The 60,948-nt window shown below is 40.2% G+C and overlaps 4 protein-coding genes and 2 long non-coding RNA genes across 12 annotated transcripts in view; 4 read left to right on the top strand and 2 right to left on the bottom strand.

Annotated features, from left to right (window-relative positions):
• The first annotated feature begins 898 nt into the window (after window positions 1-898).
• On the top strand, window positions 899-12,772 carry akirin1 (akirin 1). The gene is made up of 5 exons (XM_040030393.1): window positions 899-1,299; window positions 9,183-9,329; window positions 10,815-10,943; window positions 12,066-12,137; window positions 12,234-12,772. The coding sequence occupies exons 1-5, from the start codon at window positions 1,095-1,097 to the stop codon at window positions 12,242-12,244; spliced, it is 564 nt and encodes a 187-aa protein (XP_039886327.1). The 5' UTR covers window positions 899-1,094; the 3' UTR covers window positions 12,245-12,772.
• Window positions 12,773-13,104: 332 nt separating this feature from the next.
• rhbdl2 (rhomboid, veinlet-like 2 (Drosophila)) lies at window positions 13,105-22,009 on the top strand. 3 transcript variants are annotated; one of them, XM_040030391.1, is made up of 8 exons: window positions 13,105-13,642; window positions 15,190-15,433; window positions 17,064-17,212; window positions 18,359-18,471; window positions 18,975-19,075; window positions 20,237-20,297; window positions 20,396-20,457; window positions 20,847-22,009. In XM_040030391.1, the coding sequence occupies exons 2-8, from the start codon at window positions 15,203-15,205 to the stop codon at window positions 21,024-21,026; spliced, it is 897 nt and encodes a 298-aa protein (XP_039886325.1). In that variant the 5' UTR covers window positions 13,105-13,642; window positions 15,190-15,202; the 3' UTR covers window positions 21,027-22,009. The 3 variants fall into 3 exon arrangements, with proteins under 3 accessions (XP_039886325.1, XP_039886324.1, XP_039886326.1); XM_040030390.1 differs by lacking the exon at window positions 13,105-13,642 and adding an exon at window positions 13,649-14,070 and having other exon boundaries at window positions 15,188-15,433; XM_040030392.1 differs by lacking the exon at window positions 13,105-13,642 and adding an exon at window positions 13,649-14,074.
• Window positions 21,163-30,153, bottom strand: LOC120732646 (c-Myc-binding protein-like). Of its 5 annotated transcripts, none has more exons than XM_040030397.1 (5): window positions 27,641-27,841; window positions 27,163-27,235; window positions 26,578-26,626; window positions 26,288-26,417; window positions 21,163-24,087 (listed from the first exon to the last, which is right to left on the bottom strand). In XM_040030397.1, exons 1-5 carry the CDS (start codon window positions 27,653-27,655, stop codon window positions 23,989-23,991), a joined length of 366 nt encoding a protein of 121 aa, XP_039886331.1. In that variant the 5' UTR covers window positions 27,656-27,841; the 3' UTR covers window positions 21,163-23,988. The 5 variants fall into 5 exon arrangements, with proteins under 5 accessions (XP_039886331.1, XP_039886329.1, XP_039886328.1 ...); XM_040030395.1 differs by lacking the exon at window positions 27,641-27,841 and adding an exon at window positions 29,606-30,153 and having other exon boundaries at window positions 21,170-24,087; XM_040030394.1 differs by lacking the exon at window positions 27,641-27,841 and adding an exon at window positions 29,606-30,147 and having other exon boundaries at window positions 21,170-24,087; window positions 27,163-27,238.
• On the top strand, window positions 28,626-43,225 carry rragca (Ras-related GTP binding Ca). The gene is made up of 7 exons (XM_040030389.1): window positions 28,626-29,023; window positions 32,378-32,581; window positions 33,440-33,639; window positions 37,013-37,127; window positions 38,290-38,432; window positions 38,770-38,918; window positions 41,321-43,225. Exons 1-7 carry the CDS (start codon window positions 28,841-28,843, stop codon window positions 41,473-41,475), a joined length of 1,149 nt encoding a protein of 382 aa, XP_039886323.1. The 5' UTR covers window positions 28,626-28,840; the 3' UTR covers window positions 41,476-43,225.
• Window positions 43,226-44,449: 1,224 nt separating this feature from the next.
• Window positions 44,450-52,283, bottom strand: LOC120732649. Its single transcript, XR_005695620.1, has 3 exons — window positions 52,181-52,283; window positions 45,073-45,235; window positions 44,450-44,530 (listed from the first exon to the last, which is right to left on the bottom strand). It is a non-coding gene; the product is annotated as an uncharacterized LOC120732649 (long non-coding RNA).
• LOC120732648 overlaps window positions 51,774-60,948 on the top strand; it is a 14,735-nt gene continuing 5,560 nt past the window's right edge. Inside the window, exons 1-2 of the long non-coding RNA XR_005695619.1 lie at window positions 51,774-52,268; window positions 52,489-52,565. This is a non-coding gene — a long non-coding RNA (uncharacterized LOC120732648). The remainder of the gene's footprint in view (window positions 52,269-52,488; window positions 52,566-60,948) is intronic.

Genomic DNA, 60,948 nt, shown 5'->3' with positions numbered 1-60,948 from the left:
CATCTGCCTCCATCTCACCCTTTACTACATCCATGAACTTTCTCTGTGGTCTTCTTCTTTTTGTCTCCATGTTCAACAGCCTTTTCCAATACATATTCAGTATCTCTTCTCTGCACATATCCAAGGCATCTTAGCCTGGCCTCTCTAATGTTATACCTCTGATATACTTATTTCCAATACTGAAAGTCTTAGTATCTTCAACTCTGCTCGGCCTCCAGTCTTTTTGTTAGTGCCACCATCTCCAAACCACATATCATAGCAGGTCTCAGTATTATCTTGTAAACCTTTTAAACCTTTTCTTTCAGTCTTGCCAAAGTACTACTGCAATCATGGACAGGTTACTTATTGCCGAGTCTGTGCTTGGTCACTGATGTGTTTTAAGAGATCAGATAGCAAACTATCTCTATGCGCAAATGTTTGAATGCAAGAGATAGCAGATTAAATTTATAGATCGATAGTGTGTGTGTGTGACAATAAAGCTCAGTTGTAGAGAATTTATGATCTAAACTGTTACTTAACCTAATTATTAAACCTATTTAAACCTAACCTAAATATTAAATCTAAATTTTTCCATATGTCGGTAAAAAAATTTGGGGTCCGTTTTTAAAATACCTAATTTACCTGAACTCTACGGCGAGACGTCTCGTGAACCTTGAATTTAAGTTCAAGGGAACGGCATCAACAACAACAACAGGGTAAGACAGCCGGAAAACGCAGCCTAGAAGCGCCGAATTAAAAAAGTGAAAACGACAAATTAATCTAGTTAGAATTAATCAAGACATTACAAAAGCAATTCTGGATAAGAATTACATTTCAAATCTGCGAAAAAACACAGAAAGATTCGTTGTAAATATTTGAAGACCCCCCTATTTCCGGTAATGGTAGGCTCTGGCTTTGTGACGTTTTAAAAATTCAGCAGGCAGGGTCGGCAGTTGCTTTACTACTGAGAGAAGAAAATCCGTTGTTGTGGAGCGGAAGAAAGGCGAAGAAGAAAACCGAGGAACGTTAAACGTACACACGCACGAGCGTTTAAAGCCCAGCGTTTGCGGGTCGTTTTTCTTCCTGCTTATTATTTTCCGTTTTGTTTAGCTATAATGGCTTGTGGAGCTACGTTAAAGCGGTCGATGGAGTTTGAGGCCCTCCTCAGTCCCCAGTCTCCCAAGCGGAGAAGGTGCAATCCACTACCGGGGACTTCTAGCACTCCGTCCCCTCAAAGATGCAGCCTCCGTCCCGCGGTCGACAGCCCGGCGCATTCGATGTCTCCTCCGGCTACTGGCGGCGAACACAGGCTCACTCCAGGTATGGATTTAGACCAAATTTGACGGCTTTTTCTCCCTTTCAGGGTGGGTGTCATGGGGGAGGGGGTTTGGGTGGAGTGGAATGGATAGCTAGCTACTTGAATGGGGGTTGGAGGCTAAATGTTAGCTTACCTCAGCTAACGTCAGGAAAAGGGAATGTCGTCGCTGATTTACCAGAACAGATCTCGTTACCAATCATAATGAATCAGTATAGGCACCGAAAAGTAGAAGCGACTCTGTAAGTATGGGGCTTGTGGCGTCACTGCAGCTCTCCGTTTTCGTCCTATTCTTTGCTGAGCTGGCTTACATTGGCTAAATTTGTTTTGTCCGTGAAAAAAAATATTAGATCCAGAGTTGTTCGCTTGGCTAATTCAAACAGTCTATGGCGATAGGGGAAGTTGAATAAACATGACGCCCTTTTACAAGCTTTGCTCAGACAATCTTCAGTCGTGTTACCACGTTCAATTATTTAATATATTTCATTAAACTTTAATTCGTTTAACTAAAACTGGACTGAAAGGACTCAACAGATCTTTCTTCTTTAACCCCTGCTCGTTGGCTCTCCTGCAGACAAATGGCATCACAGCAGCAGCCACATCATTGCAGACTATTAATTAGGAGGTGCCTGGGTAATGTTCCTTAGTTTCAATGCCACAGTGCCACAATTGTGTTGTATTGAGGTGGGGGTTACCATTATGCACCACAACCATTTCTTTTCCTCCTCAGGCATGGAGGAAGGCATTGTTCATTTCCTTTATGCCTGTACTTCACTCTCCCATTGATTTGAAAATGCAGCTCTATCCACTGTGAGTCTTGGATGGGTGTGTGGGGTGCACAAATAGGCCCAGACTAATTGCTTGTGTATATCCACTGCATCAAGTAGCCTTAATGTATGTGCCAGTCAGTGATATTTGGCAGGATGGCAGCATGAGGCCTAATCAATCAGTTAATTCTGCCAAAAAAAGATTGCAAGATTAATTTAGCTCTCTAACTTGCAGAAAACCACACAATTATAAACCCCTAGATTTTTTGGATTTAAACACAAATGTGACTCAGGAGGCAGATAAAGTGTTCTTTTTTTGCCTATCATTTGGCAAATACTGAACCCCAAAAACTGCTCCTGATATGTAGAAATTCAAGGCTTTTACTCCTTATTGAACAGTTTGGAACTCACTAGAGAGGTTTTAGCTATAAAGCACAAAGTAAAATTACCAGAACTGAGAAAATCAAATTCACCAGGTCACTGTTGTTGGCCCAGTTGTCTCCTCCATCAAGTAGTTTTAATAAAAAAAGGCTTAATTATTATTTTTACTTGAGTTACTAAGCAGCTGGAACACGATTTGACTTGATCATTATAGCTATTATTGCTGTTTCTTGCTGGGATTGTGTTACTTGACCTAACTACTGAGTGGGTGTGCATGTCTGTTTTCATTTTCTTTTCCTCCTTGGAACAGCAACATGGATGATGTTAAAACAGAGTGATATTCGAAAAAAGAAATATGCTATTAGTCAGGGTTGTATTCATCAGAACATTAAACCAACGCGACTCCCAGTTTGCACAGTATGCCTGCTGGGCTGCACATTTGTCTAGTATTGTTTGAACACAACTCTTTGGAATTTAGCTTTCAGTTTTAATTTAAACACCCCAGGATTATGTCTCAGTCTGACCTAATAGAAAGTTTTGGAAACAAGTGAGCAAATACCTACATTTGCTTCCTGTTTGGCTTAATATGTATGACTGATAAGAGCTAAAGCTTAATATAGAGCTTCTTCTTGTGTCTGCCTTTGGGTACTTTTCCTCCATTTGCTATCAGTTCCTCTTGGGTAGATACTGTAATATACTGAAATAATAATACTGAAATACTGAAAATATGTTAAGTTTATTTTGTGACCCAGAAAGATTAATAAGAGTAATTTTAAAACTTAGTAGCGGCCACCATTGCTGGAAACTGGAATTTGGCTGGGCCGCGCTATGATTTCTGGGATATGGTGGGCCACGAAGGACACACCCAACCCATCCTTCAAATTCGGGGAAAAGGACAACAACTCATTTGTCGGCTGCATTCGGAGGAGTCTACGAATTTGGACAGCCTAATCGGTCTACAAATGCGTCCTCAGGAGGATGCAGCCCTTGAATTTGGACACAGCTATAGAAAACCATCTGGGTGATAATTTGTGATAATTATATGTATAGCAAAAATTTACTGAACATTTTACTGCTTGCAGGCAGCAGCGTTTATTAGTGCAACAATAATGCAAGGTGTTTTCCATAATTCTTCTTCAATGAACTGCTGTCATCTGTCACAGATTGCTAAATTCAAAGTGTGAATGGGCTGATCATCTTGTTGCGTGTGCTATGGAACATAAATTCATGGTGCGCAGCAACATGGGATTCAATTAACTTGTGTGGAAAGGTAGGACAAGTTTAAAAATGATCAAATAAGAACTAATCTCGTTTTGCAGTAAGGTTAAATGCACACATTTGAGCTTCTGTTGAAAAGATTCAAGATGGAGTTTCAGCTAGCTTTCATGCTCCCGGTTTCTCATAAAAACACAACAAAATGTTAACACTTTGGGGGACTCATGCAAAGGGACATAAATGAGGTACCATGAATTTACTTTCAGTAACACTTCCTCATGGTCAGTTCGAGCAAAGAAAACAGTTTTTTGGGTTGTTTTTTTTTTTTTAATGCCTTACATCAGTAGTTTGTGTGGGTTACATTAGTTTATACTGAGATTGTATGTAAAATGTTGATCTAAACCTCATTGAGGTTTGGTTAGGACGTAATCTCTGACAAAGGGGTCTCTGTTGTTGCTGTTGTCTGGACTGTAAGGAAAAAATGTGCTTCATTGTACACATTATTGTATGATGAGGCTGGGGGCAGTGCATGATATTTGTCAGAGATGAGGCGAAGCTGCCCTGTTCCTCACAGATACAGGTGTTTATGGTGGTTGGCTTGCTGTGAAATGTGTTTGATCTCTGTAAATATTAGCAGAAACTAGCCAAAGAATCATATTGATTCAGGAGTGTTTTTAGTTTTGAGGGAATACGGGGCAGTTAAAAACAGTCTTTTTCTTCTTCTGCTGATTTGTTTATTTTGTTTTGTAATTACAGCGTGGCTGTGTTGTAAAAGAATTAGAGTTCAGGAGCTTGGAGTAATGAAGATTTGCCTGCTTTAGAGACACAAAGTCCAGATACCTGATACTAAGCTCATCTTCCCTGAAAGAGGCCTCCCATGGGAGCAGCTCTGCAAGGCTGCCTTTCTGATGTGGTGTGCTAAGCGAAAGCAGCTTTGTATTTAACGAAAGGTCAACTGTCATCCCTCCCACCCAACTCTACCCGCACATGTTTTCCAGCTAGTCAGGTTCTCTCGTGTGCAGACGAGAAGGCAAGAAAACAGGATTGGACGTTGCCAGTGGATCTTTAAGCAATTTCATTTCATACTGTAGATAGGACACCTCTTCTCCTCTACCAGTCTGGGCTTGTACTTCTGTGAAATTCCCGAAGATGACAAATGAGCTGAGTGTTTTCTTGAGAGGCGTTACTTAAAAGGATAAACTGTATGACACTGTTAATTTATAGGTTGGGCAGAAAGCTTCCCAGGTCATAGTTCAAGTGATAACCATAAAAAAGAACATTTAGCGTACTATTAGAGAATATATCAGGGTCTTTCCTGGCTCAGAATGGGTCTTCGGGTATGACTATGCACCAAAACACAGTCTGAATGTAGTTAAGGCGCCATTGTGTTTCTGTGCAGGAGTAAACTCTGTACTGGTGTTAAATGAAGCCTATTTATCAGAGTGTCTGTACTGACCTAAATGCATAGACATAATGGCTAGTATTGGTAGGAAAAAGTACCAATATGGTGATTTTTTTTTTTATTCAATTACATTGATACACTGCTACCAAAACATGTAGGCGCTTTAAACAGATCCCCACACCATTTTCACTTACCAGAGTCACTATATCAAAACAACTTGTAGTGCAGACTATAAGAGCAAATATTATATATTAAGAGAGAATAAATACAGAATTTTTGCCTTTTTTTTGTTCTTCTTTACTTGTTTTAATGTATTATAGCTTATTTTTATGCATTGTATAGACAATAAAAAAAAACACATCATTATCTTGGTAGTGTATTGTTTTCATTTTAACATGCTGTAGTTATATGTAGTTAACTACAGCATATAACTACATATGCTGTAGTTATATGTAGTTACTTAAGACTTTTCACAAAGTCTGAAGTAAAGAAAATATCAAAGTTCTGGGAATATCCAAAAGCCTGATTTGTAGTACTGCACTGAGTACCCGCTGTAGTGGGGGTTGTCGTTGTTGGCATACTGTGAATTGGCGTGTCTGCCGTCACTAGGCAGCCAAGCTGTTGATGTTGGACTTGGAGCTACTAAATTTTGAACAGCACCTATGTTTTCTGAATCGCAGGGAGAAGGGGCCAACTCCATACTAGTGTTTTCAGAGCTACAAACACAAGGAAATGCATTTGTTTTTACTGGCAGAGCACTAGCCAACTATTGGCATGATGAACGAGATAGAAGCAATGAGAGTGTATTGCATGTAACTAGTTTCTACTTAGCTAAACTCTGCCAACCAATCTCACATTGTGTTTTCTACATTATATGTGACACAAAGTGCAGCAACTTTTAAAACATGATTAACAAGAAAAATAATTAAAGGTTTTGGATAGCTTCAAAAAATACACACAAAATACTGCTTTTGTTTTTTAACTTTACTAATTAGTATTTTGAATGCTTTGGGTGTTGTTTTATATTAGTTGAGTAGTCTGATGTTAGAAAGTCTGATCTCTATGACTAGTTAATTAGTCATCAGAAACCTCCCTACCAGTAAAGCCTTGGTAATACTCTCTTATGGACATGGTTACCTGGAGACCTGATGACCGAGTAGTCATTCTTGTTAGACTTCTTTGAAGTCCACCACCTGGGGCACATGGATGTCAGTGGAGTCACAAAAAACAAACAGGCATATGGACATCTGCACAGACCCTCACGCTTACTGTGCGATAATATTTACGTGGTTCTGACCTGAGCAGATGCTGGTGAACTCGTGGACGTGGAGAGTATAATCTTACATCACAACCTACTTCCCAACATTCGAGATATTTGAAACCTACCTCCCCTACCACCCTTTACGGGTGGAGGGTAAAATGAAGTGAGTCAGCTTTGTTTTCTCTCCACCATGTCCATGTCTAGCCGATCTTCTGCATATTCACTGCTTAGCCCTTCAGCTTCTCTACAGTGTTGCTCTGGCTTCCGGAAGTCTCTGTGATTGATTGCTTGGTCTAGTTGTGGCAGGGTCATTGTAGCAACCCTGTTGAGGCACTGGCAGTTGGCAAAGCTTTAAGTGACATACAGCAGGAGAGGGGTTTCACTTGTCATTTAGATGAAAAGACCAGTGATCAGTGGATACTGTATGCATACAAAGCATGCACTCAGAGGATTGTGTTCTCACTGATACTCTTAATTGATGGTATTAAATGGCTAAGGTTTTTGGAGCGACTGTGGTTGAGTGGATCATCGGCTAATTGGAAGGTTGGTGGTTCAATCCCTGGCTGTTTCAGTCTGCTTGCCAGAGTATCCTTGGGCAAGGTACTAAACCCCAAGTTCAGTCTTCATATATGTTCAGTCAATGTGAATGTTAGAAAGTACTTGGATATAAAAAGTAGCACTCATATGACTGTCTGTATGAATAGGTGAATGAGTTGTTGTATAAAGAGCTTTGAGTGCTGAAGTAGACTAGAAAAGTGCTATATAAGAACCAGTCCATTTGAACTCTTCAACACATTTGACTTTAAGCGTCTGGCCTTCTCTTCTCACACATATTCATGCAGGCTTTGTTTGATCAAATGTCAGTTTGAGTTCCCTTTACAAGTGGAGGGTTTCCCCTAGTAAACTGGTTCATGGAGATCTGTAGATCTACCAAGTGGCACTTGGTAGAACCCATAGTAAAGGCTAAAAAAAATAATTTCAGCTATTCTTTTGGCTTCCAAGAATTAAGTTTGCCAAGATAAAAATGATTAATTCTGTTTTTTCCTTTCAGCACATCCTTTACTTTTGGGCCTCCATAAAACCCTGCCAGGTTGTTGAATGTTTAGTTCATTTCACACTTTATTATTCAGCAACTAATATAACTTGATGTTTGATTTGTCTTCAGGACAGCTTCAGCATTATGCCGTTTCTGCAGTTTGTTGTCAAACTTCTTCAACTTCAGTGGTTTTTAAATGGCATCAAAACAGTGATCTGCTTAAACATTGTCCCACATCCCTTTTCTCTTCATACAGCTGATACGAAGCTGCAGAGCCTCTGTTGCCTGTAAGATGACATTGTTCTGTTTGCAGTGACGATGTTTTATTAGTCGCTAAACAAAAAAAGTGCCTTCTAGATTGGTCTGATGGTGTTTATGCTCAGAGGGTTTAGAGGTGCGACTACATCCAACAGGAGGATGCATCTCGGAGGACAACAGTTCACTGCACAACCGTATAGAACGCAGTAAATCCTCTGGGTCTCCTCAGGTCTAAACAAGCATATTGATGAGTGGGTTGAAGTGAAAGAATGGCTTCTTACTCTATCCCCAGCCAAAATAAACAAGGCACTTTTCCTCATATAGAGATGCAGAGTGTGTCGAGACTATCTTATTCGACTTACAGAAAACTTTACTCTCTCTATATTCTGTTATCAGCTCAGTTTCAGGCCCCTGTGTAGATCTCACCCCACCCCGCCACTTGTTATGTGAGCATGCAGGCCATGATATTAGCTGTTTTTAACACTGGACAGCAGATTAACATAGACTTCATTCTGAGGAAAGGTGCTAGTCGATAAGTTCTTAGATACTGTACAGGAACAAAATTTACTTGTTGTGACACAACTTAAGGAAGAGATGGACATCCATGAATTAGTAGAGTGTGACACTTTTTTACCTTTCATGTCAAGGTGAACTTGAGGTATTGTGTTTGGGATTATTTTGTCCAACTAACAACCTGAAAGTGTCAGATGGTAAACCTTAAAAAGCAGCACATTTTTCTTACCTGCATTAATATACTGGTGCCAAGTAATATTTTTTGATAAGACTATGACTTATAGATGCACAGTATATAGCTGGCCTGTTACTGTACTTATGTTTCTCTTAGGCTAAAAATGCATGACTCATGCAGCTTGTACAACAATACAAATCACTTTGTACTGCATTTTCACAAAAACTGCTAAACAGACTATAGAAGGACAATGGTTGGGTACCTTGGTAAAGAAGTGATTTCTGTTGCTGCTTAGGTCTGAGCATTTGCACTAGTTGTAACTTGGCTTCACACACTGCTATTATGGAAACTGTATGAAAGAGAAGTGAAAATGATAGTCATAAGATTTAAAAACCAAAAAAGACCTTGTTTGGCTGTGTATGTGTTAAAGCTGTGTTAGTCATGTTATTAATGTCAATCTAGTGCACATCTGTTCCTTCTGTCAATATTTTAGCCTATATTGGCTAACAGAGAACACATGGAAAGTGTTTGTTTTTTTTTTTCCTGTTTTTTTTTTTGTTTTTTCTTTGTTTTTTTTGCTGGATTATATTAACTTTGCTTTGTGGTTGATCTTGAATTTAACAACAGAACAGATTAATGAAAATAAGCAGGGTTTTTTCCTGGAACAAATCTATGTGCGAAAAACAAAAGTTGGCTTATTCTGCTATTTAAATGTGGACATTTAAAGTTTGCATCAAATACTTCTAGATAATTTACACTGACCATCATTTCTACGACCAAATGTCTCAGTGTTGGGAGCATGTGTGAGTAAGTGTAGGTTTTTTTTATTTATTTATTTTTTTAAATCCTGTTTTTCTTGTTTCCTGTTTGCCCCCCGCAGAGCAAATCTTCCAGAACCTCCGTCAGGAGTACAGCAGGATCCAGAGGCGGCGGCAACTGGAAGGGGCCTTCAACCAGACTGAGGCCTGTAGCTCCAGTGATGCCCCCAGCCCCAGCTCCTCTCTCAATGCTCCCAGCTCCCCACCAGGTAGGAGACGTAATAAACTTGGTTTTCTGCACCATGCATTTTTTTTTCCTTTTTTTCCCCTTTCTGGTAAGCATAAAGACAAATAAATAAATAAATAAATAAAACACACAACTGCACAACACACTCACTGCACAATTTCAAGAAAGGCAGATAAACTGTTTCCAAGTGTTGATGAGAGATGTTGACTTCTGCGTGGGGCTGGGTGACTTGCTCCGTGCTCCTGTTGTTGCATAGAAACACGCTAACTTGAAAGCATACAGGAGTCGGGGCATGAGCTTCTTTACATGTAGCCATGCATGCCAAGATACATCAGTGTTGCAAGTGTTTGTTATATGTGGATGTTTTATAGAGGGGAAGATGGACTTAATTAATATCATTGTTAATAATATACTTTTATCATTGGTGAAATAAGATAGAAACTGTCTAAACTGGCAAGCTATCAGCGCCACGTTGACCATTGTTGATCGCCATCATCATCACCCTTTGACATAACTTTACTTCTGTCCCAAATCTAACCTGCTGCTGGTGAGTCACTCTTATCCACTAGATACGATAAAAGTTTGGGTGCACACAGAGAATACATGCATCATGGGCATATTATCAAAGTGCTGTTGACTGTAACGCATGTGTTTCAGGTGGAAAATAAATTTTAGATTAACATTAGATTATTTAAATACATACATAATTTAAAGAGACCTGTCATGTTATTACATGGTCAGGAGGAAGAAGACCCTTGTGATTTTGCACTATACAAATACAATAAAATAGAATTAAATCTGAAGCTCATAGATCAGATTCACTAAAAGAGTTGACTTTTTCCCCTCCTCGTCTGCTTTGTGCAGCTTGATGTGGCTTCCATAAAAAAAATTGCCCCACTGCTATTTTATGTGATGCAATGCATCAGATGTGATGGAATTACAGGCATTGTTTCAAGTTGTTCCATTCAGCAGTGGTTACATTATCAGTTTGGTGCATAAAGTAAAAAAAATAAAAAATCCCAGTGACTGTGAGTGTAATCCAAGCCTCAGGGCTTTGGGTCTGTGTGCTGTGTGACTCTATGCAGGACGACCTCGTAGATCACAATGACTGCACTGTTACTAACCCGGCCTCTTTCTGTCTGCGAGGCCACTGTTTTAACCTTCATCCCCACTCTGCCATCCTCCACTGTGACTTACAAACATTTTAGTCTATCTGGCTCATAGCAGACCTCAAAGACCACTTTGTAATGAATCACCGAGCTAAAGCCGGCTCCAGTTTGAGCCTGGCAGAGACGCTGGGGAGACTCAGAAAGAGGCAGCATTAGTGTTGCATGACCCTCCTGGTCTTTCTGAGGTGAGAGAGGACACAGAGCTGTAATTCTGCAGCCAGCTGAGCAGCTATTAGCTTAGACAGGATGTTTCTGCCCATGACTGGGTATTGCACCATAGATGTGATTCTGCCTTATTTATTTATAGCTGATCTGATTTGTTTTGCTTTTTTCCTCAGGTGCCTCAAGGAAGGACCAGCCTTCGTTTACGCTGAGGCAGGTGAGCTACCTGTGTGAGCGCCTGCTCAAAGACCACGAGGAGAAGATCCGGGAGGAGTACGAACAGATCCTTAATACAAAACTTGCAGGTAAAAAAATCCTCCTTAATAATAAAATTGAAACGACTCGATTATGAACAGTGCCCTTTATTTTCCGGGGATGATGTACAGTCAGTGTGACAAGCATTCGTCTTTAGTGTGTCTCAGATTTTCACGACGAAGCATTTACAGTGTGTAGCTTCCTGGGAGTTTAAATGTGCTATTAAATCCCGAGATGAATATTTTATAACAGCTGGAGGGAACAAAGACATAAAGAGGATATAAAATGTCATTTGGCAACAAAAGCAAATCTGCATTCATTTGAGTATGTCTGCTTTAAAACGGTTAATTTGAAGGAAAAAAAAAAAAGTGTGCTCTCTGTTTTGACTCAGGCCTGAGTGTTTGGAGGGTTTATAAACTTCCAAATTCCAGCTTGGGCTTGTTGTATACAGGAAGTGAGACGATCTGCTACATATCACACATTATGTTTATTAAAAGCAGTGTTGACTATTGCACACAAAAGTACGTTACTTCTTTTCTTCCTGTAAACGAAAACTTGTGAAGCTTGTCTTTACTTTTGCATTGCTCTGTGACATGGCCCCAGGTGCATTATCACATAGTGTGCAGCCCCTCACACTAACACAAATGCCTGTGCTAATGAGAACACACAGGGTCTTTGCTTTATCGAGGCCCAAAGCCACACAGAACAGTGTTGCAGGGCTCAGCAAACACTCGGCTTTAACATCACTCTGGGTTCTTGGTTGCTACGTTTGTACTAGCTTGCTGTCAATTCTAGGAAAGTGGCAATGTCATTGTTAGCAGCTATTTGTGGTCTGAGCCAAACCGTTTGTACTTTACTGATATTTTTGTCCTTCCATAGAGTATAACTCAAAGTAATGTTTATCTGCGCTGCTCTAAAGTTGACTTTTCCTCCTCCACATAACTACAGGGAGCCGATTGTAGCAGAAGTACACTGATTAAAACGGTGTCGGTGAGGTTTAGTAGTTCTACTGATGCTTTATTATGGACAGTTTTTATTAAAAGACCTGGAAATGTGATTGTGAATCAGTTTTCAGGTATTTAGCTTAATGAAAATGAAGACTCGTTCCTCCACCCATTTGATGTTTGCAGAATGTGGCACACACCCTCACCTCCATCCTCTTCTCTTTTCAGAACAATATGAATCTTTTGTAAAATTCACACAAGACCAGATAATGCGAAGATACGGAGCTCGACCTGCTAGTTGTGAGTACTGTTATCTTTATTTACTTTATGTTTTTAAGTCTGTTCTCAGTTAAAAAGGACTGCCTCTCTTATAATAACAACTATTTTGTATTTCAGATGTGTCCTGAGCTCACATCCGTGTGATCCCGGCTTCCTCTAATAAGATGGCTGCTCTTCTACTGCCTCCTTCCAGTTGATTTACATTTTATTTCCCTAACACCGCCCCCTCGTCCCTTCTCAAACTGTTTGGGTGCCATGATTTATCCACTTTTTAATCCAGAAGTTGGTTTCTTACTTCAAAATTATTGCTGCTGGCCAAACTTAGAAAAGTCTGAGAGAAAGTCTGTATGAAGCCCGCTATCTTTTGTTTGTTTTGTTTGTTTTTTTTCCCCTTCTCTTTTATTTTTTTTTAAATATGCTTTTCTGGACTTCCTCACTAAAGCAGATGTTTGTTGAATCTCTTACCAGCGCTGTAGAAAAAGCTTATTGGCTTGTGACCGTTCTGTATAACCTTCCAGCAGCTGTATCTACTGGCTCCTGCTTCTCACCTTGTCCCACTTTACTGTCCCCCCTTTCCCAACCTCCCTCCTCACAAAACTTACCCAAAATGTGGATTTTTCTCCCTTTTGAAAAAAATAAAAGTTCTGTGACTAAAACATGTTGTCTTGGGTGTTTCTTTAAAGCTCCATATTTATATTAATAATGTGCACATTAAGCCACAACATCTCATAAGGTCAGTAATAGTTGCTCTTTTGACATGTTGACCATAAAACATGTTCTTTTTTTTGTATCATCTCAAATGTATTTCTTTGCACACCTAAATGACTGAACTTTGAGTAAAATTATGTTGAACATCATTTTAACCTAAAACAGGTAATTGGAAATTATCATCCTGAAGAATACTACGGTTTTGTTTTTTTTAATCTACGGTTTGGCTTGTCTTCCAAAAACACAACAAGGGTTATAATTAAATGTAGATAAATGACTAAATTTGAATTTTACTGCTTCTGGTTTTGAGTTTTCTGACATTTTGTACAGAAAAATGCAGATGAACTGTGATTAATGGAGTATAATTGATGAATTTAGCAAAAGGCCTCTAACATGAGTTCATCCATACATAATAATAAAACCTATTTATGTTGAAATCTCGGAGCTGATGACTTGTTCAAATGGGAAATGTATGGCCATTAAGACTTGTTCACAACTGGTGTCTTATCTACTGTAATCGTTGATTCTAAAAATAATCCCGGCCATTAGTCTTATTTGCGTGCTGTAGCACTCCCCTGTGGTAAATTGGGAGAACTACAACCTCAATATTAAAGCGGGTCTCTGACCTGAGTGAAGTTTATTGACACTGATCAGTTTGAATGAGCCACGCTTCTAATCAAGACTATTTTCTTTTCTATGTGTGGTTGGACGCTGGGGTGGAGGTATAGTGTTGGTCGGGATTAGGCCACGGCTCCTTGGGACGAAGCACTACCTTGTCTGTGACGTCACTGACCACAGGTGCGGTACGAGGGGAACAGGTAGGCTGTTTGTGCGCGGTTTGGAAACTTGGGATTTGTGAAAAAAACAGCTGTGCTGTAGCTGGGAAGAAGAAGGGGAGCATCGGGGTTTGTTTATGTCGCGTAGGAAGAAGGAAGCTTCCTGCAGGAAAAAAGCAATGAAAGGCCTATAATTATCAACAAGGGCTTAAGCGTTTTCTTTCAGTCTCTTAGGGAGGGTCAGTCTGAAGAAGGCAGCTCTGTGGGTCGCCCGAAAGCATGGCCGGACTAAGATAAACAGGGGGGAGAAAAAACCCACAAAACATTGCTGTAGGTTACTGTTTAACTTCAGTTCTCACCGATCAGCTCTTTCATTCAGGACTTGGAGTCGTTTGATTTAGTTTGGAGAAGTCGGTATTTGTCTCTTTGGCACCGCCTGGAGCCATCTTCTCTCTTCCTGTTGAAGGTTAAAAGGTGAGTTAGACAAAGTTCGTGATGATCAATTTATTTTATGTATTTATTTTACGCAGCTATCCAAGAAGATACGAGCGCGAATGTAATCCAAAGCCTCTTAATGCCGACAGTCACCGAGCCCTAAAAATCAGACTTCGCCCAGAAAACAGGAAATGCTACAGCACCCGGTAACCCCGCACTGTTACTGTGCTGTGAGATCAGTTGTAGGTCAAAATGTAGGCAACACGGAAGGAAGTGCCATAAAATAACATTATTAATAATAATAAATTAGAATTTCAGCCTATAGTCTTAAAAGTTAGTTTAATGTTTACAGTAACCTTCAGTGTATTTCATGTAGTTGAAATGCACGATTAAAGACGACACCCAGGTTCAGGCCAGCTCTTGTAAACAAGGCTGAAATAATCAGCTGAAACATAACTGATTTAAGTAAAACATTTCTTTAGTCAATTTTCTTGCGCACAACCCGGAGGAGGCTTTATTGAATGGATGTTTACTTGTTCTGGGACATGACTGAGAGTCAGCTGCCTTCACAAAACGATATGTTTGTTTTGGTTCCTTTTTCAAAACCTGTTAAGTGTCGTCTCCCGAAAAACTTCCGGATATAAGGAGAAAAAATAAACCTAAATATTCCTCAATAATCGGAGCGAAACTGAAACAAGAAACTAGACCTTTAAAACTAAATGAAATCTAAAGAAGTCTGAAGGGGGGGGAGAGAAGAGAATTCTAATAATTGTTGGTGTCAGAGGAAAATAGGATCGGCTACTGGGTGTAAACAAAAATAAGAATGCAAAATGAAAGCATGGATCCATCTGGCCTTGTGTCAACGGTTCAGCCTGCTGGTGGATTAATGGTGTGAGGGATCTTTTCTTGGCAATATGGGATAAACTCGCAGAGGCAGGTGTTTCTAGCTCTGTGTCACAAAGAACTCAGGTAGTTATGAAAGCAAAAGAGAATCTAACAGAACGTGGCTGTCAAGACATAAATAGATGTGAAATGACCACATACTATTTATTAAATCAATTTCCATCCACATTTTAAAAGCTTAAAAAGCAGCTCCTGCTTCCAGTAGTACTCAAATTTCTTTTACACTAACTTAGAATTCACTTTTAACTCAGGACTGGAGCAGTGATGGCGGACGATGACCTGGAGCAGCAGGAGCCGTTTCCTGTGGAAATGGATGAGAGGCAGCCGGGGGATGAAGAGGAGCAACCGGATGGTGTCTTGGAGATGGGATGTTTTGAGAAGTTCCACCGTCTTGTCTCCAAATGGATGCTCCCAGAACACTTGCGCGAAAAGTACCTAGAACGTGCCAACTGCTTTCCACCCCCCATCTTCATCATCCTCATCAGTATTGCAGAGGTAGTTCTGCATATGCATGACACTGATACTGTACAGGCACTAGGACAGTGATTTTGGTTTACATTAGTATTAAATACATTCAGGGTAACTGTTAATAGTACTGTTTTGTTGTTCTTTTGTTCTTAACTTATTTACTGTACAGTTCTGTGGTCCTGTGCTGGCTTTTTAAAAGTACTTTATAAATAAAGTTGGATTGAATTGGATAGGATAGCAGATATTAATGAGAAATTATTTGTGTCTTATTTGACTGTTTGTATATCTTTGAAAATGTGTGTTTTCACAAAGATGAAGCCTTAAACTGAGAAGCTTTGTTGGGCATTTCTTTCTTTCCATGTCTTTCAACATCTGCACTGCCTCCTCTGAATGTCCAGATTCATCAAGTCATTGTTATCAGTGAAAATAGCGGTAGCTTCAGGTTACACTGAGCTTCACTGCTGGGAGAAGCTTTTCCACAGAAAGCCAGTGTGTCTTTCATTCAGATTCAGTTAAATAAAAACATCCAGTGGAATTTGGTAGCTCATCAGCTGATTTACTCTGACCTCAAAGAGTTATTTATGATGTACTTTATTAAGTCAAGGTTACAAGGAGTGTATTTAAAATCGCCTCTATGTTAAACACACATCACTGTAAGCTCTCATAGTGCCAGTGTGAGCTCCTCTTTCTGGCTTTGTTGCCAGAACTTTATGGCTTCTGCCATTTTGGTTTTTTGGAGCGGGAAGTGATCATATTTAGACAAGAGGGTGGAGTGCTAACCTGGGAGCTAACGCCACCGAGCTTGTTTACATACCAGCCTCAATTTCCGGGGCTGAAAATTAAAGAGCCACAAAGTGCCAAGAGGAAGACTTCCTCTACTTGGCCACATGTAACAAAGCTCCCATGTTAAAATGCCCAATTTTCATGTTTACAGCCTGGTCTGTGCAGATACTGTCCCCCGTCACAACAACACTAGAGATGGTGAATTTCAGTATAACTCGCCTATCTGGATACTGGAGTTCGGCGTGTGGGTACTTTGATTGGCAGCTGTAGCTGACTGGTGTTTGTTAGGATTCACCTTTGCTCCTTGAAGTCACTTAACTGGATCTCTTCACTTTTTTAGTGTCCTTTGGAGTATTTTTAAAGGCTTAGTTGTATGTGGCTTGCTGTGCGGTATAGATTGTCTGTTTATGCTTCAGTTTCTGTGAGCACATCAGGGCTTGTGAGATAACAAAGTCAGTTTTCCACTTGGTTATATTGTAATGTGAGAGCTGGTGTGAAGCCTGTTGCCTCTGTTTGCATGCTGCCTTGTTCAAATTAGGAATGAACAGCTCTCTTTGTGGCTCACAGATGTCCAGTGTTGCTGCATTTGAATGCCCATGGATACTTTCTCAGCGTGTTGTTGCTTTATACTCATAGAGATATAACCATGTAGACTCTTTGTATCATCAGACTGGGAGGATTTTTGAGGTCAAGTTAGTGGGAAAAATGTCTCAGTAAAGCAAACCTCAACATCTGTATGTCTAATTCCCTCATCCTTTTGTTTTTTTTTCACAGCTATTTTAGATTTAGCTTGACCCTGATATCTTTTCTACAGCGTTTTAGACTCTCATACTTTATGTCTAATGTTTTGTATCCACCCTATTTCATTCATCAGCTGGCTGTATTTATCTACTATGCTGTGTGGAAGCCACAGAAACAGTGGGTGACCCTGGATGAAGGCATCTGGAACAGCCCTCTAACCTACAAGCCTGAATGCCGGAACGAGGCTTGGCGCTTTATCTCCTACATGTTTGTCCACGCCGGGTAAGCATGTGTAGAGCTTTTAGATGTGTTAATTACACGAGTGAGGCTCTAATCAGTGCAAAAACCCCCAGAAAAACATAAAAAAAAATGTGGATAAAACTCACTCACGGGTGGTAATTAAACCCAGCGGTCACTTTTGAGATTGCAGGTTTTGCCTAAAGCATCCTGTCTTGTGTTTTTTTTTTTTTTTTTTTTTTTTTTTTTTTTTTTTTAAATGTTGAGTTTTTAGCTGCAGCAGTAGCACTTCAAAATTACTCACCACAGAGGTGAGTAATTTTTCATGAAGATGGATAACTAATATTATCCCAGCTGCCATGGGGTGAGACTGGGGGCACACCCTGGACAGATCAAAGGTTTATTACAAGGATAGCACAGAGAGAGGCAGACAGTCACACCTCCCACACCTACAACCAATTTCATTTTGAGCCCCCCCAAGAGGAAACCAGTACAGGCACATGGATAGCATGCAAACTCAAGTTGAGCTTCAGGTCATCTTAAAGAGTTGCATGGAATCTTGGTAGTAATTGTCTGGCATGGCTGTAAAACCACTGCAAATGTACTGGATGCAGCAAGAAAGAAGTCATTAGTGCATAAGCTGCAGAAAGACCGGAAAACCAAACATCATGACTCCACAGGAAAGCTATTAGCAAAGAGGAACAACACTCTAACCAGCTCTGACTGAAAAAACCAAACCCTAAAGCTCAAGGCGGGTGATATTCTGTAACAAAAACCTCTGAAAAGACCAAAAGCAACAATGAAGTGTATGCTGTGTGTAGACAAAATCATATAGAGCTTATTGCCGTGGACACTCTTATTGTCCAAAACTATTAAAAATACTTACCTGAGGTGTGTTGTTGCCCTGGCTTTTTTCCCCCCCATGAATAAACGCACTGTATATTGCTTTGAATCTGGCCTGCAAACTGCTTTAGTATCCTTCTGGAACAATGTGCAGAAACAAACAAACCAAGTTTAGTCTCTTAAAGTAACATTTGTGCAACTGATTTACTAATAAAACCAGTTTAAACAGGCTTAACACTTCAGAATGAGCGATCTAAATAAGGACTGCCTGTGTTCATGCTATTTTGTCCATCATGCTGTCCTGCATCTCAATGGCCAACTACTTTTTGCCTACCTTGTATTTTCTAGTGTGCAGCACATTTTGGGCAACCTGTTGATGCAACTGGTGGTAGGAATCGCACTGGAGCTGGTGCACAAAGGATTTGAAGTGGGGATGGTTTATCTTTCTGGTGTTCTTGCAGGTGAGAATTACCTTTTTTCTTTCACTTAACAGCCTCAAAACAGAGAACCACCTGCTGGTGGAATACTGAAAGAGGATAGAGGACACACAAAGTGCCATGATGGTTTAGTCTGGCTTTAAATTGGATTGCTGCTATGTCCCTGAGGGTAATCTGGGACTATCGTCCAGTTATAATCGTACAAGTCTGATGTTATCTGCCCAGATGTGACTCTTAATCCAGGTATAGGTCCTTAATCTTGATATATGATGTCCAATCAGGAATATTCTCCACTTGACAAACTTGTGTGGAATAGTCGTTGCAATGGCGGGGCCAAGCCAAAGCATCACGATGTCTACTTTCCTAGGCAGTATGGCAGAGACTGCTCTGTCCATGACCCCAGTCCTCTGGGACTCTAACTACCAGATGTCAGCAAGCCTCCCTTCCTGAGACTCAGTCTTTCTGAAGTTAATTTTCCTGTTCATGTTCGTGTTTGAGTGTTAAAGCTGTGGATGTTTCTCCCTCAGGGTCTCTGGCCAGTTCTATTTTTGACCCTCTCAGTGCCTTGGTGGGGGCTTCTGGGGGTGTTTATGCCCTACTCGGTGGTTACTTCATGAACGCTGTGGTGGTAAGTTCATCAGCAGTTCATCAAGAAATCTGTATTTTCTTTTCATGTGACAATGCAATATGGTGTAGGTAGTAAAGAGACATGATCTACAGGTTAGTCTTGTAGGTAAAGACTAGAAATTGAAGTAGTAATGTTGAATTTTGTCAGTGCATATGCCCCACAGGTTGGGTGTCAGAAGAGAAAGAAGAATTTGGGAATAAGTTGGGTGAAGAGATTTAAGTCAGAGCGGTAGATATTGGTGATTGGATCAGGCTTGAGTAGATACATAGCTGAAGGGAACAGAGGTGAAGTGTTCATAGATGTGGTATCAAGGACAGAAATGTAGAAAAACAGATCGTGGTGGATTTTGCAAAAAGGATGGAAATGGTTGTGGTGAATACCTACTGCAAAAAAAACAACAACATATGAGTGGAGGAAGGTGCACACAGGTGGACTGTATCTTAAGTAGAAGGTGCAATCTGAAAAAGAGGAAGTAGTGTCAGGGGGAGAATCTAACTGGGCAACATTGGATGGTAGTCTATAGGATGACTTTGGAAATCAACGAGAGGAAGTGAGTGATGTGTTCATAGCAATAGTTCGCACAGCTTGTTTAATTAAAGGGAAACTATTCTGTTCTTTTCCTTTTCCATGATTTTGTTGTTGGATGCAGTGGTAGTAACTTTACATAGTGAACAGTGTAAATTCTTTTTAGCCCTACATTGGGCCTTAGGACAGTCCCTTAGTTCATCCCCTCTTTGAAACAAGCCATTTTAGGTTCAGTCCTTTTAAGGCAGCTTTCTTATCACTGGCTGACCTCTGCAAACAGAGCGTTTGTGCTAGCTACTGACAGCCACTGCTGTCTGCCTGAAATGACCACATTCAAGTTATCAGCTTTCATTTTACATCATACAAAGTGGTCATGATGAAACGGAGCATTTAGAGCTCAGGGAATGCTTTTGGCCCATAAGGATTATTTGTACATGTGCTGACCTCATTAGGTGAATCTTTATTTGATATTAGCAATTTAATTTTTTATGACCAAAAATAGAGAAAAACAAAATAGCTGTACATTTACATTTCTGATCATCCAATGCCCCTTTTACTTACAAATATATGGCAGATGTAAATTACTGTGTTAAGTTTAAATCTAAGTATTGATCTGGTATTTGCTTCAATCTACAGAATTTCAGAGAGATGATTCCTCTCCTTGGAGTGTTTCGTATCCTCTTCATTGTGGTCTTTGGTAGGTTCTCCTATCTGTGTTTTGGCCTGTTTGTGTTTTTGTACCTGAGGAAATTACCTTCAGAAACATTTGATTTAAAACTATTTGCTTTTTCCCAGTTGGTTTAGATTTCGGGTTTGCCTTCTACAGAAGATTTGTCAAATATGAAGATGGTTTACAGGTATGATTTTGCTGCTGCTGTGCAAAAGCCATAAACAAACAGGGCCTTTTGTTAATCTCCTCTGACACAGAAGATGCCTCAAGACAGATCCAGCTAAGTCAGCTAACCTCCCCCAGCAGCAAGCTTGTTTTGTGATAGCATTACTTCCTTGTGGCTCCAGACGAGCTCAGTAGCTCTTGCTGAAACTTGATTATTCATGCCGATACACACTCCTCTGTGCAAAACATGCCAAAGCTTTCCACACAACCAGAACACAATCTTTTTATTTGGTTATTAAACTGGTCTTGCAAGTTTTCTGAGTCGCTTTCCAGTGGGGGGTGGGGGGCAGTAGCTTGACTACCTTGTAAATGGAGTGAAAGACTAAATGTAAAACCCGTCTTTCCTCTTAGGTGTCCTTTGTTGCTCACTTTGGAGGAATTGTGGCAGGGATGACCGTCGGCTACGTCTTCTTCAGTGCTTACAATGAGAAGCTACTCAAAGACCCACGTTTCTGGATTTGTATAGTGGGCTACACAATCTTTGTTCTCTTTGCTGTGTTCTTCAACATCTTCCTTTCTCCAGCCCCGTAGGAGCATGAAGCTGCACTCAGGTCCTGTTTTAAACTCTAAAATTCTTGTGTCACTCAGGAAGCTGATTTTTACTGATTTGTTGTAGAGAACAGTTACTTTTCAGGGACCCGAACATTGACTTGTTGGGTTTTTAGCCTTTTTTTACTTTGAGCTCTCTTTAGGGCTGAATTTGTGTGAAATGGCTCCTCCTGCTGTTTATGTGTAGTGTTGCTTTTAGGCTATGCAGATGAAAATGTGCCCATTGAAGCATTAATTTTGAACATGATGGGGCAGTTATGTATGACTTAGTTATGTATGACTTAATTAACATATGTGGTTTACTTTTTCCTTGTGTGCTTTGTTTTGACTTTCTGTATTTTCCACTGTGTTCTTTTTATTTGGATCATTGAGGACTGCCATTGATCCACTGTTCATAGAAAAGTTTCTTACACTGCTTAAAAACACTATGCACTAGAAGAAAACATCATATTAACATCTGACATCACATTTTAAGAGTTTTTATACGTGACAGCCATAACTGTATGTTTACATTGATGTAATGACTGGAAGAACAGGGTGAGTGTCCTTAATGAGTCTTCTTTAGCTATGAAGCTACTTTACTATCAAGCATGTTATTTTTAAAAATGTACTTTTTTTTTTTAACAAAAAATATTTTTTGTTATTGAAACTGTAAATTATCTAAGATTGTGTGTAAACTATGACAAAAAGACCAAACAGACCTTCTACACTCGTGTTTTCATAAATAAGTCACATTTGTAGATTTATTTTGTGTTCCACTTAGTTAAACCTGGTTTTGATCAGGTCCGCTGGTGGTATGCATTTACATATTCTGCTCTGTGTTCCAGATGTTGTTGTGGGGTAGATTCATCATCCCTCCTTAATATCACCATAGCCTGGGTCAGATATAGATACAGCCAGTAGGTTATCTACTAAGTGATCTGATTTAAACGTTTCTGGGTAATAAAGTGTTGGAATTAATCTCCCATTTATGTGCAGATGCGTGATCAAAATTATGGTTTTTAGAGAATCATTTCTGAAAAGTTCTCCCTTTGAAATATTGGAGATGTACTGAAGTTTCTCCTCAATAAATTAAACGAGATCAGTCTCATACAGCAGCGACCCCACCAAGAACAGTTACAAATATGACCAGCAGAGGACGTACTGTGCCACACTACTCAGTAATGTCTGAAAAACAGAATAGAAACAAATATACAGACAGCTCCAGGAAACAGCTGCTTATATGGCAACTAATCTGCATCTGTACAGACAGTAAGTAAAAAACAGGTTTAATAAAAATAATACATTTAAAAAAAAAAAAGCTTAATCTTCATTTGATAATTAAAGCTAAGCACAGAGTGAAAAATCCAGTCAGAAACATCACAAAACACAGACATGAGCTACACTAGATGTAAACATTTTGTCAGTATAACCTCCAGTGGGAAACCTATTTTATTTCAGGCCAAAGTCAGCAAAGTATGTTTTGGCCCAATGCAGGCACACCTATTCTTACCTAATGCACTAATATGTGACACTAATGTTTTTTTTTTTTTTTTTGCAGTTTTGATAGAAATAAATGCAGACACAGGGGGAAAAAAGTTTAAAAAAAAATAAGCCCAAATAAAATCCAAAGTATAAATATTGCATTACTTTAGTGTTTTTTAAAGCTCTGCTACATGTGGAGAAGTTGCATTAAGACAGATCAGGGACTAATATTGCTAAATCTCACCTGATTGTTGCTTATTGTTGCGGTTAAATGTAATGTGTAGAAATAAGCACATCTGGGAAATTAGCACACTGACAACATCGATGTGCAATTCAGAAAACTGCTGAAGTTTAGAGTTGCCGGTCTCAGGTTCGCCTGCTGCTCATGTTACCACTGATGTTTCTTAGTTAGAGGAAAGCAGTCTGATTTGCCCCTCAGTCATGCGACGATGCTGGGGCAGAGGGCTCAGGTTGGTTTTGTGTAATATTTTTGATACTCTGCTTACATTTGGCACTCTATATGAATCTGTGCCAGCACTCTTATGTTTAAAGAAATTAAAGACTCATTTAAAAAAAAAAAAAAAAAAAAAAAAAAAAAACCCACAGCATCCTCGATCCACCTACTGACATCGAGCATCCGAAAGACGAAGAGGATGGTGAGACATATTTTCCTATGGAAGTGGAATGAATATGCACCAGCTCTAAAATCCCCCAGAGGAAGTTCCAGCCTCTCATCTTCACTCTGCCACGATGACTGATAGTAATTCAATAACAGAGAGACATTAACCAAGTAAAAGCAAAGAAAATCTGCTGAATTAGTCCAAACATCAACATTTCCAAGGATAAAATGTCACATTTGGAGAAAATGGACAGCAAAGATGATTTCAAATATATGGCAGATGTGATCTCTGGACAGGTCGTAACCCTCTTCAGCAAATCATCATATGCTTGAAATCATCTTTGGAAATGCAGCTTTCTGCAAACGTAATGTTCTCTCCTTGTTAACATTTCATTTTGTTAAGCTGAGATATATTACTTCTTGACAATACCACTGTTAACTACCCAAAAAAATTTATACTGTGCACCGTTAGTCTAAAATACTGCTGCTAATGTTGCTGTTTGAACTAATTCAGCAGATTTTCTTTGCTTTTATTTAGTTACTGTCTGTCTGTTATTGACTTACTATCAGTCATCATGGCAGAGTGAAGATGAGAGGCTGGAACTTCCTCAGGGGGATTTTAGAGCTGGTGCATATCCATTCCACTTCCATAGGAAAAATCTGGCTCACCATTGTGTTCGTCTTTAGGATGCTTCCCCTTATGGCTGCAGTTGAGAATGTGTGGCTCAATGAGCATGCCGACTTTCTCTCTAATACCAAGCAGCCTGGGTGCAGTAGATCCACTACTGGGTGCTGCAGACCATTTTTGTGTCTTCTCCCTCTCTGGTTTCCATGGGGCATGCTCTTGATGGGCTCTGGATACTAGAGAAGGGATGGCAGAAGAATAAAGCTCCCCTCACTCCAACCGGTCGCGGCAGATGGCCGCCCCTCCCTGAGACTGGTTCTGCTGGAGGCTTCTTCCTGTTAAAAGGGAGTTTTAGAGCTCAGGATATGGCTTCCTCCAACTACGAAACATTAGTGGTAACAGAAGCAACCAACGACTCTCAGATCTGCAAATCTAAAAATCATTACAGGACACAGCGGTCCAGCCTATAAATGCGCTTCTTTTACATTGAAAAACTTTACACCAGCTGATTTATTTTATTTATTTTTTCATTTATTTAGTAAATTTAGACATGTCTGCACTGGGTAGACATAGGTGAGCTGTGAGAACGGTGCTTTGGCTGTTTTATTCATTTAAACCCTCCTCTACCAGTCGTTTAATTTGCGCATTTCCAGAAAAAAATCTTGTTAAACAGAAGAACATCTGATTGGAAGTTTTCTAATGTAATTTCAGGTTTCACAGCATCTGGACTGGATTTTAAATCTTAAATGACACATTACTATAAGCACTTATCTGAACAAAAACAATACTGTGAGTTTTCTTCGCCCGTTTCACAGTTTTGGTTTTTGTATGCACTTGGAGAAATAGGTTTTTAAGTGTGGAAGAAAGCCTAATGTGCTCTGGTCCCCAAGTGCTTGGTGTTTTTTTTTTTGTTTTTTTTTGTAAATGTGTTTTATATCTGGTTTCTTTCAGCGGGTGACTGAGTATGTGTGTTAATGAGCCTACAAAGCTGTAAATGACCACAGTAACTCTGGTGCATTACAGAACTCACTGATAGTTTGCTGTAAATAAATTGATTAAAATCGGAAAAACAAACAAACAAACAAACAAACAAACAAACAAACAAACCAAAAAACACCAAAAAAAACCAAAACAAAAAACAGTGATTACAAGGCCATGTTTTATTTTAGATGTGATATATTTTTGTGCACCTACACCAGATTTTTGTAAATAACACACACATACATTGAGCAGTGTGTGTCCTCTTAACAAGACAGGAAAGTAAAAACAGCTTAATGACTGCTGTCTATTACTAACCCACTCGTCATGCTGAAAGTCAGTTTCTACTATAAAGCTATACTAAAGACTAAATAAACCAAAAAAAAAAAACCAACACTTATATACATTCATGTACAAAATAAGTTAAATCAAAAGTAGTAAAGTAGAAACTGAGATTTACAAAAAAGACAAAACAGCAACATAAAAATGTTTAGTTTTCACCTAAGTGTTGTCTCGCCTTCAATTTTTAAAGTGATAGCAACATAGAAACAAAATGCTGTTGGGGTCTAGTTAGCTGTGCCTCCATCTTCAGGTACGGATTCATAACGCTGGAGCTAGAGAGACAGAGAAGAAAAAAAAAAACCCAAACATCTACATTAGTCGAGTTTACAAGCCTTTCAGGAGCTCCTTGTGTCCATGCAGACTGTCAGATAAAAAAAATAAATAAATAAATTACACACTGTTACAGACAGGTATCAAGGCATCATGGCAGACAACACACTGGCCCACGAGAAGCGATACAACACTCATACCAGAAGCCTCGGAATAGAGCTGTACCACGACAAAGGTAGGACGTGGAACATGATTGAGGTTTGCTTCTTTTGTCCTTACTAGTCTGGACACACTACAACATAACAAAATTACCAGACAGTCACAAGGAGTTTTTGAGCAAATTCCTTTTCATTGCACTTCAGGAGATTATGTGATTGGTATCGGAAAGAATGTATGGAAAAGATTACATTGAAAAATTATGCATGATCCAAATTTTTCCAGCAAAACAGTTTCACAAATATGACGTTAAATATTGAAAACAAACAAACTGGGAGGCATCAACTGCATGTTTTCAGGAAAGTATCACTCGTTTACATTTGTAACGCTGGTTAAAACTTGTTAATGCTTCAATCGAACACACTGCTCCAAGGTCATGGGGTCATTTTGTCTCTTTGTCTCATTTCAAGTTATGTTGGATATGTCGCGCTACTTTTGTGCATGTTAAAGTTTGTACTCTGAACTTTAGAATAATTGAAGACTAAAAGGTCTATTTTTGTGTTGTATTAACTTATGTACTGATGAATTGTGAAATCATTGCACAACATTTTTTTGCTTTTTATTTCAACTTTATTCTGGCCAGCTGTAGGACACCATGTCTTCTTTGCATTCTGTGTCTAATTATAATGACTGTGCTTCAAAAATCTTAAAATCTAAATGAGGTTTAAAAAAAATAAAAAAAAAAAAGAAGAAAAAAAGTCTTCTTTTTACAAACCACTGGAGGCTTACCTTTGCTTTAAGCTCTTTATTTTCCCCTGCCAAGCGTGCACACTTTTGCCTGAGATTAATCACCTCCTGCTGCAGAGCCTCAGCATCTTCTGAAGTCTGCCCAACAGCACCGAGTTGCTGCTTGACAAATCTGGTAGAAGGAGTCAGTTAAAGAATCTACAGCGAGTGTAATTTCTGTTCAGACTTGTAGCTGGGAGGGAAAATATCAGCTGAAGGTTCACCTCAACACACAGATCATAATGTTGCAGGCTCATAATGTTCAGAATCAGCTTGTGCGATTAGAAGGATACTCCAAAGCATTGTTGGGCTTTTCTTGTTGTTCATATAGCGACACTAGAACTGAAGACCAGGAGGGGAGAGAAAAAGAGTTAAACTTTCTACTCATCACTGACTGTCAGTAAATACTTGGATGGACTCTTAGTTCTGTTTACTTGACCTCTGATAACATAATTTGTGAGTTAAATGGCAAATTTGGACTGTTTACTCAAGCAAAGTCCTTGTACTGTGCATTTACGTTAACTCAAATTATAATCTAATGAATTTGAGAAGTTCGGCACCATTTCTTACAGTGAAAAACAAGTCAAAAATTCTTAATAGGTGGAAAATCCTGCAAAAAATGTATGTTTGATATCTTACATTCTCTATCAACATTACATTAGCTATCAATCCATGTTGTTAAGATGTGTTTACTAAAAAGCCTGACACTGGTGAAAAGGTTTTCGACTTTATGATTTTCCCTCAAGGCTACTTTGTGTCAGATAATAATTTGCAGCGCTGTCAGAAGAGGGTCTAGCTTTCAGTTGTGCTCTGCAATACTTTGCGAATAGCTCCCAAAGCTAGTATAATGACTTTAACAGAAAAGAAATGCACCTTACCACTAGTTAGACTGTCAACAACACCAGCTTTCTCCAAGTATCTCCTAAACTGTTCCCTCTTGGGGTCTGGACCCTGCTGGAGGAAGAAAAATAAGACATTTTATTACCAGCTAATCATAAAGTACCTTTAAGCTGTCACGTCTTGCCTAGTAGAGTGGGCCAATATGATTAAGAGTGTTCTCACTATTTGTAATTTCCTCGTATTTAATGCCCTGGACTTCAAAGGTGTAATAAAGAAAGTATAATTTGTAGCCGTAGCTAGTTTATTTACGTTCTCCAAACTCTGTTTACCCACAAACATTTGCAGACCCCCATCACCGAGAAAGCCCAAATACAAGCCGTCACAGGTGCGATGGCGACCTCCCGATGAGCCTCCCTCCCTGCTAACATTAGCTTAGCTAGCTTGAAACACAGGACATGAAGCGGGTTCTTAAAAACAGCAGAGTAAAATGAATACAATGACAGCACACGCGCTTACTTTATAATGTGCCATAGTAATGTCGGTTAGAAAACTGCCTTTTTCGTGTAGACAGCTCCTATATTTAGCGTTCCGCTTAAAATGGGAGCACCTAACTTTGAGAATCAGGTACACCGCCGGCCGGGTCGGTAAAAGTTTACTTTCGTTTATCTTCTTCGCTCAACCAACTGCTCCGCAGAGTCAAAGCTGCATTCAGGAGCTCCTCGGGAATATAAGAACGTGCAAAGGTTCCTCGTCACGAAACCAGTGATAAATTCTTACATATCTCTATTTCTGTTGTTTTCCCTCTTTTACAAAGCACTTAAAATTGCACTCTTAGGCCATTCTGCGATTGGAGGGCAAATAATGCGCCAAAACTGCTAAACAAAACAACAACAAAATAATATCATTATGTGTTTAGGAATAATAATAAATAATAAACCATCAAAAAATTAGATGTGTCCAGCTCAGGCAGTTTTTATACAGATACACTAGGTACACCTTTTAAGAGTTATTGTAGTTGGCGTATGCTATGCGGCATTGCATAGGCAATATAATTTACACAACAATGGATTTATTTACTCAACATGGGTTATTTAATCTGTCCTGCAATTGCGGAAAGAAATAATTCCTACATTTCAGAAGGCTCCTGAAAGCCTTTGCTTCACTGTAGCAGGCGCCTGCTTCCATCTGCTGGTAACAACACAGAATAACACCATAACCGCTCACTCTGTTTGGTTCGTCTTCATTAAATGTTCCCTTTTAACCCAAGATCATTTGTGACTATTATTTTAGTCCACAAAAAAAAATACTCTAGGTGGTTTAAAATAGCTCATTTAAAAAAAAAATTAAAGGTTTTATTTTCTCCTCTTTCGAGCGACAGTTCACAAAACAAGTCCGAGTACTAGTCAGGTGACAGCGGTGAACCTCATTAAAGTGGCAGGCTGCTCGGCCAATCACCTGTCGAATTGTAACCCAAGAAGCGAATCAGAATCAAAGGGCGGGACTAAATGGTGAGTTTTTTTTCAGGGCGAGAGGAAATCCTAAGGAAATGTGTGGGATCACGCTCTGCGTTTCCAAGTAGCTCAGGCGTTATTGACAAACTATCTCCATCGGGTGACGTTACTTCATGGTGCCTACCAACGGCCCGCTACAAACAAACAACTAACCGACAAAGTAAACGGGGGGAATAAGGGGGGAAGCGACCGTGCTTAGGACAAAATGTCGATTCAGTACGAGGTGGAACAGCTGTCTGACAGCTACGGGGTTGCGGACTCGTTTCCCAAAGATTTCGGTTATGGTGAAGAGGAGGCCGACATCGAGGACAGCCCGGCACCGTCCGACAGCAAACCCAGGATCCTGCTTATGGGCTTGAGGAGAAGCGGCAAATCGTCGATACAGAAGGTAGGCGGAGATGTTAAACTGTTAGCCTTCCGAGGCGAGCGCCGCCTGCCTCAGCCTCACGCGAGTATAAACGGGACGTTAGCCAAAATAGCTACCGAGTTGGGTTAGCATGTCGCGAGCGATGACGGTTATCAGTCAGCTGACAGTGTGCTCAGCTACGTAAGAATTGAAGAAATAATAACAATCATAGTCATAAAGAAAATTTGTAGAAAGCTAATGGTCACTTGGTTATCTGTGTGAACTAACGCCGGTGTTTCCGCAGGAGTGAATTATTAACCAGCTGAACAGAGGCGCTCAGTGCATCTTTAATGGTGCGTGTGTACATGCAGCATGTGACTGTTTGGTTAACAACTTATCCGACATGCAAACAAAAAACAGAAAAGAAAGTCTATGTCAGTCCCACCCAACTGTGCGGTATAGATTTGGAGTGTGCCTTTCACATGACATCAGAGCGACCACACCTTTCAGTCTACAAGCCATAACACTTCTTAAATCAGTGCAGCACGTGCCTCTTTACCTGAGTCGTACCCATTTTATCTAATTAAGAAAGAGGGATAAAAAATTTGTTCGGCCGCTACTTACCCCCCTCCAGTAACTGCCCCTGTGCATGATGGACTATTCAGACGCTCCCACACTCCCAAAAATCAGGAACAGCCAGGACTCCAGTATGCTCAAGGAAATTAAGCCCGCCGTATAGTGACACAGCTCCTTGTTAGTAGATGACCTCAGTAGCTGCTCTGAGATTGCTATGACCAGCGGCACCTGTGTTTTCACCTGAATTCCTAATTATTAATTTCATAAGCGGTTTTGGCCTTCCATTAAAGCATATTAATGACTGTCTATAAAATGTTTTTAAAAAGTGATGTTTAATTTGCTTAAGTTTGAAATGCATTTTTGTTTTTTTGTTTTTTTGTTTTTAAATGGCCAAAGATAATCATCATCCATAGATTTAAATAACACAGACTTTTTGCTAGCTAAATGCAGGGAAACGCCACCCTCACCCCACAAAGTAAAACCCTGTATGAGTGTAGATGACATTTAATATGAAGGCAAAACCTCTGTCAGCTTTGGTGACTGCTGTAAGCCTGGAGCCAAAAAAAGTTGATATTACAAGTTATGGCAGAGGCAACAAGCCACCAACGCCTGTGGAAACTTTGCAGTTGTTGGCAAAGGGGGAAGGCACGTTCTGAGGCAGTGAGAGAGAAAGAAAAGCAGGAGTGTGGATAACAGAGAAGGGACTTGTAGATATTGTGGGTTGGTGCTAGGGATGGGCTCAGGCGGAGGCAGATGACTTGCTGTGTTGATCCCTCATAGTAGGGCTGATGTTTATCCAAGGTAGCAAATCCTTTTTGTGATGTCGAAAGCGCTGGAAAAAAAAAAGGTTTATTTCCTTAAAAGAAAACAGGAAAAAAAGTTTTTAAAAAAAGTTAATATATGTAAAGAATAATAATTTTAAAAAAAAAGTTCATTACTAGTAATCCAGTTAACTACAACATAATTAAAAATAGGCACAGTATAAGGCGGAATGATAAGATTCTTTAAAAAAGTCCAGAAACTGAGTCTCAGTTAATTTTGTTAATTCCCCAAAGTATGGAATTGTAACTGTAAATAATCAAATGACCACAACCACCTGTCATGCAGCAAACCCTCAAGGCTGGTTCCACTTTTTCTAGTTTTTTTTTTCTTTTTCTAGTCTTTATTTCATATTTCATCTATAGGCTGCTCAGAATATGTTTCTTGGCCTGCCACTTTCACTGTTGTTGCACTGTTGTTTAATAATAGATTAGATGTAGTTGACCCTTCTATGATATTTTATTATTTATGTTCAAATCAAAGGGGGAAGTATGAAAAGACTGAATATAGCTTGACGTGCCGCAAACCTAACCTACAGAAAGTGCATGGAGAAACTTTTCTTGTGACGAAGCACACTTCTGTGCCAGTGCATATATGTGCACTTGCACTGTGTTTGCTATAATCCGTACACCCTCAAGTCGAAGATTAACATTTTGATGTAAGCTGCCAACTGGGCCCGAGAATCATGTGATTTGGATTTTTTTTGCTGGTTCATCGGCCAGTGACCTCAGTGGACGACACATTGATTTAAAATGCCAGCAGGGGAGCAAATACTCCTACCTCATCACATGTCCATTACATCTCGTTTTCTACCCTATTTGTTAAGCCTTCCTCTCATTAATTGTTAACTTCAGTTTAATGTACAGCAGCCACTTTACTATCCGCAGCGTGAAAAGCTGAAAAATGCTGACGAGAATGACGTGTTGCAATGGATCTGAGTCTGCAGTGTTTTGCCCTTTTCCCTCTTGTTCTACATGTGATGTCTGGATGATATCCTTGTGCTAGAGTAACACTATAAAGCAAATTACAGCACTGTTGTGATAATCTTTCACATGACTGCAATATTTTAATAATGGGATTATGGAACAGCCATTTGTAAACCACAAGTGAAGAAAACCTTACACGTGTCTTCACACATACAAATGTATGGTCATCAGACTTAAAACGTTGCTGGATGACTTCAAGTTTGTTTAAATTCACACCCGCAACAAAAGTTAACAAGGTTATTATACTGAAAAAAATTTATTTACACATCTGTTAGACCCCCTCTTTATGGCCACCTCCTCAAACTCTTCCGTGAGGACAACCATCTCAGTTTAAACATATCAAATCTCCATGAATCTGCCCAGGGTCTCCTTTTGGTAGGACATACCTGAAATTACTCGTCTAGGAGCAACAAGGCATCTTAGTCAGATTCTCAAATCACCAAAGTCCCTTCTTTCAGTGCGGAGGAGTACCAGCTCGTATGTGAGCCCCTTCCAAATGATCTAGCTCCCCAGTTTTTATTGAAGTATTTATTCAATATAAAAATAAAAACTAGACTTTAGAAATAAAGAATTGTAATAAAATAATAAAACTAAATTGATATCAAACACTCTTGATTTAAGAAAAACATACTTGTTATGTCAGTGGCAGTTAAGAATTGATTGCAGTATTGAAAATTTGAAGAAGCGCATGTTTGTCTAGTGACTACAATGATTAGCGCTGTATCCTCTGTCCCCAGTATTTCCAATAAATAAAGATGAAGTAACGAGAACAGACAGATGCATTTTTTTCCCAGCAGCTAGTGTCAGAATTACCACAGATTTGTGGTCACTGCTATATTAAAGTTTCAGTGACCCTCTTACAAAAGTGCAATTTCTCATAATCCCACTGTTTGCTGAGTGTCATTATATACCAGTTTTCCCCACTAAATTTAATTAATTAATGTAAATCCGGTTCCTCACTTTAGACTCTGTTTGTATTTATTCAACTGAAACATGGCATCAATTTTCATTTCAGGTGGTATTTCACAAAATGTCTCCCAATGAGACCTTGTTTCTGGAGAGCACCAACAAGATCTACAAGGATGACATCTCCAGTAGCTCTTTTGTCAACTTCCAGATCTGGGACTTCCCCGGCCAGGTCGACTTCTTTGACCCCACCTTCGACTACGAGATGATCTTCAGAGGAACCGGGGCTCTGATATTTGTTATTGATGCTCAGGTGAAGAGAAAAAAAAAAAAAAAAAAGAGGAAGAATTGTTTGATAAGATAAAGTGTAGAAGTGCAAAATCAGACCGCTTTCAGAATCACGACCACTTACATTTTTATTAAGATGAAACTGTACAGAAGAAGAAAACAGGCATCCAAGTATACACCCATTTCAGCACTGAAGAATGAGCTGGGTGATGAACAGCCAGAGTGGCTTGAATAAAAGACAATTACATGCCACGGCTTTTATGCCTGCGCTGTCCACATGACTCTGAGTGCTTTCAAGAAGTAATCTCAGCTGCGATATAAGCCACAGCTCATCTGATTGCATGGCTTTATTTGTGCTCAAGGTGCATCAGATTCAATTTGCTTCAGCAGTTGGTCACACAGTGATATGAGAGGAGAGCTGTTTTCCTTTTGCTGTTTTGGGAGGCGAGGCAGAGGTGCATTTCCTCAAACCTCACTTTAAACTGATGAGAATGTACTCCTCCATGTTATCTGAAGTGACAGCTAATAATTATGTTGGGCTTAGCTCACAAGACTGTCATTCTCACTTCTTTAAGAAGAAGCGCATCTTGATTTTCCTGTTTATGTCACTGTGATAACTTTTTTTGAAGGACGTTGTTGGATATTATATACACTCTTACTACATTAAAATATTTTCTCATAATGTTTTTAAGGTTAAAAAAGAGCAGATTATGGATGTAGTGTTCTGTAAGAATAAAGCAGCATGGTAGTATTAAAATTGTTAAATATTCTCTGCTACATGTTGTTTCTGGTTTTGTGTCCAGAACAGAAGATTATGCTTTAAATCTTGTTTTAGATTCACTTTGTGAACATGCCTGTTTTTGTGTCATCATCTTTGTTATAGGATGATTATGTGGAGGCTCTGAGTAGGCTTCATCTCACTGTGTCGCGGGCCTACAGGGTCAATCCAGAGATAAACTTCGAGGTGTTTATCCACAAAGTTGACGGCTTGTCAGACGATCACAAGATCGAAACCCAAAGAGACATCCATCAGAGAGCCAATGATGATCTGGTAGATGCCAGTTTAGAGAAGCTGCATCTCAGGTACGATTAACTTGTGATTATTTTTATCATCTGTAAAAGCCAGAATAAGAGGGGGGGGGGGAAGACATCCATCCTGTTTTATATTTGATTTTCAGCAAACAAAGTTTCACACACTCAATAATGCAATACAATAACTCTACTGTTTAACAGATTTAACTAATCAAGAAAACAAGCCACAGCTTATATGGCCATTAATAAGTTGGTACAGCAGTTAATCGCTTACTCCAAATCTCTCAGACAAAGCATAGTCTCTCAACAAAACTGGCTTTATTCAAGACAGTTTTAACATCCGTAATCACGTTGTCGTAAACAGACACGAGTAAAATACAAGTCGGTGCAGACACAAAAAGACAACCTCACTGACTGGTAATGACACATGAGACTGAGAGATGTTTTAACCTCTTCCACAAAAGTTTTATATGGTGTAAACTTGGCCCCACTCATCCTATTTGATAAAAATGGTTTAAGAGTATGGTATAAAATAGTTTAAAAATAGTTTTGGGTTTTTTTGGTAAAGTGCTCTTGCTTCAATCAGAATGGCTTTTTGTTTGTTTTTCCCTTTTTCAATAATTGCAGTAGAAAAGCTATTGGGATGGTTGTTTTTATTAATGTCATTTGGTAATTGGTGTTGTTGCTAATAATAAGGCCTAAAAATAGCTTCTGTTTCTGTCTTTACATATCCAGTAGTCTGTGTCTTCAACATTGTCTGCATAGTTTTAGTGTTCCTGTGAGATTCCTCTTTGACCTCTTAATGAAGCAACAGTGGCCTCTGCCACAGCTATCAGAGCTGTTGTGATTAAGGCTCCAAAGGGCAGAAAAACTTGAGATGCAGAAAGAAAGCCAAAGTACACATCTGCTGTTTGGTTCATCTTTGTGTGCACATAGCACACCATGGTTTGTTTGTTTTCTGACATAAATGCTAAAAGTTTTAACTTTTATATAGCCTGAGGACTAAATGTGTTCATTTAGTAGTCTTTAGATTGAATAAATGATCTTAAATTTTGTCATAGAATGCAATTAATACTTTGCCATTTCGCACAATGGATGTCATGGCTTCAGTTTTTTAAAATTCTTTATTTGGTTTGTTTTGATGTGTGGTTGGTGTCAAAAATTCACCATCATAGTAAATTCATCTTGTGAAGCCTCAAGTTACTTGTTTTGGCTATACTCATCCTACCATTTTGAAACAAGAGGAGGTAAAAGTAACTAAACAAACACGGACATTTGATACTTTAAGTACTTCTGCTTTTGATTCTAATGGGGACCATCATATGTATTTGTCTAGTCTCGTCTAACTCTAACCCTCAAAGAGTTTCCCAGTCTTGTTCTCTAAAACCTAAAGAATTATGGATTTGATCAACTGGTCCTGTAATGGAATTGACACCCTGCTAGGCTTGAGAGAGCCCGATTGTCCTGCGGAGACGTTTGCTGCCGGATACTCGATGGTCGGTTGCGTCGTGTCTAGCGACACTCTCGATGGAGGACAATGAACAACATCTACCAATTTGGAACCATGATGACAGAGTTCTGGCTGATTGGAGCTGGCTTTGACCTGGCTTATTGAAGAACAAGAAGCGGCTACAGCTGTTCAAAATCCCATAAGGCTGGCCGATATGATAGACGATTGGCAGGGCTGTACTCAGACTGTGTTTTGAACGCAATATGGATAAGATCTTGGAGAAGAACAACGGGAATTGACAGAACTGGTGACCAGTGATGGACATTAGACCAACTGTAAAAGTTGGATGCAGTTGTTCGCACTAAACCCAAACATTCACGATCTTCACTCATGCGGCCCCCCTGGCGCCAGCTGAAGGCTTGCCAAAGTTGAAGCTGACTGGAACAACAAATTCTTCCCATGATAACAGGATTGTTGACGGAACTCTTTGTCCCTCCTTCAAGGCCACCTGGGTCCACTGGAGACTGTTGACTGACGCTTAACCGGGCGTGGTGACGCTTTCTCTTAGCTGAACACAGGATACACACATGCACACACACGAAACACGTACACTGATACGCCCTCACTATCACCCTCCCTACCCCGGATCCAACGCCTCCTCCCATGCTTACCTCCCATCCGATGTGGACACCGGATCAGCTGGAGGCGCAATCGAAGATTGCAGCGGTCCCAGATCAGCTGTACACACTGGAATACTCTCCCATGTTGCTTGTCTGTATTTTATTGTGCTATGGTGTGTTGATATCTGTGTATTCCTGTATTATCCTTTGTGTTACACATTTCGATGTGTGTTTTTTTTTTTTGTTTGTTTTTTTCCCCCTTGCTACCTAGCCTGACCTGTCTCCCCAATGTGATGTTTGTGTATTGTATGTACGGTTGGCAAGGTCTGTCATCTCGGTTTTGGGCAACTGCAACTGACAAATAAAGGCTATCTAATCTCTCATCATCATCATTTACAAAGTGAACAATATGTTGTATTCATTAAGATTTGAAAGTAGTGTTTAAGACTAAACTTGTCAGGAAAGGGTTTACTTTGGTCATAGATCTGTGGAAGTGAATAGACATTTTGTCAGACAGTATAAAAATGTAGCGCAACTTCTTAATTTGAAAAGTAAAGTCAAGGCCAAAGTGTCTTAGACATGCATTGTTTCTAATGGCTACCACATGATTCATTTTTGTGATATTTTCTAGAGTCAAACTAGTCCAGAATTACTAGATACTGAAATTTATGTTGCAGCTCTAATAAGATGAGTTAATGTTAATTGCAGCCTTTGCTCCGACACACTGTATAAGAAATCTAAATGTGTTGTGTAGCACATTAAACAGTCTGTCGGGGTTAAGCCTGGGCAGCTCTACAGCAGCTTTACTGTTGATTTTTAGGACTGTGTTGGCACACTGTGGGGTGTTTTATGTGGAGTGAGATTGTTGTTTATTCCGGTTAGACAGCCTGAGCGGTCCTGGATATATAGTGGATCTCTGCCTTCTGCCTCTGGTGCTTTCTTCACCGTAATACATTGTGAAGTTGAGCTCCTGCCAAGTGTATGCAGACACTTCCATTTGGCTCACACCACTGTTTTCTCAGACACAAACTTTTTATTTATACAGCTCACTAACCAATGTCTATAAGTCATGTGCGCCTAGTTTTCAGCAGTCCTATGAAGACTGTTTTGTTTTTTTTATTTGTCAGAATTTTTTTTGCCAAGTTAGCATTAAGTTTTTATCCTTGTGCTTTTGTCTGAATCAGGCTTTAATGCTTTGATTCACATCTCTTTTCTACAATTCTGCAACTGTTTGTCATGTGATCTTGTGACTCTATGTATTTTTACCTGGTTTCATATGCATTTTGAGGAAGTGAGAAGTGTTTCCTACTTGTAACAGCTTATATGCTTCCTTTTTTTTTTCTTCATCATTCAGCTTTTACTTGACGAGTATTTATGACCACTCAATCTTTGAAGCCTTCAGCAAAGTGGTGCAGAAGCTCATCCCACAGCTCCCCACCTTGGAGAACCTCCTAAATATCTTCATTTCTGTAAGCACACAAAAACCAACCCTTTATGCATAAGAATTCTCTTGCAACTTTGTCACTGATGGAGTGATTTATGTGTGACAGCTTTCATGGCGTGAGTCATTGCCAGCACGGAAACCACATTAGTGTTTGCAGTTCCTCCGCTGTCCCTACAGCCTTTTCTGAAGATGTTTGTGATCCTCAGTTGTAATGCTACTTTGTCCCACACTGGTAGTAGTAGTCGCTCTGTAACTTTTAACTGTTTTATCTCAGGGTATGACTTTTGAGTGGAGAACAGCTGTTTCTTCCTTAAATGTACTAACTGGTTTGGTAAGATTTACTGTATCAAGGCAGTACATTCAGTAAACAAGTTCATATTTAGTTTGCCTAGTTTATTTTGGATGAGGTTTGGCTAACTAACAGTTACTTGCCTCTTTACTTATATGAAAAACATGTAAACAAAAACAAACAAAATGCTCCAAAGTTATTGTAAATTTAAATTGGCAGCATCTTCAAAACAGCTTTAATAACTTTTTGCCTTTTTAAAAAAATATATAAATGCAGGATTTATTTTACAGTTGTATTAGACTGCATCAGTTTAAGCTTGTTGTGTTATGAGTTGACAGTTGTCTTCACATGTAAAGCTTTAAGTATAAAGCATTGACTTTAGCTTGCTCTTATGACACATTGTCTTCATACCTGAGTTACTGTGAGATCTGATTGTGTGTATATATGTTATAATACACGATAAAATGACGAAAAAAGCCAGAACTTGCTCATTTCCCATTCATTTTGCTTTCATAATGTTCTCATAAATATATTAATTTTTTTTTTTTTTTTAAAAAACATTTATTCTCATGACATTTCAGAGTCGGCTCATTTTCTTTGCTTTATATTATTTTGCTATTTCAGGCTTTTAGACCATTTAAAAAAAACTTTTGAATTTTACAGCCTGATCATATACACAAATCAAAAATCAGATTTTTGTTTTGTTTGTTGTTTTTTTGGGGGGGTTTTTGCAGCCTTTGTAAAACAAACAAACAAACAAAAAATTAAGTTAGTTTATTCTCTCAGTAAGGGATCTGCTACCAGACATTAATTGTAACAGGAAGTAGCTTCCTGTTTCTTTACCATATTACACTTTTTGACTGCCTCTTTCTTCTGTCTGTCTTCTTGTTGGTGACAGAATTCAGGGATAGAGAAGGCCTTTCTGTTTGACGTGGTCAGTAAGATCTACATCGCCACAGACAGCTCTCCTGTGGACATGCAGTCCTATGAACTGTGCTGTGATATGATTGATGTGGTTATCGATGTCTCCTGCATCTATGGGTGAGTTTTGTGCTTTAGTGATGCACCAAAAGAGGTCAGAGTTGAGTAATGAGTGCTCCATGATTTGATAAACATAATTTTGGTCAGTGGTGTCTACAAAGTTAATTTTATATTAACTTTCTGTATTCATTTGCATAATAATAACTACCGTCATATTTGCTTGAATCTTTTGAAATCTTTTAAGCCTTTAAGAGACGGAGTTCACCCACGTGCTGTCTGAGGGTGCTTTCATTGAAGCACGACTTAATTTATGCACAATTAATAACCTCATAGACAAGCTGCAGTTTATTTCCCATTTCCTCTTTGAATGTTACAGTGTTTTGTTGTGTTTCACTAGTCTGAAGGAGGATGGCAGCGGCAGTGCCTATGACAAGGAGTCCATGGCCATCATCAAGCTCAACAACACCACTGTGCTGTACCTGAAAGAGGTCACCAAGTTCCTGGCCCTTGTCTGCATCCTGCGAGAAGAGAGCTTCGAGCGCAAAGGTAAGCTGTCAGATGACCTGTGATCCTCTGCTGCTCACTCGGCTTAATTTGGTTAATGGTTTTGGCTTGTGTCAAATGTCTTCATGTTTTCTTTCACTTTGTTTATCAGTGCAGTAATAGTGTGTGTCTGCATGTGTACAGATGGAGTGAAATTTGTAAACCTGGATGTTATCATGCACTAAAGTACATTACACAGAAAGATAGCCAAAGTTGGGAGTAATAAAAGGAAGCAGTTGACTTTCAAGCTCCAAAAACAGGAGATCCACCACTTACAATTAATTTAAATAGCAACATACTGGATGGCAGTTTGGGTGAATATCTTTGTGGCTTGTGATTGTCTGAGCCCATCTGCAGTTTGTTCCCCCATATTATGGAGAGTGTAGGAGAGTGGGTTTATTTTGATACTTAATTGTGTGTCTCCTTGAGAATTCAACACAGTCGATGAATTCTTGAGTGAAATTAAAAGTTTGTCCCATCACAAACTTTAAGCTAAAGCTGTTGTGCTAAAGGAAAAAGATATCAATTTGTATTTGAGACCCTGATCATTTAATAGCATGTTAGCCCTGAATCAGTTTGTGTATTCAAACAAGCTATGGGATGTACTATGAAGGACCTTCAACATAGCTGGGCTTTCTTTGCATCAGCTGGCTGGACAAAGCCTAAACCTCAGGATGTCACATTATGGTTGTGGGCTTTCTCTGCCTGTCTCAGGGTGCTTCAGGTTCTGTGAGTGTCACCTACTCTGATGAGAGACGTTATCAGATGATATTAAAATGCTGACAAGAATCTATAAGGAACATAAAAAAAATCTAACATTAAAATGCAATACCGCAGCAAACGAGATGAGATTAATGCTGCACAAAATCACTAATCTTGGGATTTAGTGCACAGTCTTAAAATAAACAATTCAAGTTATTTATTTTAATTCTTAGAGCACTCTCAATACTGCTGTTTATTCCTAATGTGATGGCTGCACAATAGAGCGCTGAAATTTTAAACATCATACATTTAAACATTAAAAGGTTACTGTCCCATAGCCTAACAAAGGACACATGGGAATAAAAGTTAAATTCATTTTACTGATCGCATACGTGTTCTTTTTGTTTGTTCTGTGTGCTAATTGTTAAAATCCCAACAGCAGTATAAAATATAAAAACACTTTTACATTTTCTGCATCACCAAAGGGAATGCATGCACATTTCAGTGAGTTTTGAGTTAGTGTAACATTTACTCAACAAGTCCACATATAAAATGTTCCCTTAGCAGAGGATCTATATCAAATTGTAAAGCTGTAAATACAGAAATCGTTGAAAACGTGCTGCTTCCAGAGTAATCTTTATAATTGGCAGTAGCATATGGCAATTCTATAGATTTGTAGACTTTCAGAAGCACTGTTACTACTACTACTACTGTTGAATCCCAAAGCAATACCCCAGTTTGGCAACTCTAAGCTTCAGCTCCCTCTACAGGATTGTAGTCTGGAGACTGGCTCGGCTACTTCATGACTTTAATGGACTTTAGCCACTACGTTGTTGACAATGTTTTGGGTCATGTCATGCTGGAAGAGCCATCCACGACCCGTCTTCAGTGTTCTGGCTGAGAGGAGGTTCCTGTCTAACATTATATCTTGCCCTGTCCATTGGGCCCTCAGTGTGGAGAAGTTGGCCTGTACCCTAAACAGAAAAAGCGTAATACTTCCACCTCCAAGCTTGACTGTGAGGATGGTGTTCTTTGGATATATTCAACATTTCTCTTTTTCCAAACACTGCAGTTCAAGTTGATGCCAAAGAGGTAAATTTTGGTGTCATTTGACCACAACACTTTCTCCCAAGCGTTCTTTGAGTCATTTAGATGTCAACTGATAAACTTCAGATGGGCCTGTTCATGTGCCTTCTTGAGCAGGGGGACATTTTTGGTCCTGCACGATTAGAATCTATTACAGCATACTGTGTTAACAATGGTGTTCTTGGTGATCCCAACTCTGTTCAGATGATTAACATGCTCCTCCCATGTAGTTTTGGGCTGATCCACCCCCTTTCTCATGATCCTCACCCCAATCCTGCATAGAACTCCAGACGGAGGGCGATTCATAGTGATTTTATATTTTATTCAATTTCCAAAAAACTGTACCAACAGCTGTCACGTTCTCACAAAGCTTCGTGCTGATGGTCTTGTATCCAGCCTTGCAGCTCTACGTTCTTGCTTGTCATGTCCTTTGACAGGTCTTTGGTCTTGCCCGTGGTGGAGAGTGTGGATTTTTTTGTTAATATTCTCTCCCTTGTCATCAAAATATAACTACCATTTAAAACATTAGTGCCAGTTCATTTCATTGGAAGTGAGCAAACAGTCATTGGACTGATCAGTTGTTTAATAATATAGTTTTTTGTTTTTCGCTTTCACAGGACTAATAGACTACAACTTCCACTGTTTCCGGAAGGCTATCCATGAAGTCTTCGAGGTGGGAGTTTCCACTCCGCGTTCAGCTGGTCCACAGGCAATGGGCTCACCCTGCTCCAAGGCTGTTGCACTCAATGGCACACCACGCAACACCATCTAGCTGCTGATGCAAAATTAAAAAACAAAAAGATGCAACAAGAAGGAAGAGGAAAGGAAAGATTAGGAAGGGCTCGGGAGCCTGTAGAGAAAAGACTACAAAACTGGGGCTCACCAGCGCACCAGTCACTATCCCATGCTCCCAGCACTTAAAGCACTGAGAAATGCCTCAAGCCAAGAGTGTGGGAGCAGCAGTGGAGCACAGAGGGGTCAGGCCAAGATGGACGATTGAAGGGAAATTCAGGCATCAGGTAAATGCAAAGCACTGTGTTAGCTTTGAGGAAGCCGAGAGACTAAACTGCACCTGAACAGGAAAAGGTTCAGGATCTTTCTTTGGATTTCTTAAAGCAGTCAAAGGCTGTGATAATTAGCTGCTGTTTCCTCTGTATGAACAATGTGATGTGGGGGAATAAAACCCTCTGTTATAACCTCTTCATATGGACAAACTGTCAGTTTGGAGGCTTCTGTCTCGTGATGAACCCACCCCGACCACTTCTGTGCTGAAAAAGACGATGGACGCAAACTGCTGGTCCAAACCCACACATGTTCAGAGATGGCCTTATGTAGATAAAGCTTGACTGTAGTGCAAGCTTTTTCTCTCACCACCATTCACCTCACCTTACCTGAATGCTGCCCAAAACTTGCTTTTGGTTTGACTTGTGAAGGGAAAATAAGGTTTTGTGAGCAGACTAAAAAGGGATTGTGTTGTCCAGTTAGAGTGTGTGTGTGAGTGTGTGTGAGAAAGGTTTTGATTAAATCCCAGGCGCGTTATTGTGAAGGAACTTAACAGAAAACGTATATATGTCCTTTTAGCTAAGAGCAGTTTAGCATGATTAAACTCCTGTCATTCAGTGAAAATAACTCTTCTGTGCTCGTGCTCCACTGAGGAACAGCTTCTGATTGACTTTATGATGAATAGAAAAAGGAGTTTACTGGAAATTTGGACATACACATTGCAAAAGCACTGCCACCATGAATGAATAGGAGTCAGTTACACTATACCACAATTTAAGAAAAAAATCTATTAAATTTGTTAAGTATGAATGAGGTGCAAGGTTGATGAACAGGTCAAGAAACCAGATGGACTCACGGTTTAGGATTGTCAGACTGGTTGCAGCATGCTTGCATGCTTTTCCACTCAGTCACAGTCCCACCAAAAATTATTAACCCATGTAGCAACCTGATTTAGTTTAGTCCTGATGAGCGGGAGTCACAAGAGCAAATCATTACTCCAAGCATGCATACATCAGTGTGTTTTTTTTTTTTCAGTTGAATTGTTCTCAACCAAAACATTGCTTCTTGTTTTGAAAAGGGGAGAGTGGAAATGGAATTAACAAAGAAAATCAAACTGCTAAAGTAGGAGAAAAAGACCAAATTTTATTATAATCGCCATTAAAATGAAATGCACTGTTCATGTCTGTATGTTTGTGTTTGCTTCTGTCAGGACTGAGAGGTAAAAACTCGTACCGGTTGCACCTAAAGATCGGGAATTTGACTCAGGAACCAGGATTACCACATTATCTAGCTAACTTTTCTGAGTAAAACTAAGTTCTAGCTTTGAAGGTGCCCCTGGTTTTATTCAGCAAAGTTATTCAGGTAATTCTGGTGCTCCTTGAAACTGGCCCGAGAAGTTGTTTCATTAGTCACCTGAGAATAAGTCGCCGCTTCATTGTTGCACATCAGAACTGTGGTGGATGATTGATTTCATGTAATGTGATGCTATACTGTGTGAAATAAATGAAAATTTAAAGTGTGTTCTTGTGCTTTTATTAGTTCGTTGACTAAAGAGATATTTGAGAAACTTGCCACATGTGCGGAAATGTCTGCATTCTGTTTGACAACCCTTTCTTCACTATCTAATGCAAAAGTGCAAACAAACACAAGATGGTGCTGCAGGACCATCCAAGTCTCCTCTCCACTATTATGATATTCAGTTTTCTCTTTGCCAAGACCAATAAGTCTTTTTCATACTTGTTAAAAATACAGAAAGTGTGCATCCATTGCTTCACCTGTGCGGTGAATTATACAGCTTGTTAAATGTCACCAGCGTCTATAACAACAGCGAGAACTGCTGCTTCGTTTATTGGTTCTGCATTATGAGCATGACAATAGAATAAATTGGATTACTCAGTATTGAGGAAACGCAGGTGTTTACTCGCATCCAATTTCTAAAAAAAGGCATCTTTATGTCGATTCAATGTTTTCATGTTAAAATGCCAAATAACCGTTTTTAACATTTATTTGCTCAACAAAACTACTCCAATATAAAACAAGACAGACTGTTAATTGTCAGTGTTCTTAAAGTTGGCTGTTGTTCAGATGGCATAATAATGAGTGGAGAAAGACCCCCCCCACCCCCCCTTTCTGGTTTAGTGCATATAAAAACAACTCAGTGAATAGCTTCACCATGCAAGTTATTCACCAGTTAAGTTAAATAAGCCTCACAGCTACTGTCACGACCCATTATGTGGGGAGTAGGCGAGACAGCTAAACACCACTTCCACACAATTTAGATGCAATAAAACACTGACAGCTTTTTTTATCCACTTCATTAAGCCAGTAATTTCTTATAAAAATCTCCCGCATTAATCCTGCCGATGGTTTCCCTGCGGTTCCTTAAGCTCTCCTCCAACCTTAGCCGCCTTGCTTTGATGCTTACTCAAATAGGCGCTAATTTGAGATAAATTATGCATCCACATGTAGCCTACCCATGCCAAGGAATATAAAGTGTGACACTGTGAAAGATGGTGAATTAAAGCAAAGTGTGATACCTTGACGGACTAATGGCAGATAGGTTAGGCCTGTCAGCCGGATGGTTTGTTGATCTGCATGTCACTTCACATTTGAAGAAGTAGAGAGGTCATGCTTATGATGTTTTGAAGGTCATTTGGAGTCATAACTATTCCTGGAAGACCTTGCGGTGAGATGAAGAGCCCATGATATACTTAAATGAAGACACTCTAAAAGAATAAACCGAGTCATTTTTAGTTGTCCTTTAATTCCAATATGAATATCAAACATTTTTGATTCCATGCAGGGAAATTCAAGTGTCACACCAGCTGAAATACAAGAACAGATGCACACATAAGTATAACACATAAGTAAGTTCAACAGTCAAAATGTATCTAATTTATCTAAATATGAGCATCTTTTATATGCCAGCGTAGCTCGAGAAATTAAAAGGTATTTAATTCTGTATACGCTGACGCGAAGTACACTGAGACAAAAATAGTAGCAAATAAACTGAGGCGGCAACAAAATCTGAATACAGAAAAAGCACTTGAGGGAACAAAAATTGTCTGGTGGTTAACGTGTCTCATGCCTGCAGACAGCTTAAAAAGCAGCTATTGCACTTGTACTGTAGCAGCAAAAACAAAGCGTGCTTCTAATAATGCAAAACCTGGATGTTTACACTTCATCCCGAGCATCTTGCAGGTGTATTTATTGTCAGTTTGCTGGAAACCCCCCCCCCCCCCCCCCCAAAAAAACCTCTCTTCATTTACCCAGGCTGAATTTAAAGTGACTGAAGTAAACTACATGCAATCAAGATATTGGTAAAATAATATCCACGAGCTACTGTTTACTGGAACACCTGGGTCACCTCGTGTCCACTCTGTATCACAGTGACTGAAAAGAATCTGTAGATGGGGCTGTTGTCTGCTGTTTCAGCTGCCGTCTCTCGCTCTTTGGCCGGTCTTTCTGCTCCGTGGTGCAGGCAACATGGAGATCAACATCACACGCGGAGACCTTCCAGTCAGAGAGAGCTGGAGAAAAAGGAGACTGTGGGGAAGTTGAGGAAGCAGCAGAGAGCGAGCCGCATGATGTACAACTGTAATTTAGCGCTGCAGCAGGTCTTGAAATTGCCTTGCTTTATCAAAGGCAACACTCCTCCTTCCCCTGTCCCTAATAAGTAAGCTTAACTAATAATGAAATAAAGCGAGCAGAACATACTTTTGCCTGTGATGTCATGCCCACTTCCGCACGCCGGTCCGCCCATCATCTCAGATCTCTTAGTATCATTACGACGACGATATTGCTATTACGTTCTTAATAAAACTCAGTCAGCGGTGTGCTATCTCCCATCTTTACATTTTATTAACCATGCTTATGAGAGATGAGGGAAAAATGATGTGGCTAAGTAAGACGTCTCAGATAGGTGACAGATGTAATACAGGCTACATGGGAGCTCCAGTGAGAGCAATTATCCAGCATAGACAAGGCAAGCTGGTGCTGAGATGATCTGACATCAAAAACTGTAAGCAAGGCAGTTAGTAGCACGATCATAGCAGTTCGGCTTTGCTTATAGTCAAAACTGGAGTTCCTAATAACGTGTAATACAAATATGAACTGCTCCAAAATATGCACAAGGCATCTTTTAAATCACAAAAACCAGATGCCTAGTCGTGTAACAGGATAAAGGGTGTTCAAAAGTTCTTTGTTTCTACCTTTCTTCTTTTCAAAAGATGGCTAACTTAAGAGATTTGTGTGTCTTTGTAATAAATGAATTGGGGTAATTGGATAACAGATTGCCAATCATAACAGAAAAGTAATAAAGGCATTATTTGGACAGTAATTGAGTCAGTAAGTCACTACCTTGGTCCAGCTTCTTTGCTTACTCATTAACTATCCTCCTTCATTTTGGAGGCTTTATTTGTTATCTCTCTGGTACCTAGGTTAAAAAATCAGTCAGGTGAACAAAGCTTAAGTAAGGAAATACAGCTTTCATGGGGATATTTTGGTATCCAATAAAAACCCATCCAAGCCAAAAACATCACCTGATTTTCCCACAGCCGACACACAAACAGAAAACCTAGTTTGAGGTTTCTGTTGCAACATATCATTAAAGCAAAACAGACCTGTCATAAGGTGTTCACTGCTTTTTTTTTTTGAGAAGCTAACCAGTACAGCAAACTGCTCTACTACCCTTAATGTGCAGCAATGGGAGAAGCGGTATGAGGAGAGGGGAAAAGGATAACGACAGTGGGAGATAGAGGAAGGGACAGGCGTCTCCTGCATTTTCTGGTCAGCTAGCAGAGCGTGGAGCGAAGGGGCCAGCGGGCCAGCAGCCAGCTAATGGGGACCAGCAGTGAGCACGGGGCCAGGGACAGCGCTGACAAAAGGAACAGCGACAGATGCCATTATCTCAGCCTCATGCAGATACAATGGAGCTGGACAACACGGGTCCTGACACTTGCAGACATTTGTGAGCGAGCGTGTGGGCCGAGAGAAGGGGGCGTGTGTGTGTGCGCGCGCGCCTGCGTGCACTGTGAAGTTAATAGAACACGATGGAGGAGAAGTGGATTATCATGGAGACTACAATTTCTTGGTAACACTCTGAGCTCCGCTGCACCCCTTGCATGCATGCGTGCATGCGCGTATGCAATTCACGTGTGTATTTGAGTATAGCCTACATGACCTCATCTTGTTACAGAAAGACAGCTGGATCAGTCACCCATCACTTGCTTAGAATTCAGGGGCATCGTGGAAAGCACACCACATTTGGTTTCATATTTCTCTGGGTGCTACTCTTGGACTTAAATTATGCAGCGTTCACTTCAACCAAGGATGTTCTGGTCATTTGGACAACCAAAAACGTGTCAGGGTGGGGTTTTCGAGGGGTGGGGGATATTAGCTGGCTGTGGTGATGCTTTTAGCAGGATTGGCAAAGGCAGAGAAGGGCTGTTAAGCAGCAGTTTTTGGGAGGGATAAGAAATGTGAGCTTTAGCCAGTGTAGTGCAGTGACATGGGACAGCGTTATTGACTGTGGCGGTGCATGCTGACAGTGGATTGTCAGCCCCTGCAGTCATTTGCCAGACTGAGCGAATGCAAGGATCAGAGTTCTTGGAGCTTAGAGAACGAGAGAAAAGAAAGTGAGACAGGGAGGGATGGCACGGAAAGGAGAGCAGAGACTGGCAGCCATACAAATGCGGGAATATAAACATAATACACACACAAAAAAACACACACACACAAACACACACTGAGATGTGGGCACCCCGCAGAGTGTCTGACACTGATGCTGCCAGACTAATCAGGGTACTCTCCCACTCTTTCACTTGCTCATTAGTGTTAGAGGAGAAGCCAGACAGTTGTGACGTTGCAACGAGGTTTTGTCTTGCCGTTGTAACCATGTTTGGTGTGAGAGGGTAAGCAGTGATTTTAAAAGTGTTTGAAACAGGTCCGTGACATACTTTGAATGCACTCTCACATGATAGATTGAGCGGTAATATTTTTTGTTGTCGTTCGCTATGTAGAAGCTGTCCGCTTTAATAGAACAGTAACTTTAAAATACAATATCTGAATACATTTTACAGACTTGTAGCATCTCATCCCTGTGTAAGAAGGAATTTGTGTGGCTGCAATGATTCTGAAGGCAAAAAGCTGACCAATGAAATCAGCAGAGGCTGAATATCTCAGATTCAAGAGAATATTGGAAAAAATCAGATATTTTTTTCCATCTATTGCTTGAGAAATTTTTCATATATTCAAGCCAGCCTTGACTCGTGAAGGCATTATTTTAAAATTCAAAACAGAAAAAGGGGGTCCAGGTGAAGACCTGCAGGAAAGCTATGACCAGGACACAGCGTTATGTTTGTGCCTAAAGTGCTTTCTAATTACTTAACATAACTTTATTTTGTCATTTTGGCCAACACCTTTGACATAATGTTTTGCCATTTGAGGTGTGGTGTATTCATTTTGTGACATATAATTAATACAAAGTCCCTAGTTTACATGATGAGGTTTTAGGTCAGATTTGCTGACCTTATCATAACTGTTTTGCTCTTCAAACTAAACAAAAAAAAATGTATCAGCCACAGGTTGTGTTTTGTAACAGTTTATCTCAAGATGTTTGTTTGATGTAGCCTGTTTTAGTTAAAAAAGGATGCATAAATCCTGAGATTTATGCATCCTTTCATATCAATCCACCGGTAACAAATGGAAAAAAATCATTTTTATAGGACTTTATTAATTCTTGAGAATACAAGGGGTTAACAAGTGACAAGATTCCAAAAGACCCTAGACCTTTTCTAAAAATAACATTTGAGGGAAAACCTGCTCGTGCATTAACCAGTGTGTCAGCAGTAAATCCTTCACAACACTCTCACACAAACTGACTTTATTAGCCGTTCCATTAATGCCCGTCTATTTATTTTTATGTTTTCCCTTTACGGTCCCAGCATGACTTATACAACCACAGGTTTGCTTTTCGTGATTTGTTGCCCCTAAATGGAATAACAAGAGCAAGAAGAATACCGAAGCGGCTACTGCCAAGACATTACAAAGGCTCCTCGGCGCTGAACGGCACAAGGCAAAAGACTAGCGTTGTTATAGCTGTCAAAAAGGCCTCTGAGAATGCCTGCACTGAAGTGCGTTTAAAAGTGATGGAGTGGGCTTGAGTAAAGAGAGTTGGGAGCTTTTAATGCAACAGAACATAAGAAAACAAAGATCCTAAGGTCATATTTAAGTGTGTTATTGACTGGGGCAAAAACAAATCTAAACACAACTCATACACAGTACTTTAAAAGCTTAAACTAACTCAATAAAACTCACGTAGTTGAATGTGGGACCACTGAACACCAGTCATAAAAAGAAGGTCTTTAAATAAACCAATAAAATGTATATTCAGATCTTAGGGAGAAGTACAGAAAAAAATCAAGAGTAATGATGCAGAAAACTCCCCCTTTGTCTGGCATATTATTACATATCGCATTATTGATTTTTACTGAAGCATCAAGTAGTGTTTTCGTCTCACAACCGTGTCTAACTGCTTTATATACTGTTAATATAGTCAAGCAATCCCAAAACTACAAGTTAGGTCAGAAGTTAAATCGGAGACAGCCTGCGATGATTAATGTGGAGCAAAAAGGGCTTCCTGCACTAATCTGTATTCATTTTTTTAAGACCTGCAAATTAAACAGCAAGAATTCAACACATTAAACGATTTCCCTTTGGGTGCATGAGTTTTCTGTGCATCCCAAAAGAGTTGCAAATTGTTCTTGAAGTTTTACAATGCTGCTTTTACTATATGTTATTAATGTTAGGGTGGGGCACAAAATAGGACTGTGTTAGAGTTTCAGGATATTAATAAGAAAAGAAAGTTGAATGAAATCAGCACTTGGGTCCAAATAGAAAAACCTAATAAATGCAGTGAAGGAAAAAAAAAAAAAGAATGCCTTGCTCGGAACTATATTGGAGAAGAAGCATAAAGTCATTGAAAATGCCTTTTTCAGAGTTTCAAGGAACTTTGGTGCAGAAAGTTATGGGACTTATAAGAAAGGCAATGGGCATGGATACTAAAATAAAAATAGTGCTTCCATTTATGAATAGATGGACTTTGGAGGTGGCAGATGATCAAAGCAGCCAGATGATCAGACTGTAGATGGCTGAGAGAGCAGGGGTCGCAGGGTTATGTTTGTCTTTGGACACTGTGCACACTCTTGACTGGGTGCTCACTCGTTTCCCTCCCAGAAAACTTTGGAAACTTGGGTGTAGTTTCTGACTTTCGTCCCTCCTTCCTTCTTCCCTTCCCTGTTTCCTTTCCCTCTACCACTCAATCTGGGAGTCATGCTAATGACCCCGCTGTCTGCCCTGGCAGTTTCTCATAACACAACTTATCAGCACAGAGCAGGAGTATGGGTATTTTTAAACTCTCTTGCACACACACACACACACGCACTTACATGCATATACTTTCTTACTATTCAGTAGACTCGCGGGGAACCTGTGCTGAGGTCCAGATTGAAAATGTGATGTGTGCTAATGCATTCAGAACAGAGGTGAGGTTGGTCCTTTCCTTTTCTGTAAGCCAGCAGTGGGAACACCAGCCCCAATATGGTAAGCTAGAAAGGCGAGCACATTACAGTGGCTGAGTAATGAGAACCATGGAGCTCCAGTCATTCCCACATTCACACACACACACACACACACACACACAGAGGCTGGTCTGTGGGAGTGTGTGAAGCAGTATAAGACTCCAGCAGAGTAGTACCAGTGCTATCCTCTCCTGATGGTGATGCTGTGTGAAGTGCAGAGCTGTTCGACACAGACTCCAGCTGCTGCTGCCCTGTATTCAAATGGCACCACAAGACATCGGCACGCTGTCTCTTGGTTCTTATTAGACTCAGCCTCTCACTCTTTTTGTCTCTTGTCTTTTTTTTTTTTGTTTTTTCTTCTCCCAAACCTCTCAACTTATGTACACCCGCGGCATCCCACTTTTGCTTTGCTTCCCCCCCTCTCTCTCCGCCTCCCCTTTTCTTTACTTCTTTCCTCTTCTTGTCATGTGTTCTGTGCTCTTGTGACTGTTAGGCATCAATTTGTGGCACATCAAAAGATGTGGAGGGGGGAAAGAGGATGCATGGGGAGAGAAGTTTATAAGTATTCTTAATTTATTTGCTGAGTGCCTTCAAAGGAACATCTGAGAATCTCAGCGCTTTATTTATGTCAATTGCTGTTTTTTTTTTTGTTGCTTTTTTTTATTCCACAGTCATGCAACTTTTACTTGTAAAAATCGAAGTGGGATCAGTCAGGGTGTGTACATGTGCTAAAAATACACATTGTGCATGCAGCACATGTCAGTGTGTGCATTTTTATTTGTGAGGGGGTGTTCTGTGACAGCAAACATTTTCACGAAGCGTAATAGAGAGGTGAGACACTGGAGTTTGCAGCATGCTGGTTTTCCACTTTATCACGTGCACTCAGGTCCACACAAAGTACAAACAATGAGTCAGCCTTATATAAAGTATATGAGGGATGTATGTGTGCAGGGTTACGGTGCACTGATGGTTATCTAAAGTTTGGAAATAATGTTTAAACAACACATTTACACATTTCGAAACCTTGAAAATGTATTCACAAGTTATATATAGTCACACCGACATATTCTTGCTTACTGTAACATGTTGAAAACTACTTTTAGGGAATTTTATCTTTAAAAGATGACAATATTGCTATGTAAGATGCCTACTGAAGGGGAATTCTTTTTAATATATTTCACACATGGTGTCAATAGGATCTATATGCTTAAAGGGTGAACGCATTTATATAACTGAAAGAAGCAAGATGAAGGAAATTCAAACATGAAAAGTAACAACAAAAAATAATTCATAATTCAAGTTTCCAAGAGGTAATTATTATTATAATTAAATAATTACTTTCGTCACTTAAAGCATTAGAAATAATTAAAAAAATACAGGCCCATAAGACTAATGCCTGGTAAATATAAATAGTTTTTTTTAATTTTTTGCTTAAAAAATAAATAAATAAATAAATAAAATGTTCTATAGCGCAATAAAAAAAAGTTAACTTACACATAATGTATCGCTCAATATTGGAATACGATTATTAATGTCACATTTGAATGCCAAACCACTCTGCATTTAATTATTTGTTATTATCCATTTCCGTCTCTTTTCTACAGGTCACCCCCAACTGGTCTGGCAGATGACCGCCTGTCCCTGAGCCTGGTTCTGCCAGGGTTTCCTTCCTGCTAAAATGGAGTTTTTCCTTCCTGCGGTTTTCTCTGTTTTCTTTATATTATTGTACCTTTACCTTACAATATAAAGTGCCTTGAGGCTATATGAATTAAATTCAATTGAAACTGGACAACAACAAACATGAAGGGCACATAGAAAAAAGGAGTGTAGAGAGTGGAGTGACGGCATACTGGATGCAGGTGGTCTTATGTAGCAATAGTGAGTTTAAAGACTTACCTGTTCTACACCTGTTTCTCACTTGAACCGGAAAACAGACGTGATGAATTCGAAGCTACCGGTAGCTGAAAAATGAAGTTGACATCTGGTGAGTGCGCATGCTCGACGGCTGCCTGAGCTAACTTTACTAAAATGTTAGCACAATAAGCTAGTTTAATATCAGTGTGTGTAAGCTAGCAAACCAACAGTCAGACTACGATGTAAATAAATGAGAACCACAGACTGGAGTAAAGTTTAGCTCTGAGGGTGGAGAGTGGACTCTGTGGCTCCAACCAGCAATACCGACGGGATTACTGTGTATTTCTCAGGTGGATGCTGTCATCACCAGTATTGAAAGACGAACAAGGCTAAATTCAACTTTAAATAGACTACATGGTGCGTTTTGGTAAGTACTCTGTAGTGACGTTCAACTAATTCCCGTTAGTACAATGTTTGTTGGGTTAATTGTTAGTTTTTTGATATAATTGTAGGAAATAAACTGATAATTAATCCAATAATGATTACAGTAACTACAGGATAGTTAAATAAAACACTGATTGGGTAGTTCGGATGCTATTAATTGTATCTTTTTGTCAAAGAGATACATCTAACAGTAACTTACTAACTAATATGGCTGATTCAGGCTAGCTGCTTTGGTCTAAGGGTCTAATTTACCAAAAGATGTCTTATTTCCTATTTTTTAATTTCCTATCACAGTAAAATGCAAAACAATTTCTGCAATCTAAAAGAGACAGAAGTTACCAAAGAAAATTTCCCCCAATCTTTTCTGAAGTCACTGAAAAACCAAACTGGACTAAAACAGCAGAAAACAAGCAAAACAAAAATAAATTTTGTTTTGAATTTGATAATATCTTCTAGTAGAGCTGCGCCAGCTGTGAAATTTTAGATCAGTACCCATGTTTAAAATAATAATTTGCCCAGTAGCAGAAAGTCTTGAAGGATTTCCTCAATTCTTTCATATTTGGAAATTCGATCCACAAACCTGTTGGAACTTAACACAAAACAGCATACAGGGGAATATTGGACAGTATTGACTTACTTTGATTTTTTTAATGTGCTATCCCATTTTTTTGCGCTATCATGCAAGATCACTGCTTGAATGTTGGCATGTTCAGTGGCGTTCAAAATGTCTTTAATTTGGTTAATTTAGTGTCTGCTGTCACTTGGCGTGCCTTGCATAGTGCCTGAGTGGAGTTTGCAGTGAGAGGACACCTGAACTGTTTATTATTTCTGAGGCAAAAATAAGATGGAAAACCTTCAGTCAGCACTCAGTCCATCTGAGCCAGACTCATTTTAAAAGACAAGCAGCTCTTCCACTGAGGGATCCAGGGTCACCAGTATATGCTAATAGGAAATCTCTGTGGACTTGCAGTTTCTCATCACATAACCCATCTGCACAACACAGTGGCTGTGTATTTTAGACTCTGCTGCAGCCTGCCTTCCTCTCTTCCTCCCTGTCTTTCTCTCTCCCCTTTTCTGCCTTACTGTCTTTTCTCAGACTCACATATATGTGGTGGGTTGAGCACAAGCAAGAGCACCTAAACTCACACACACAAAGTGCGCACACACACATACACACTGCGCACACAGCAGGAGTGGGGCCTGCAGCTCCTGGGTGTTTTGTGGGTTGGATTCACACCGATGCTTTCTCTGACTGCACTATTGTTATTTAAATGTGGGAGGGCGATCAGCAGCAAGCATTAATGGCATCCTCAGCACTGCGGATTCTGCACAAGACACACACACTTGCACGCACAAAAGCGTACGCACATAGACATGCACACGTGCACGTGCGAGACTCACACTTTCACGCAAACCTTGTGGATGCACCTTGAGGGCCATATGAATAACAAATACCTCTGCCATCTGCAATACCACAGAGTATTCCCGACCATTTCGGCACATTAGTCAGCAGTCCTTTGACTTAGGCTCTCCACGCACTACTTGGTGTATTAGCAGCAATCTCCCTCGCCACGATACGCTGCGTTTAAGAAAGTGCAGTTTGAAGAGAAGTTTGTTTTCTAAGCTTAAACTTTATGTCGCTGCCGATCTGACCTTGTCCTCTCGAGTTTGATGTAATGGGAGGTGCTTGAGTCATTTGCTGCGGCGATGTTTTGTTCTGTCAAGGCCAATCTGAGCCCGGCTCGAATACCTGTGGTGATGGTATCGTTTTAAACTGGTGAAGACCTCCCCCACCTCCCCGACACTGCCAGACCAAATGGGATTAGACAGGCACCCCTGGCCATTAACACTTGATCCTTACCTGATTTCTTTCTCCCTAGGAAACCACGGCTGAAATAGTCAGACATGTTGCCTTTCGATTCCACATGATAAAAGATGTTAGTTCAGAACTGTGGCAAGTGAGTCCAGCGGTGTTATAATGCAGCAAAATGAATTTGGAAGAAAGTTTTGTCGTCTTCCAAGTTCATAATGTAGTAGAAATTATATATGCAGTGGAGTATTTTTTTTTAAGTTGCAACATTGTCATTGTTGGTGGTTGTGATTGTTTGACAGAATTTGGCAGTTGCATATATTTTCATGGGCTGAAATTCACTTAGATTTTGGTTATTTTGGTACCCTAACAATTGTGTAGACACAGATTACTGAGATATACATCAAACTTGCCTGCAAAAAATATACATAATTGATGCTTTTGTATAGTCCATTTGTGCAGGATATTTCTAGTTTTCAGATGAGTGCATATTATAGGTATTAGACACCAGATTCCCTAACAGACTTGTCACATCCATAGATACTCATTTGGAGGTGGTCTTGCAATATTTGTGAATTTCAGTCAAAGCATATATGGCTGCAGGTCTGCGAATCCTGCTAAACACCCAAGCTGCCATAATGTTATGTCTGTAGACACTAAGGTTTTGATTCGATGGCCAACATTTAGGTACACTTAGTAAATTTCACTTATTATTTAAATTGCTCTTTTAAGTATTCTATCAGGAAATTATTGAACAGCTCTTCAAGTTTATCATGTGCAGAGTTTAAGTTGTTAGTGTCCAAACTGTGCGATATTAAAAACTGCAGCGGCATCTCTACATTTTTGCTCAGCCGCTGCAAAGTTTGTGATATGGGGCTAATAATGTTGTAGCCTGTAGTTATTTACTAAGATAATATCTTTCCCACCTGCACTGAGCAAAATTCTTTTGTTTTGCTCTTTTTTTCCCAGCTAAAATTTGAATATGATTTTAGATGCTTCAAGCCTCGCTGAAAGATGTTGATATCACTTAAATGCTGAAGTGTTTAGCACTTTTCTAATATCAGTTTTAGGTCAGCTACATCAATAGATTTTTTTTTTTGATAGATTACTTTTCATTTTGCCTCTCAGGAATTTGTGTAATTGTTTATGTAATCAATGTTAACGTCAAGATAATGTAAATTTGGTTTATCACAGAACAAATTTTCTCATTTCTGTGTAATTAAATAAGCAGTTATTTAATAATTATTGCTTACAGTATTGGGTTAACTAACTACTTTGTCTAAAAGAAAGCATAAGAACTAGTAATTACATCTAGTTATTATTAAAAAAAATACTAGAAGGCATTTTTTGTGACAGGAGAGCTGATTTGGAGAGCTGGCAAGCGTTTCTGAGTTTATGAGCACAAGAATCTCCTCGGTTCCTTGGAAGTTTGCGTTTCATCGATGTTGATGTTTAAATGCAAGCGTTTTTGAGGAACATTCACGAATATGTGTTTTTGTGTGTGTGTGTGTGTGCGTAAGAGTGCATCTGTGTGAGTCCGAGTGTGTGTTGCAGAGTGTTGTCAGAAGTGATCCTATTTTCATTACTCACTGGCTCAAAGGAGGAGGTGAGGCCCTGGCTTGCAGCAGTGATAAATGCATTACCCCAATAAACCCTGTCTCCACTGAGGTGCTGAATGCTGACACGCACACACACAAAAACACAGACACGAGGGAGGTGGTTGGGGAGGAGGTGGTGACAGAGAGAGAGTAAGAAGGATGTATAGATGGAAGGAGTGAAGAGACAATCAGATAAGGAGAGAAAGACAGTGACAGCTAAGAGGAGATGAGAAAGAGAAGATGGAGGAAGAGAAAGGAAAAAAAACAACAGAGGTTGGGATACAGGGGAAAAGTGAAAGGGAAAAGTGACAGGTGCCCAGGAAAACGGAGTGACAGCAGAGAGAGGAGACGGAGGAAAGGATGGAGGCAGACACTAAAGAGAAAGAATGAGAGAGAGAGAGAGAGAGAGTGGAGGGGCAGGTGGAGGGAGTGGTGGGTGCAGAGAAGCAGAAGGTTAGGGGTAGAGGGGTGCTAATGGCTGTATGCAGAGCAGGACTGGAGGGCACGCGGGGGCTTGTGGGAGCAGAGGAGCAGCAGGGTTGGTGGATGGTTTCAGTAGGTATAGATAGGAAGGGAGGTGAAGGATCAGTGGTGTCCACCTGGCCTCTTCCTCTGCCCCTCATTAGAGTAGCACAGGTCTGTTGAGAATAGTAATCCAGGAGGAGATGAGGTCCATATTCTGTGTGGAGTGTTCATTTCCCCACATGTAGCTTTAAGTTGATTAAATTACCCGTATTCCTGCTTGATCTAACCTACATTAAGAGAAATTCTCACATATGCACACTCCCATTTTTGGATTCAAACCCAAAAAGCTGAGTTTATTTATCAACGTGCCATCAAATTGAAATATTCTAAATGTCTTCATGTAATATTGATTTCATCCACACACAGCCCGGCGCATTTGGTATCATTAAAATGTGGGCGTCTGCACTAGAAGTGTGGTATTGAACAAACTTTGGATGCGCAGCACAACTTTGTAGTGATTGACATAAACCTTCAGTACGCCAAAATGTGTGTGTTGTTGATATCGTGCATGTTTTTGCTTTTTATTTTGGTGTAGAAACACAGATGTACATGATGTTTAATGTCTTAGGCAGATACACTATATGCGTGTTTATGCATCCATGTCTGTGGCCAAAAAATGCTTGTGTGGGCATATTATAGGATGAATGTGCGTGCAAAGGCTGTATGGTTAAAAAGTGTGTGTGTTTAGTAAGAATGCATCTTAGTGTATTTATTTGTAAAGGCAGTTGTTTATGTGTGTGCAGCATATGTGTGTGCATATATGGAATGAGAATATAAAGAATCTGGCCTTGTGTGTATGCAGTGTTTTCATGAATATTTGTGAATGACTGTGGGTGTGTGTGCTCAAACTCCTAATCACCAACTCCCTCCCTCTCTCTGTGTCTTCTTTGCCTCCCAGCCCACCGCCTCTGGTAATGAGGTGAGGGTAGGAGCAGATCAGAACCCTTAGCGAAGTGGACTGGCCCCGTCCTCAGTCGCAGCTACATGCGGGTCAGGCCTCCCTCATTAGCCGCCATCACTGTGACATCACAGGTGAAAGCGGCGGTGTGCAAATTGAAAACACCAAGTTCACCAAATCAAATCAGAACCTGAACAAAGACCTGCCGAGTCTGAGCTTTTAAAAAAAGGGGGAAAAAAGAGAAAATAGAAGAAAGTGTTAAGCAGGTCTTTTTAAATGTTTTTTTTAATTTTATTTTATTTTTAATGAATTAGAGGAGGAGCTGGATATTGTGTGTTGAAGTGGTGGGAGGGTGTCTGAGAGGGGAGAATACAATTAAAAGAGAGCAGAGAGTCAGGGGGACTGACCTGGTGATGGGAGAGGAGAAGGGGCAGTTCTGAGTGCACGTGAACCACATAATGAAAGGTTGAACTTTTTGTGGCCAGGCTGGCATACCAAATCAACTCACCCTGGGAGTGTTGAGGGGGACAAGAGGGGAAAGAGTCTGTAGTGCGGCGTGAGAGAGGGAGGAAGGAGAAATGGAAAGATCAAGTGACCTGAATGAAAGAAGCAAAGGCGAAGGAGAGGCACAGACTTTAACGAGGGACAAGGGAGGTAGAGAGGGACTGAGCATGGGAGGGACAGAGGGATGCAGACCAACTAGCTGAATGAGTAGCGAGGAGGAGGCTGGAGAAGGAAAGGAGGGAGAGACGGAGAGAGTGAGAGGCCCCCGCTATGTGGCTGCCATGGGGGCCTGAGTGACAGAAATTAATAATTAGTGACAATGATTGACAGCACTCCCTCCATCTGCGGCTCTCTGCCGCCTCGCAACGCCTGCCTCCGCCAGCGACCGCGGGCACAATGAGCTCCAGAGGGATTGTGGGAGACGCACTTGATTGACAACTGCCTCCTGGAGAGACGAGGGAGGTGGAGTGGTGGGCTGAGGCAGAGGAGAGAGAAAGGAAGGCGTGAAAGAGAGGAGGGTCGGTGTAGGAGAGGGAGCGATGGAGGGAGAGGTGGGTGAAAGGGGCAAAGAGGGGACAGAACAAGAGAGGGGGGTTGGGAATTTAGGAAGATGGTCAGAGATTGAGGGAAGAAATGCTGCCATCAGCTCCTCTGCTATTATCATCCCCACTTTCTCCATCACACCTAGGGTTGCTCATATTGCCATTCCCTCCTCCACCCTGACACTAGCAGCCTTATGCAAAAGTGACAAATTTACCACAGAAGGGAGGAAATGGATAAATAAAGAGGAGAAAATGAGAAAGCGGGGTTGAGGCCTCAGGTTTCCGTGGTGAGAGGGAATAGCCTGTAAATAGTCATCAGCGGGGAATTTGTCACTCTCTCTGCTTCTGTCCTGTCTCTCTTTTCCTCGCGCCATCCTTCTCCACCCTTCCATCACTCCTGCTAGCCATCCCTACTTTCTTTCTCTTTGCTGTCAGCTGTGACACCACGAAGTGTCTCGGGTTTGCTATGCGCCTTTTCTTTCTCTGGAGGTGGAAATGCATCCGTGTAGGCATGAAACCTTGTATGATGATGTGCAAACCTCATGACATGAAGTCAAACAAATGTCATTTCTCCAACACATTTTTTCCTCTCCTTTTTCTTTTATCTTTGTTCCTTATCCGCCCCCGTCACATTTTTCTTCTCTCCCTGCCCTGTTTTTTTTCCTCTTTCATTTCATTCCCTTTTGATACCCTTTTTCATCTACTTCCCTCTGGTGTACCCTTCTCTTCATCCTTTTTCCTTCCATGCCAGACCCATTTCAGCCTGCCATGACATGGCCTGAGCTAATGTGCTCCAGTACGGCTTAATCGCTGCACAGGTCTCCAAGGCTTACTGCTACACACTGTAACAAAGTACACTACTTACCTCAGGGCCACACAGAGAATAGGCTTGTACAGAACACAGCGAGATCCAGTGGGAATCAGTTTCACATCACAACACATTATTGATTTTTTTTCTTCTCTCCCCCCAAAACAGACACGTTTTTCATTGTTGCTGTAACCTAGCTTCCTATCTCTCTGTCCCTTGCAGAGATGGGGAGGGAGCTTAGGATTAAGGTCATGCCCTAGAGGTAAATGCTGTAATGGGTCTTTTTTCCCAGTTTTACTGGTTAACACTTTTTCTACTGAGAATGAACCCATCACTGGTTAGTTTGCACTTTTTTTTTTTTTTGCTATGTCATGTTGCAACAGCTTATACAGCTTTCTCCCAAGACTTCTGCAGCACTGCAAAGAACTAAGTTGGAAAATAATATTTAAAAAATGATTTTAGTTTTCTTTTTTTGTGCGACTAGAGAGACAGAAGAGAACTTAGAAAGAACTCAGAAATCATTAGTTGTGAGGTTGATAAAAACTTTATTATTTTTTGTTGTTGACATTTTACTGTTCAGGTTGACCTGACTGTGAAGAAGGAGATAGGTTGACACAATATGTGTCTGCTCTTTGGGGAGCTTTCTTAGTACATAACTGTCTCAGTTTTTGGCTTTAATGTGTGTTTGTGGGTTAAGAAATTTTTCCTCCTATCCCTCGTTATAGAAAAAGCAGCCAAGTGCTCTCATTTAATTGGTTTTTGTTGAAACATTTGTTGAAAGCAAGTAAATGTCCTTGAACGGCCCGCATCATTTCTTCTTCTCTGTCCATGGCCCAACTGATGCTTGTAACTTTGCAGCAACCCTGTACTCTTTGTACACACACACACACACACACACACACACACACACACACACACACACACACACACACTAAACAGACGGCAAAGAGCACGTGGAGTTGACAGCTGGTAACTGCAGGGCCCAGCAGGTGCAGAGTGTGTGTATGTGTGTGAGTGTGTGGTTGGCCCCAGAGGGCCCCTGACTCATGGCCAGAGAGGCAGGCAGAGGTGTGTGTGTGTGTGTGTGTGTGTGTGTGTATATAATGTGTGTATACATGGTTATAAGGGGGGCCTGGCTGACTGACTAGCCTGGAGTTGACTTCACTTCAGCTCCAGTGATTGATTGCAATAGGCCTGGACATGAGGCGATGTATTGCCCGTGGATACTACCTTTGACTACCTTCATTACATCAATAGCCCTCTCTCGCTCCTCTTTCCTATTTTGTTGTTGTTATTTGTGTGTTCTTATGGCCTTTTACTGAACTTTGAAGAGTTCACTTTATTATGATAATCGGCACCGGACTGCGAACTTTGTGGAGAGACTCACTTGATGAAATGGATCATCGCTTGGATGCAGGAAAAGTTTGACTTGAATGCAGTGAACGTCGAAACTTTCCGTGCACACACCGGAAACTCTTTATCTGTATATCTTCTTTCCTTTACCAGAACCAGCTTGGTCTTGGTCAGTATGCCATTTGATGGAGTGCTCTTTGCCAGCCCGCCCGCCTCTGGCTATGGTGCCATCTTGAAAAGCGCCGCGGCACACACACCTGGCCTGCCGGCTGCCTCTTTGGTCTGCCTCACCTTTTGTCAGCACCATGTTAATGAAGGCCCTGTCAGT

Source organism: Simochromis diagramma, unplaced genomic scaffold, assembly GCF_900408965.1.
Source record: "Simochromis diagramma unplaced genomic scaffold, fSimDia1.1 OVJJ01000361.1, whole genome shotgun sequence".
NCBI classification, from domain to species: Eukaryota; Metazoa; Chordata; class Actinopteri; order Cichliformes; family Cichlidae; genus Simochromis; species Simochromis diagramma.
The sequence above is the reverse complement of the archived record's forward strand: the minus strand, read 5'-3'. Positions and strand labels throughout refer to the sequence as shown.

Coding starts and splice junctions, on each gene's coding strand:
- rragca (XM_040030389.1), top strand. CDS start 28,841: ATGTCGATTCAGTACGAGGTGGAACAGCTGTCTGACAGCTACGGGGTT. Junction 29,024..32,377: donor GCAAATCGTCGATACAGAAG/GTAGGCGGAGAT, acceptor TTTTCATTTCAG/GTGGTATTTCACAAAATGTC. Junction 33,640..37,012: donor TTAGAGAAGCTGCATCTCAG/GTACGATTAACT, acceptor TTCATCATTCAG/CTTTTACTTGACGAGTATTT.
- rhbdl2 (XM_040030391.1), top strand. CDS start 15,203: ATGGCGGACGATGACCTGGAGCAGCAGGAGCCGTTTCCTGTGGAAATG. Junction 15,434..17,063: donor TCCTCATCAGTATTGCAGAG/GTAGTTCTGCAT, acceptor TTCATTCATCAG/CTGGCTGTATTTATCTACTA. Junction 18,472..18,974: donor TCTTTCTGGTGTTCTTGCAG/GTGAGAATTACC, acceptor TTTCTCCCTCAG/GGTCTCTGGCCAGTTCTATT.
- akirin1 (XM_040030393.1), top strand. CDS start 1,095: ATGGCTTGTGGAGCTACGTTAAAGCGGTCGATGGAGTTTGAGGCCCTC. Junction 9,330..10,814: donor TGCTCCCAGCTCCCCACCAG/GTAGGAGACGTA, acceptor TTTTTTCCTCAG/GTGCCTCAAGGAAGGACCAG. Junction 10,944..12,065: donor CCTTAATACAAAACTTGCAG/GTAAAAAAATCC, acceptor TTCTCTTTTCAG/AACAATATGAATCTTTTGTA.
- LOC120732646 (XM_040030394.1), bottom strand. CDS start 29,632: ATGCACAGGGGCAGTTACTGGAGGGGG. Junction 27,239..29,605: donor GGGGCAGTTACTGGAGGGGG/GTAAGTAGCGGC, acceptor TTCTTCCTCCAG/CAGGGTCCAGACCCCAAGAG. Junction 26,418..26,577: donor AAGCCCAACAATGCTTTGGA/GTATCCTTCTAA, acceptor TCCTTCTACCAG/ATTTGTCAAGCAGCAACTCG.